The sequence below is a fragment of the Micromys minutus genome, assembly GCF_963924665.1.
Source record: "Micromys minutus genome assembly, chromosome: 7".
Classification (NCBI taxonomy): Eukaryota; Metazoa; Chordata; class Mammalia; order Rodentia; family Muridae; genus Micromys; species Micromys minutus.
The window spans coordinates 28897812-28969900 of NC_137976.1; the positions used below are offsets into that span (position 1 = coordinate 28897812).

Genomic DNA, 72089 nt, shown 5'->3' on the forward strand with positions numbered 1-72089 from the left:
TACATTGTATGAGAATTACTACTATCAAAGTCATTAGCATATCAGTCATTAAAACTGTTTTGTTTTCTGTAAGAAAATCTAGCACAAGACAGATTTTTTTATTTTAAGTGATTTCTTTTGAAAACTTAAAACACCACAAAACCACACATAACTCATTCGAAAACAGGCTAGGGAACTTTCAACAAAAGTGATTGGGTAGTCTAAAGCTATATTTTCCTTTTAGTACGATCCACAAGAAAAGCATAGAGTATCATGCTTAAGAGGGAACAGATTTTGTAGTTTTTGGCAAGATATTAAATCCTCTGTTGCTATATTTGGCTCTCTGTAAATAGCACTTTCACAACTACAAGGCAAGGATCAATGCTGGGGTTCTTCATTCAGCCACAGCCAAACTTGGTATGGAAAGTAAGGCACTTGTGTTTGGACATCGTTTCCAGCAGCCTCAAAGCTCATTTATTGATCAGCAGCACCCCCAATATAGATTCCTACTTTGCACATTAAGTCTATCAAAGCCTGCTTGCTTCTCTGAAACACTTTCTCACTGATAGCCGCTGCAGTGACTCATTCGTGACAGAAGTATGTTTATCCAGTGCTATTTAGTCCAATGAGACACTTGGCGAATTGGCACATCATAGGACAAACATCAGCCCCACCTCCGAGCAACACAATTAAATAGTTGTTTGTTGATTTTCCACAGAGAGAACAATTCAGTGAGAAGGAAATTTTACTCTCTCTGGCACTGTTCTTTCACCCTTTTGAGTTCTGCCTGTGACCAAAGGGGCCCAGATACTTCATGAAGTATTTAAAGAAGCAGCAAAATGTTTTTGATAACGTACAATCTAACAGGAAGACTTTCCACACAAACACTGAAGCAAAGAGTATGTTCTATTATTTTCAATGAAGTAGTAAGTTCACTCTGGTTATAACTTGATTTAAAAAACAAAAACAAAACAACAAAAACAAAACACTAAAAGCCATAAATAATTGTGGTAGAATAATATGTGCTCTCATTCTTTCCCCCTAAATTTGAGAACACATTAGTATCTCATACAGAAATAGGGACCTCGAAGATAAGAGCTGTGAAACACAAACACTATCTAGAAGGGCATAAGGAGAATTGATTTATAGCCACGGAGGGGCATTATCTATGCAAGGAGGAGGCAGAAGAGAATGTAGAAGTGTGAGTAGATGAAGGGAACTGGTTTTGAACAGGGATGAAGGGGCCAGTGCCTGGAGGACTACAGAAGCTGAAAGATGGAGGAACTCAGATGCTCTTTGGAATGTGCAAACAATATGTAGTTCATGCTTTGTAGCCCAAGATAAGTTAGAAGTCCAGAAGGTGCAGAAGAGTAAAATAATTTGTTTGCACTGTTTCAAGTCATTATATTTCTAGTAACTTTTTTGCAGCAGCCATAAACATCTCATATGCTACCTTAGTCTAATGAAGACTGGAAGAAATTATTTCACCTGCATTGCTAGAGATGAAATATTTAAGACTGCTTTCCAAAAGCACATTGCTGTATTAAAGAACCTTTATAAACCTCTCTTCAGGAGCATTTTCTTCATGTCAGCCAATGGCAGAAGGCTTTTGTTGCTGTTGTCCATTTGTCTGTTTATATTGCTTATAAAAGTTCTCTTCTGATGAAGGTGGAAATGAAATCATCAGGGACATGGGTCTCAAAGGGTCAAACAAACGACGTAGCAGCATCTCAAGATTCCTGCCATCATGTCATTAATCAGTTTCACTTGCTCTTCTACTGTAAACATATGGTTCATAATCCACTCCAAACTGTAACAAATAAATGTCATGGCTCTGGAAATTAACCTCATAGTTTATAAATATCTAGCATGAGATTATTGAATGATATCTACAAGTTGTTTAAACACAGAGGAAACAGAGGTTTAGTTACTAGAACGGCAAAGCCAATCATTAAAGTCACATTAAATTATTTATTGAACAAATTAAAGAAAATGACATCTGTTTCTCTCTCAAAGTCTCCTATGATTGTATATCAATGACATGGTAGGAGTCCTGCATTTGAAGAATGACAACAAAAAAAAAGCCATATGATTTTACAATTATAAAGTCAAAAGATTTATGAATTGTCTGTTATCCATTAGTTAACAATGACAGCAAAACTGAGATTACTTGATTTCCTTTTCTGGAAATACGAAAGCAAGATGCATGAGTTTTCTTAGAACTAACAAATCTGGAATCACACTTTATGTCGAATGCTGTAAAATATGATTTCTCTATTATTAATTTTCAGTTTGCCTTCTTAATTGTTAAATATAAAGCTTATCATATTGTCCATCTTTCTCTTTACAGAAACATTCCACCTCACCTAGGCGTACACAATGAAATAAAAAGGAATCCATGTTTTTCTTTAAATATATGTACTTTAAAATGATACAGAGAATTCACATGGAGGTTTGCCGTCCATCTTGAAAAATACCTATATGGAGTAGCATTTGTAAATCAGATAGGATGTTCACAAATATACATCTCCTGAACATTAAACCAAGTGTGTAAAAACCATTACATTCTTTTCTGTTACTCTAGCCACAAAACAGAATGGAAGAGGTAATGTCTACCACTATTAGTATAAAGAGAAAAGTTCCCATCTTAGTAAAAAGAAAGCCTCATCACGAATTTTATATGTGAAAAGAACTAATATTAGCCTAAAATTTAGTAGTCAGAAACCATCAAAAAGAAAATAGTTGATGGTGTGCCCCTTTCTAAAAGGGGCTGTTTATTTACCCAACACAACAGATTTGGAAAATTACATTAAAACCTATTACAATTCTAAAATTTAAAAGAGAATTTTAGAAAATGTGATCAAAATTTTAAGAGCATTTCCTTGACTAATTGCTTGACATCACAAAATGTTTCAAGCCAACAAAAGCTCACAACGAAAATTTAAAAAGGTAAGATATTTAACTATAGTGACTAATTCTATAGTTTAAAATTCCCTAGAAAGCACTTAGAAAAAAAAATACTATGCAAGACTGTAGACTATAGTCTACAAGTCTGATTGGCGACCACGTGACCATGACAATTAACACTGTGAAACTATTAAAGCCCAGGTTCCTGTTCTGGCTCCATTTATTCCCCAAACATTAAAGACATTCTTCCTTTACAGTTTATACGTGTGTGTTCAGCTACATTTCTAAGACACAAACATCAGCCTGAATTTTCTGAAACAATTCTAATCCAAGTTTCCATGATGTAATGGTAGACTCAAAGAATTCCTCAAATTGTACTATTTTTAAAATGCTTGATTTTAACTTGTCGTTCCAGCTTTAATATTACATAAAAAATAGACATTATGCACTCTGAAGGGGGAAAAATACACCAAACAAACTTAGTCCTTGGTGTTTCTTGCAGGTCGAAATCATAGGTTGACTTCCTTTTGGGTTCCACGCAGGTTCTGCTGTCCGCCCACAGGGACCTTGAATGCTATCAACACCCCTTTGTTACCACAGTGACTGACTGAATGAACGCTTTCCATCTTCAGTAACCACGCAGTGTCAACATCTGCTTCCAATAAAGTTGTTTCTTTTTTTTTTTTCTCAAGTAGAGTAAATCTGCTGACTGAGATCATAAAGGGAATGCTTCCCCCTCCCTTTCTGTGAAGGAGACTTTTTTTTTTTTCCACACCATATTGTGCAACTTTTCCTCCAAGTCAAGGAAAAACCAGAGGGGCAGAGAAGAGGAAGATTCTTAGTATGGTGCCACAGAAACACAATATATATCTGACAAATACAAAGGTCGGTGACTTGGTGACACTGCCCTCCTAATTTTGGAGACAACAATATTTTGAGTTGTTGGTGAATATGACTCAGACTCTGGCTACATACAACTAGATGTTTAATTAGTGTTGTTTTTTTTTACAAACACCACATTAAGAACTCATTAAGAGGTTAACTTTTTATCTCACATAAATAAGAGGGAAAAAAAGATTCTCTTTTAATGACCCTTCACAGAAAAGCAGTCATTGGTCTATTTAGGAGCAAAATAATGAATACATAATACTAAGTAAAAAGATAGTTAAAAGCTCAATTTAATAACCAACTTGCTGAATTGATGGTCATTTGAGGAGGCAGTTAGTTGTTTGAACATCTATGTTGTAAGTTGGGTCCATCAGTATGTTTCCCAACTTTCACAGCCATCCTATTAGGTAGTATTGTCCCATTTTTATCATGAGGTAAATGAAGTTCTTACACAAGAAACCACAGCCGAGTGAGAATTTGGTGTACATCTGAGTTCACACTAAACCCGTCTGCTGACCCACTCTCTCTCCGTCAAAACAGTAATGTGCACACTTGTCCATCACTTACTGTGTGCCATTCCCACTGACTTCAGCATATGCTCCTTCACACAGAGATGCTTCTCCTAAGGGACAGCATGCAATTTATAAAAGTACAGTCTCTGTCACTTGAAATTGCCACTTCAACACCCAGTCAGATAGTGATCTTAAGGCTACTTCCTGTCCCAGGTTCTGCAAGCTTGGAAACAGGCAAATACTTTTTGTAGAATAAGTGATGAGCTCCTCTAGAACATTTTATTTTAACGTTACAACTTTGAGAAATGTTTTCTTCAGTATTTTGGCAACCCACTCATTCTCATTTTATAAGTTTTAAAATAATATTTCTGCTTTAGGGAGTGAACAAAATGCAAATCTCCATAAGGAACTCAAGAAAGAAATGTTGGAGGAGTTAAGAGAATGGGTAAAAGATAACACATCAGCTTGGTTTATAAAAGTGTTTAGACTATAAACTTCAGAGGTTCTTTAGAAATCAACAAGATCAAATATCCTGCGAGGACTTCTAATGGACAACATTGTGTGGTTTCCTACTGTAGAGAGTTCATTCATGGAATAGTAGGTTGCATATAAAATAATAAGGTCTCCTGGTATCAAATGTACAGGTTTTTTAATAGACTGAAATGAATTCAGTGGGGCAGGAGGCAGACACCCTTCAGTATAGCAGCAATACTTTATTTTCTGGAGAAATCCAGATCCAGAGTGTAATAGCTCTTTACATGCAAATAAATTCAGATTCCTTATTTGGCTATGGTATAGCTCTCTTTAGTGCTCCTGCTTGTTACAGTAATGTCAAAACACTGAGGGATGCTGGGCAACTAGAAAGAAATGCTTCTTTTCCTTTTATTAGGTTTGGTCTCCTCCTCTGATGACAATGAGCCAGTGTTACCTTTGCCTGCTCTCAAAGGGAGAGCTCATGTTTGTCTTGCATGCAATAGAATTCAGATTGTTCACTTTTATTTGGTCTTGAGTCAAATCATGCTTTGGCCATAGCTATGAGGATATCAGAGCAAAACCACTAAATTATCTACTTTCTTTTTTAATCCAGATTGATGACCAAAGAAGAAAAGAAAACAAGTTAGTGCTCTTATCCTTCCTTATCTGGGAAAATTCAATGGAGTGAGCATAGTGATTTCAAGTGTTGTACTGTTCTAAAAGACATTTCAATGTAAGTTAAGATATCCCAAGGGTGGGTGTGATAATGGCCATTGAGGTGAGCCTCCCTCATGGGAATTGCTGAGTACTCAGTTCTTACAACTCAGAAGGATTCAAGACAACATGAATCTGATAGATTCATTCAACTCTCTGCTCCACATATTTATGCACATAAAAGCTGTTTTATTTGTTATCAAAATCCAGATAAATATGCACAGAATGTAATGAGGCCCATTATCTGGATGCTGATGTTCCTGACCTGGTGAGTGGAAGCGTCCTCGAGTCTAGACTATATTGATAATAATGTGAAGATTGTGTTAAAGAAGAATCAAGATGAAGAAATAATGGAGTCTGTGGATATAAAAGATGAAGTGGGTTTATAATTCAAAACACAGCAGGAAGAGAAACAAATGTCTATGATATAGCCAAGTGAAATGTTTGGAAATGAGTTCTGAGAATCTTGCCTAGCTGCTTGTAGTGTTGTTAATGTGTAAAGTATTCTCACCCATGAAGTTCACAATTAAAAACAGATCATAGCACGTGAATTAATCTTCTGTTTTGTGTGGGCTGAGAGAAATTGGAGAATTGGAGAAACATTATCAAATAAATACTAATGTCCTCTATGGCTGCGAGCAACTGAAAGTAAAAAATAGGCTGTGTCTTTGATTTCCCAGTCATGCCTACCTTCATAATCCCAACCTTTGCCTAATCTTCTAAAGTGAGTTCCAACTTGACTTCTCTATCTTGAGGACCATGGGGAGTTCACTGCTCAAGCTCTCAGTCTTTCCACCAGTTTGTATAATTGAAGCGTAAACTTAAATCCATTACCACTTTTATTTTGCTCTAATTTATAAGAAACAAATTACACTTAAAAGCAGAAGAAACTCTTGCAGAATGATCCCATTAAAACATCACATGAAAAATACATTATGTATCAGTTTACAAAGATGGGGGACAGTCAGTTCTTTGACGCACATCTCCTTTCTTTCCTGACACTGCTCATTTGCGTTCACTCCAGAAAACAAAGTCATCAAAATTACAACTTTTGAAACAGCCATGAATGAATAGTTAGAAATTAGGAAAATTTCTCAGTGGGATGCACAGTTCCTAAATCTGTTGTTTTTTCCTAATTTGAAGCCACATGTAAGCTCTCTTCCTAATTGTTAAAATAGCCTGCACTATACAGAAGTATTGTTTAATAACCTAAATTTTCTTGTTAGTAATCCTTTAAAAACTATTTTTGAGAGTTACCCTTACTCTGTGGCCTTTTAAAAGAAAATGTCCCCTCATGCTGCACATACACATACAGCTGCTAAGAGAGCGATCATCGGAGGAAGTCTTCACTGAGTTCCATCAACACCACATTGAAGGGTCTGTCTATGGTACCGGCACTGTTGTAGAAAGGATGAAATGCTTGAGGTACCCTCAGAAGCATAGACACAGTGCATCACAGACACTTTAAAGATCAGCGCTTAAACATTTGGGTCAATGCTTTTCTGAGAGCAAGTTCTTTTAACAGAACTCAATGACTGTTAAAACATTAAAAAATATATGACATGACATCTTCAAAAAATATCTCCCCCATGCTAAACCAACCACTTTGTATTTTTACAAAAATAGATGAAGATGGAGCTTATGGTTTTCCTGAAGGAATGAGCATTTTCATTTGGTAGATCATCTTCTTACAAGGTGGCTGGTTCAAAAAGAAAAAGGAATAAGGAAAAGCACAAAAAACTAGCCCAGGTACTGGTACAAGGCAAGTAAAGCAAAACTTGTACAGGTGACAAAGGCTCAGATGAGGGAAAACAAACCAAAAGCTTTTCTTCAATGACTAGGAGGACCCACTATGTTTGCTTCAGAAAAGGTTCAAATCTAAAGACAACGGCCTTATATGTCCTCTTCCCAATCCATGTATCTTGTGTCCCATTCTTGAATGGGATATACCAATGGCATCTTTTCCCAATGGGCCCTTGGTTTCATGCTGCCATATGACCTGCTGATACCATGCTTCAGTACCAAGTTGATTCTTTGCTCTTGTCTTGATGCTGAAGACCTAAAATGATGAAAATGAAAAATAATGAATAAGTATACACATAGGACTCATGAATGTTCAAGACTGAGTATAGAAAGTAAACCCCAGGCAATATGCAAGAGGACCTAAAGATGACCTATCTTCTTAAAAGGTCAAGGAACACACTATGTGACAAGAACTCTGTACTAAGATAATGCAGTTTATTCCATAGACTTTCTTTGCTGTTTCTTTCTTATTTTTCTGTATTAGAAGTGAATTAAAGGTTCAATAAAATTTAAAAAATTATGCCTTAACTTTAAGGAGGAGATGATAGTGGAAGAGCAGAGAAATATAACCAATTTGAGAAACATCTGAACACCTCAATTAAAATTTCTAACAACCAGTGCAATTAGACTTGTGACTGGTATGTTCAGTTGTTTTAAAATGTATTTTATTCAGAGAAGCATTATTAAAATCATAAAATGATTAAATATGTATACAACAAGGAGTTTAGTACTATTGGTATGCTGATAGGTCATAGTAAATTGTACTATATTCTAGATATTCATTTATTTCTTTTAATATCTTTTCCCATAATGAATTTAAAGTGACTCAGGAAAGTCTAAGAAACATTGCAAACAAATTGGATTAAAGAAGTTTGAAACTGATACATGAACACATCTGAACTCCAACTGATAGGTAAAATAGAAAGTTTATTAAAGAGGATGTATAGAAAATATGAATCTGACTTGGGTCGACTGTAGCCATTTAAATGACTTCTGATATAGACAATTACCAGGGCAACTGCTATCCAAACCTACCTGGAGACAGGTTTCATTTTATATGTAGTTTTATTTTGTTTTGTTTTTGAGATATAACTGAGAAATACATATGTTTAATGTATATATATTAAAATATTTTGGTGTACCTGTATATTGAAATCATTGTTGAAATCAATTAGTTTTCATGCCCATTGTCTCTTTTATTTACCTTTATTTTTCTATTTGAGACATATAATTTGGAAGAGTGGGCCCTCTGAATAAACTCTCAAGTCATTCAGAATCAAATATCAAAATGTGAAATGAGGCATCTGAAATGTGGGCAGAAAGACAAGACAATTGTTGTGTTGGTGCCAGGATCTCAAACTATTTTTTCAGGCCTCGGTTAAAACTTTTATCAGTCTGGAACGAATACTAGACATAAAAACATAAAACTAGAAAAATGACATAGACTGGTTTAGTATTTTGATTGTTACTATAATAGCATTTTTTGTTTCTCTACCCATCAAATATTTTTTTTTACTAATTAATGGTATCATTAGAAGCACTGTCATTGGATACAGACATTAAGACAACATTAAGATAGCAACATGAAAAGACAGACAATAAAGGAAAATAAAAGGCACATCAAATTGTAGAAGCAAGAGGGGTCAACACACTACAAGAAAACCCACAAAATAAGCTAATCCGGATTCCTAGAAGCTCACAGAAACTGAGCTGATAGTCACGGAGCTTACTTGGGTTATGCTCCGTGGCCTAGGCCCTCTGCATGTGTATTACAGTTATGTAGCTTGGTCTTCTTGTGGGACTCCTAACTCTGACTCTTTTGGCTACTTTTGGAATTCATTTCTTCTTACTGGGTAGCCTTCTCTCATTTTACTTTGAGGGTATGTGCATAGTCTTACTGCAACTTGACATGCCATGTTTGGTTGATATGTCTGGAAGGTCTGCTCTTTTCTGAAGGAAAATGGAAGAGTTGTGGATCTGGAGGAGAGGGGATGGTTAGAGCCTGGGAGGAGAGGTGGGATGTGAAACTAAAAGCTAGAGAGAGAGAGAGAGAGAGAGAGAGAGAGAGAGAGAGAGAGAGAGAGAGAGAGAGAGAGAGAATAAAAATAGATAAACTAAAGCCTGAGAGTATCTAAAGCCTGAGAGTACTGTCGAAAGGCAATAGGTTCTGGGTGTCAAAAGAATGGTCTAGCTATTACTCTCTAAAAATGCTTGAATACTTGGTATAGAACTTGTACTCCAGTTTCAATGAGGAGAGGAATAAAAGATGACACAGGAAAGGAAGAGAAATAAAAGAATCCAGAGATGTGTCAGGACACTCGAGTTTGCTTTACTTATTTTCAAATGATTTTGCGGGTTGAATAATTTGCAACCTGACACAGTCTCTGTGGGGTAACTCATATAATCTAAGCCACCTTTACTGACAATTTTCTGACTACAAAAATATTTTTTATTATTAATATTTCTCATCTTCTAGATGACACAGTATTTCCAGAGCTGAAGATGACATCAATCTATACAATGTCAACACTGCAAGTCATGAATACTTCTGCAATCATCGAGTGGTTTGGACTTTTTTTAATAACAGCAGTCCTTAGTTTGATGTGCAAAGATATATGACTCCCTCAGATCATGTAAATGTTTGTTGTAGCCAAGTATGGAATTACTTAAGATGGACCCCAACTTTTAAAGCAGAAATCATTCTCTCATTACAGATGCATCTCTGTAGTGTTTGGTTGCCTGGCTCTATGACACTCCAGAGTAAATTTAAACAAATCCAAGCCACCTGTCAATTCATCTATAACCTCACAGATTTTAAATAACTATTGGATACTGATTGATTAGCCTCTTTTCAGTGGAAAGACATAAATCATATATTTGGTTTAATTTCCAGTCACTTTTTATAATTTTCAAAATAAATACAACTAATTTTTAAAAAGAGAAATGACAATGGACCCTACTAACATGTTGCATCATGAAAGCAAGGCTGCCATCTTTCTAGTAAAGAAAATTGCTGAGGGTTGTTTGAAATACTTAGGAGCTATCTACTTAGGTTTTTTTGTCCCTTAAAATGGAAGCAGGCAAAATTGATCATCATAATCCTTGCATGGTCTACATACATCACAATTTTTCAAGAACTGCTTGCAAGAAGAGACTATCCTCTGCCATCAACATTGCTCCAATTTGGATTCCTTTGCTCCTCCATTGCCAAGCAAATCTGTATCAAAAGAGGGCCTAACACTGATTTCCACTTGCTAACAGAAATCAAATATGTGTTTCTTTATGTCAGTAATTCCATTCTGGTTTTATTTTTTTTTTTAGTCCACATGATATTTTGGTAGAAAAGAGAAGACTCACTAACATCCTTAGGATTTGTATATGCCAAGCTTTACAATAACAGAAAGTGCTGGGAACTTTACATGGAACATTCCTGTAACCTTATCGACCATGTTCTCAGTAATATGGATTACTCAAGATGAGGGCAGAAATTAGGGGGAGCAATGGCAGAGACAGGTTTATGAACAAGAGTCCAGATGGCAGAGACAGTGGTCTTCTTTTTAAGATATTTTTATTCTTTATATGTGAGTACACTGTGAATGACTTTAGACACAGCAGAAAAAGCATTAGATCCCATTACAGATGGTTGTGAGCCACCAGGTGGTTGCTGGGATCTGGATACAGGACCTCTGCAAAAGCAGTCAGTGCCCTTAACCACTGAGCCATCTCTCCAGCCCAAGACAGTAGTCTTAATGATAGCATATATGTACACTTTTTGTGACCTGTGTCATTTGAAAGATGTGACAGAAGGTCACTAGCCACATTTGACTAATCCCCATGTAAACATGCTCTCACAAAATTAGTTCACAAAAATACAAAAATTTTTATATTCCCTTTTCATCTCTTAAATATATTTTTCTGAGCTTATATCAAGACTAACAAGATGAGTCACGTGATGACTTTTAACAACTACATTAGCTTGAAATTTATTTCTGAAATAAGATAAATTATTTCTAATATATAATAAAGACTGGCAATGCTTTACACCATTGCATTGGTGCAATATAATTTTTTTAGACCTGAGGACCCCGCTATCCCACTCCTGAGCATATACCCCAAAGACTCTCCAGCATATAACAAAGACACATGCTCCACTATGTTCATAGCAGCCTTTTCAAATAGCAAGAATCTGGAAAAAACCCAGATGTCCTTCAACAAAAGAATGGTTACAGAAAATATGGTACATTTACACAATGGAGTAAAACTCTGCTATTAAAATCAATGAGTTCATGAAATTCCTGGGCAATTGGACGGAACTACAAGCTATCATCCTGAGTGAGGTAACCCAGTCACAAAAGAACACTCATTGTATGTACTGCTGATAAGTGGATATGAGCCCAAAAAGCTTGAAATACACAAGAAACAATTCACAGACCTTATTAAGCTCAAAAAGAAGGAAGGCCAGAATGTGGATACCACAGTCCTCCTTAGAAAAGAGAACAAGACACTCACGGGAAGAAATAATATGACAAATAGAAGAGCAGGGATGGGAGAAAAGATCATGGAGAGGCTGCCTCACCTGGGGATCCATCCTATATGCAGCCACTAAACTCAAGCACTTTTTCTGATGCCAAGGAGTGCTTCCTGGCAGGAACCTGATATGGATGCCTCCTCAGAGGCTCTGCCAAAGCCATACTGATACAGAGGGGGATGCTTGCAGCTAACCATCAGACTAAGCATGATGACCCCAATGAAGGAGCTAGAGAAAGGACTGAGGGAGCTGAAAGGGTTTGAAACCCCATGGGAAGAATATTATCAACCAACCAAACACTCCACAGCTTCCAGGGACTAAAACACCAACAGATGAGCACACATAGTGAGACCCATGGCTCCAGTTGCATATGTACAGACTATCTGGCATCAATGGGAGGAGAGGCCTTTAGTCCAGTGAATGAAGGCTTGTTTTCCCAGTATAAAGGAATGCCAATGTGCTGATGTAGGAGAGAGAGTACCTTCATGGCGGCAAAAGGAGGTGAAGGAGGGTGGGAGTGGAGGGCAAAGGGGATAGCATTTGAAATGTAAATACAAACAATATCCAATAAAAAATGGAAAAAAAAATAATTGGTCCAGAGCCATCCACTTCCCTAATGTGAACTTTTTGAAAATGGAGAACATTTGACTCAAAGCTTTGGTTGTGTTTTATTCTTTATCTTTCTTATTTTCTTTTTGTTTATTGTAAATCAGAAGTAAGTCAAGAAACAAAAGTGTTACAGTATTATCTTCAGAGTTTCAATGTGAGGTGTACTTAGAAAAGAGCTTGAAAGAAAGTAAAGGCTCAGAGACCCACTTCAGTTCCAACACCAACAGCACCGGATCACCACAGAAGGGAAGAAACAATATCTGTACCCAAGCAAACAAACTTGAAATAATTAGGAATGTGAGAGAAATCTGGTCATGTAAAAGGATCACAGTTTGCTTTCATTTCAAAAATCTGTGAGTCTGGCAGTCGGTCTGTTCAGGATGTTAAAACAAATTCTGAAAACTGGGCTGATTGACAGCAGAGATTCCTCCAGCACCATAGGAGAGGCTCAGATCTAAGATCAAGACAACAACAGAAGATCTGGTGTTGGATGAAAGCTTGCTTTCTTGTTCACAGAGGTTCCTTTCACTGTTTCCTAAAACAGAAAGGTAGGTGTGTGTGTGTGTGTGTGTGTGTGTGTGTGTTTTCTCAACCTCTTTAGAAGAGAATAAATTCCCATTTCTGAGGAATCAGCGTCGGTCACCTATCCATGCCTGAAGGCATCACTAAAACCAACACATTAAGAGTTAGAATTTCAACCCAAACTTTTAGGAGGACACCAGAACCAGGCCACAGGGCTGACAGAATTTTATAAAGATGTTACTGGGAGCAACTTCCCCACTGCTGGGAAAAATCGTGCTCTAAATTTCAAGAGGCAACAATGTCAAAGTTTGGTGCCATGCTAAGGTTCCAGAAATAAGAATCAGAAGAGCAGCAACACGTATGTAAGCATGAAAATTCTAAAGTCTCCCCCCTTCCCTCACTTCCTTCAACCCCAGAGTATTTTGTGAAAATATCCTAAGCTCCCAAAACTCTCATAAAAGACACAGGGGTTGGCTTAGGAGAGATTCTGTTGAATCTGCTAGGGCTCCTGTACCCTGTAGTGCAAAAGATGGCAGGGCAGCTCAAGATGGGCATCTTGGGGGAAATCACTAAGAAATGGGGAGCTTGCTGCCAAGGTAATGCTGCACAAGCTGTGGGAGGGGGTACTTGAAAGCAGGGGCAGAATTGGAACGAATGACACCAAAACCCTGACCTACTAATTAGATATTTGCAGAACTTTATAGAATGAAGCATTATATGCAATGACTAGGACAAAGGAATAACTTGAGAATAAATTTTGACTGTAAATGGGATTTTTGTTTTAATGTGGGAGCAATGATAGTATCATTAGATTAGCTAAAGATTAGCTAGGCTTTCCAGCATCAAGGGTGGAACTAGGCACAAAATTTTACCCCTAGCAGAGCAGCTCCTGGCAATTGATCACTGCCTGGAGAGAGCTGCCAGGTATATCTGCCGATAGCTCTAAGAGTACAGCAATGCACCTTAGAGTCTAAAGGGTACCATTAATAGAACTTGGTAAGATTTTAAAATGTGAGAAAACAAAGTTGGGTGAGTCCTAATGAGGTGTGCATCTTGAAGAAGGTGCAAGAAAAAAAAAAAACAAATATGATCAAAATACAATATATAAAAGCTTCAGATATTTAAAGGGACAGCAACACTAAGATGTCATTATTCTGTTCGGTAGAAGTCATAAGTGATAAACTGAACTGGCATTTGTGTGCTGTTGCAGAGCTGGATTATGGGAACACCCTGATTACCAATCATAACCCACTACACGAACATGTTCCACTTAGCACGATGCTGTAAACATGATATTGACACCCCTCTTTAAATCAAATATGCTTCCTAGAGATAACAGAAGTAACTGCACAATGAAAGACATACTGGTGAAAGAGAGAAATGACATATAAAACCCAAGAGTGTGGGCAAAACATAGTTTTATTTTAAGATAAAGAAAGTACTTTACAAGTAAAAACTGTTCATTTCACAGATACTAAGAGTTTACATGCAAGTCATTTACCTAGGAACACTTGTTATTACATTAACAAACTGGCAACTTAGTCCAGTATTTAAAGATAAATACTCTGTTCTGCTACAAAGAATACTTGTTCCCATCTTAAATACACACAGCTTTCTGTTGTTGCAGTTCCCCAACCTTCCCCCACCTGACACAATGCCAGATGACAATAGAAAGGTTCATGAAACAATCATACGCATTTCTGTCCCTTCATAAAGTTAACACTGCAAATGAGAACACCAATGAATCTGTTCGCCAGAGGCTTAGAAAATCAGGTTAAATACAAGTTGGGGCTTTCTAAATATCCATGTGAACACAGCACCACACTATGAACTTAGAGGAAGGATGAGGAAGGGAAGCAATAGCGGTCCGTTTGGGCCCTAGTGATATAACGAGAATCCAAACAGATTGTGTGTAACATCACACTTCTTTTATAATTCCTAATCCAAATAGTTTTCATGGCAAAACATCAAAGGATTCTTATTTTAAAATCATTATCAATACTATTTATAGAGTAAAAGCACTAAGTAATATTCTTTTCCACCAGTGTTCTCAATTTATAGTTTAGATCTGTAAGCAATCACCACTGTTCATACTGCAGGAGCAGCAATGTATTTGAAAATTGCATGCATATCTTTATTCTTTTGGGAGATCTTATAGCACTCATTCTACGCTATGACAATAATCAACAGATGTACATAATACGCCTAAATACAGACATACACATACATATGCATAATCATATACATACAAACTTGTTTTGGAAATGTATTTGTATTATTGCTAAAGGCACAGTATATAGTCAGTTACAGTTACATATTTAACTATGATATCAAAATGTTTTGACGATGACTGTGACACTCATTTTTTTAATGTAAAGAATTGATAAATGGGACCTCATGAAATTGAAAAACTTCTGTAAAGGAAAGAATATAGTCAATAGGACAAATTGGCAATGTACAGATTGGGAAAAAAATCTTCTAACCCCACATCCAGTAAAGGCTAATATCCAAAATAAATACAGAACTCAAGAAGTGAACCTCCAAAAAAATATGAGGTATAGAGCTAACCAGAGAATTCACAACAGAGGCATCTTGAATGGCAGAGAAGTGCATAGTGATCGGGGAAATGCAAATAAAAATGATTCTGATATTCTACTTCACACCAGTCAGAATGGCTAAGATCAGAAAATCTGCTAACCGCACATGTTAGGCAGGATGTGGAGAAAGAGAAACACTACTCTATTGCTGGTGGAATTGCAAGCTGGTACAACCACTCTGGTAATCAATGTGGACATTCCTCATAAAACTGGAAATATATCTACCAGCTATACCACTCTTGAATATATACACAAAATACGCCCACTACACTACAGCAACACATGTTCAACTATGCTCATAGCAACTTTATCTGTGATAGCCAGGAACTGGAAACAACAATCCGCATGTCCTACAATGGAAGAATGAATACAAAAAAAATGTGTTACAAGTACACAATTCAGCTATTAAGAATAAGAACTTCAGGCTGGAGAGATGGCTCAGCAGTTAAGAGCACTGAATGCTCTTCCAGAGGTACTGAGTTCAATTCCCAGCAACCACTTTACAACTCACAACCATTGGTAATGGGATCTGACGCCCTCTTCTGCTGTGTCTGAAGACGGCTACAGTGTATTCACACACATTTTAAAGAAATAGATAAATACATCTTTTAAACAAAAAAATGAGAACATCAGCATTTTGCAGGTAAATGGAAGGAACTAGACGATATCATCCTGAATGAGGTAACTCACACGCAAAGACATGCATGACATGTACTGACTAATGAGTGGATGTTGGCCAAAATGTACAGAACACCTAGGATACAATCCACAAAACTTAAGGTTGACAAGCAGAAGAGCCCAGGTGAGGATGCTTCAATCACACTTGGGAGGGAGAATATTACAGTCACAAGAGGCAGAGGGCAAGAGAGACATGGGTGAGAGGGAGTTAAGTGGAGCATGATGAGGTATGGGAAGTGGGGTGACAGGAGAAAGAAGCCTTTAGGGCCAGCAGAATGGAAATACGCATCCTCGGAGGGTGGGAGGTGGGGGGGGGGACCTGCTACAATGTGCCTGAGAGACCTGGTAGGTAAGAACCTTCAGGACTCAAATGGAAGGACCTTAGAAGAAATGCCCTATGGTGGAAACAGGGAACTCATAGCGCCTACCTCCAGTAGAAAGACAAGACATCATCAAGTAGAGGGACTGGGTTGCCATCTACAGTCAAAAACTCTGACCCAGAATTGTTCAGTCTAAAACAACCACAGGGACAAAAATGGAGAATACACTGAGAGAAAAGCAGTGCAGAGACAGGACCAACTTGGGATACATCTCAAGTTGAGGATCGAAGGCCTATCACTATTACTGATGCTGTGGTGTGCTTACAGACTGGAGCCCAACATGGTTGTCCTCTGAGAGGCTCAAAAAGCAGCTGACTGAGACAGACAAGATCCTGATACCCAATCACTGGACTAAAGTGAGGGATTCTGGTGGTTTAATTAGGAAAAGGCTGGAAGAAGCTGAGGAGAAGGGTAACCACATAGAAAGACCAACAGTCTCAACTAACCTGGACACCTGAAATCTCTCAGACACTGAGCCACCAATCAGGCAGCATATGGGAGCTGGTCTGTGGCCCCTGACATATATACAGCAGAAGACTGTCTGGTCTGGCCTCAGTGGAAGACGTACCTAACACTCAAAAGACTTGAGGTCCCAGGAAGTGGAAAGACCTGGTGGCAGCTGGGGGTCATTCTCTTGTAGGCAGTTGGGGGTGGAGGGTAGATTGGGATAAGGAACTGTGAAAAATTGGTGGGGGGAGACTGGACAGTAAAAAAAGTAAAAGTAATAAAAAATTTTAAATAAAATTTAAAATAAAATGGAATGTTTTTTATGGTCATTATAGACTTATCTAATTGTTTGATTTGCATTATTTCTCTGTTAAAGAATCACTGTGTGGTTATGACTTTCTATTTTATCTTTGATCAGATTTTGTGCTTTAGGATTGATCAAATTCAAGGATTAAAGTTTTCCTTGATTTTTCTGTACCTTTTGTGCATTAGATATGAGTATTATTTTTTACATTTTATAAGTCTTTTTGACTATTTGATGATTTGACTTAAAACTTAATACATAAATGATTGACAATGTTTTAAAGGTGTTAAAAATAAAATGTATTCTTCTAGAAACAAATATAGAGTTAAATGTATTCCTTATGATGATTCAGTAACAGTCAACATCTCTGATCACAACTCTTGCACATTAATAGTGGATAGAGCCTGACTAGAAAAGTAAAGGACTTAGTAGCAAAAGAAGACTTTTCTACTTACAGAGACATGGAATCACATTTAGAATATTCTTCAAAAAATCTCCACCGAAACAGTACTGTCAGGGCCAATAAGGTGAAAACTGCTCAAACTTGTCAGGATGTCTTTCGTTCATATTCAAAAGTAGAAACGTAAAACCCACCAAACCTGAATTTGCTTTTAGACAATAATTTACTGTGTTAAGGTAAGAAGGCAACACCTGCATACCTGAGGCAAACACCGTGGGTGACAAGTCCTTTACTGCCAGGTGTCTGCCATTAAGACAACAAACCACAGTAGTCAAACTACCCTCTTAATGCCTTCTTCCTCCAAAACCACAAACAGCTATGCAGACCTTTGCCTTTAGCATCTTCTCCTGTGTCCAGCTGGTCAGATATCCCTCAGGTACTTAAAGCCTAACACATGTGAGATCATCAGTATACAACTGAACTTCTGACAAATTTGAATTATTCATTGCAGTGACTGGTAGTTTTCTTTTTAGCATAATGCCCCAATATTGATTTCTAAGCTTGAACATTAATGGAATTGATTATCTCTTGTGTGATAAGATCTTGGGATCGTGATATGGAATGAAGACACTACTTACCAGTCCAGCAAACTCATTTCAAAAGCAGATATAATGGCATCTTAAACATGGGGATTAAAAATCAACAAAAGAATGAAGAATGAAATGAAATATTCTTCTGTAAATTCTCAACAAACTACAGGCTTTCTCCCAGAACTGAGAAAAGCAAGACCAAAGGGAGCAAAAAAGTTTAGATCACTTATTTTAACTGAAACCACACGTTATAATGCTCTCAAGAGATTCTAACTATCCAGACATCTGTTGGATAGCACATGCAGCCAAATATGCATCTTTAAAGAGATTTCTAGGTTTTACCACGACAGCTTTACGATTCAGAAAATAGATAATCCAAGCACAAACAGAGCTAATCTGGGAGCCTTGCTTGAGGCCTCCACTTCCCCAAGAGAGAAAGCTTGGTATTTGGGAGTGTAAATTATTTTTTAAAAATTCCAAAATTTAAAAATAACTTTAGAAGTGCTGAAATACAAGCATACTTTAATATGAATTTCGGATAAGTCATCGATCTCTCTTTCGAAGCAAAATGTATTAGAACAGACTCTGCACAGTGGGATGAACTACACGTGGGTCGATTCCTGTAGTGACATCAGCAGGCATTTCTACCCTCTTCTGACCTGGATGCCAACTTGCTCTCTGACATGTTGCAGAAGAGCCTGTTCAACTTTAGCAAATCGGAACGGGACTTCAGTGATCCAGATGCAGCAGGGCCACCCGATAATGTTCAAGCAGGAAATTAGCTTTAGAACACACTCTGTAGTTTCAAAGAATGAACTCAAATCTCCCGTATATCAGGTTCTTGCCACAAGAAAAAAAAAATGGCACATTTTGTCTCTCATCAGTCTTTTGCAAGTTTTTTTTTTTTTTTTTTTTTTTTTTGGTGTGTCATCTTTGCACCAAAGAATTCAGAACATATTGGCTGCAGACAAGTGTTTGTGAAACCTTATATTGCTGATAAATAGCTGAAAGGGAATAAAGATGGCTGTAAATTCCTCAAGCCACAGAGAATGCCTTTCCACAATGTCCATAGCCTACTTGAAAGCTGATGCAAAATTGGCTGAGAATGGATTGTGGAACAGATTTCTCCATTTCAGCCATCCCTTTAGATGTTTTCCTGTGTGAGCTGTGATCTCACACAATGAAAAATTATTTGCTGATACCCAAAAACCCCTGACTCATGACACATACACTTCAGTTTGTGCATTGTTCTCTACTGAAACTCAGGCAAGGATTATCTGGTTTTATTGTTTGTTTCTTTGTTTGTTGTGTTTAACCTACATAATTTCTGTCACCCAAAGCACATCTGATTCTTCGGGGAAAATCATAACATGATTGGAAAACTTCCCAAACTCCAAGCTGCAGCCAGTGGAAAACAAGACTTTACAAAGATAAAAATAAAAATAAAATAAAATAAAATTGAAGTTTCTAAATGTACAGAATTGAAACACTAATTTTCTCTTTGACTAGTACATGCCGCTTGCCTGTCTGAATATCACATCATACTTTTAGATATAATTATTTAAACAAGCAGGAATTTTTGTAAAAAAAAAAGGTGAAAAGATGGAGTTGAATAATTTTGTCTGTAGCTTTGAGAAAATGTTTTCAGAAGGAGGTGATGCTAAGAACTTTTGTAGAGTAATCATAAGGATTCTAAAACTCAGTTGAAACAGAACTAATCTTAAGATGGAAAATGGATCAGCAAATGCAAAGTTAATATTTTCAAAGAACAGTGTTAATCAGTACAATGATTTTTGAGCCTAATTTATAGCCTCACTTTCTTGCGACATATAAAATGCTTTGAATTCTATGAATAGGATATCTTCATTGTACGTTAAGTGCATAGTAATGAGACTAGTGTGTTCTTCACATTGGATCTGTAGACTGAGCATCTTAGAAAAAGAAAGCAACAGAAAAGAAAGTGGTAGAGTCCCCTTCCAGTAGAAAGACAGGGCACCAAATGGAGGGATGGGGTTGCCATCCCACAGTCAAAAACTCTGAGCCACAATTGTTCCTGTCGGAAAAAAACTGCAAAGTCAGAAAATGGAGAAAAGCCTGAGGAAAGAAGGTCCAGTGATGGACCCAAAGTGGGATCCAGCTCAAGGAAAGGCCCCAAGGTCTGACACTACTACAGAGATGATGGAACGCTCACAAAAAGAAGCCTATCATGACTGCCCTCCAAATGGCCCAACAAGCAGCTGAAAGAGTCAGATGCAGATATTTGCACCCAACCAATGGACAGAAGCTGCTGATGCCTGAGGTTAAATTAGAAAAAAGTTGGAGGAAGCTGAGGAGGAGGGTGACCCTATAGGAGGACCAGCAGTCTCAATTAACCTGGACCCCTGAGATCTCTCAGACACTAGATCACCAACCAGGCAGCATATACCAACTGATATGAGGTCCGCAACACATAAACAACAGAGGATTTCTGGGTCTGGGTTCTATCAGAGAAGATGCACCTAACCCTCATGAGACAAGAGACTGGTGGCCCTAGGGAGTGGGGAGGTCCGATGGCTTGTGGGGTGGGGACATTTTCAAGAAGACAGAGTGAAGGGGGTGTATGGGATGTGAGGGGGGATAAAATCTGGAATGTAAACAAATAAAATAAAGTAAATAGAAAATGATTGAACAAAATTAAAAAAGAAAAAAGTAAAATAAAGCCATGTCTTAAACATTTTCTATAATGTCTCTGTTCCTAACCTCTCGAATTCTTGTTTTTTATTTCTTTATCCTACTTTTTTTTTGCCTAGCCACTCCCCATATATATATATATATATAAACAGCTAGCATTTTGGAATAAAGATAAATTAAGTTAGGCAGTCACAATGTGATAGAGGTATTCCAAGCTTGCATCAGTTTCTCAAAATGCTTCACACATTTGGTGTGAATTTTTCAGCTTGATATGTTCCATTTTTATTATAGGTCATGGCAGAGTTCATTTCATATCACAATCACCATCTGGAAAAACAGGAATATTCTCTGACTCACTCACTTCCGTAGTTGGGTCAGGTCAGAAAAATGAAGAAGTGAGAGGTTACAGGTAGGACTCACATAGCCCGATGTAATGCAGTGGAAAGAGAAGTCTTGGAACTTATTTTATACTTTGTTTGGTTTAAGCGCTACTCTAGACTCATATCCTACATCTCTTTTGAAGCTTAAATGATTCTCATGTATTGAGTGCACCTTTTATGTCTCCAAGTGATTAGGGAAGAGGCTTGCTAATAAAATTAATCTTTTTTTCTTTCTTCTTCCTTCTTCCTTCCTTTACTTCTCAGTAGAAGTTGTTAGATGATTGGGTTTCAAGTCTTCATACTCAAACTTATACATGTAAGTGTATATGTGTACATTCAAATACATTATATACATAATTTTTGTCCTTTTCTGTTACATTCATATGTGTGTGTGTGTTATTTCTTTTTCTAAACTTATATTTTTCTCACTTGTAGCTTCCAAGTAGAGCATAACTTAGTAAACTGGTCTTTTTTGGGTCTAGTAAATTTATATACTTGTATTCACCACACCAAGACACATATAAGTCATAGTCAACTTTTGTTTTTGAAGGATGTATGCATCATTTTCTGAATTTTATCATTCAGGCATAGCACATCAAACATAATTTACTAGTAGATCCCACTTAATGACAATTATTGAATATTACTTTCACTTATTTTAAAGATTATAAAACTATTTTCTTAAAATTTTGTGTGCTTTTAATTTTATCAATGCATGGTAGAGTAATGAGTGAATATTTTAAATGAAGCATCCGTATTTTCTTTTCTCACAGTGTCTCTGTGTTTCACTTGAGTTATAAGGTTGACTCTTGTGGCTCCTTGACAATTCCTCTCCAAACTTGCAACATCCCTCCTTTACTGCTTGAACTAAAACACTGTAGTATCAACAAATATTTAAGAGTCTTGGATAAAGAGTGCTTGGTTTTCTTTAGACATTTTTTATGAATGAGAATGTTTTTTAAGTTATTCAATATAAACTACAGCTAATTTACAATGAGATTACAGTTTCTATTTTAGTGGTTAGGAGAAATTAGTAGGTCATTTCAAAGACAGCTATCCAATCTTTGTAGCCTAGGTTTCCAGCCAGTAACTACCAATTGCCAATAAGTAAACAGAGGTTTTAGGATGTAATCTACAGATGCAAAATTTACAAAATGGACTGCAACCCGAAAACTGCAACCTGATTCCCCCATTACTTCAATAGACAGAAGTTGCTTCATTTCTTCTTATAAAGTGTTTTCATTCTCGTGTTCTATTCTCTGTCTTTTAGAAAACCAAAGATATGCTTTACCAATTCATGTCATGGCAAAACAACCATGTACTGCTGAGTGCCATACTCTTAATCAGGGACACAGCTTAGCCTATTTAAAAGGAACATTGTAAACTAAATAGCAGTTCAGCAGGAATGGAGCACGCAGATGATGCTAGGTACTGAAAGTAGGCTTTTACACACATTCATCACACAGTCTGTTACTGAACCCTTCCCCTATTCCTGTATATTACAGTTTTGATCATCAGCAATTCTAAACTAAATTACATTAAAAAACATATTTGCTATCTATAGACAAAAGCCACTTTCATAGAATATCCAGATTATGAAATTCAACTTAAATCAGAATTTTTTAAATCAAATTCATAAAAATTAGTGTGGCTATGTTTTGTACTTTATCAGCTTTAGTCCCTCTGAAGAGAAATAACAAAACAAAACAAAACTCTAAACATTTGTTTACTAATTTCCAGTGGTACCCAGTATTCTATACCCATATGAAAATTTAAGCTCTTAAATTATTTCCAGGTTTTTTTTAATTACTTTGTATTGAGATGTGGCTTATTTTGTAATTCTGAGTGGCCTAAAACTCACTTTATAGATGGAGCTAGTTTCAAACTCACCAGCTCCACCTCCTGCAAGCTGGGATTAAAAACATGCACCTGTCAGATTTATTTCTTAATGTGGGTACATGTATGATTGCATGTGGGTTAGTACATGTCCATGGTGAATAAAAGACAACAGCAAGAAAAGATTAGCATGCTTGAAGGCCAAAGGACTACGGGGACTGGGGCCAGTCCTTCTGCTGTGTGTTTCAGGGGGATCAAATTAGATCATTGGACTTGGGCAAGAGGCCTTTACCCAAATACCCCATCACACTGGGCTCAGGAAAGCTTCTTTAGAAATAATTCAGTTTATGCATCAGTGTCTTATTGGAGGTATAGAAATATAGTTTTTTGTGTTTATGAAAACGTCACAGTCTTCATCTCACAAGCAGTCTGTGTGTCCAACAGTTAAAATGATTTTGTTTCTCTACTAGGCAACAAGTTAACATCGTATTATACACAATCTTTATTTGAAATCTGAAGATATCTAGGTTAGTGAGAGATGAAACAAATTTTAGCAATCACTATTGTTTGAAGAAGGCTCATCTAAAGAATGTCTTACTGAATCCAAATGTTTAGTAATAGCTTATATAAAATTATGTCTGTCTTTAGCTGTATTTCTTATGAAGTCACAATAACATCAACATGTTTTCATTACTTGCATGCATATTATATTTTATGAACATATGATGTAGTACAGAATGTTGGTTTTCATTTTCCTTTAAATTTTAATTTTTGTCACCTGTTCATCCCCCCTCCCTGGTCTCTCTCTCCCTCTCCCTTTTTCTCTTCTTCTCCCTCTCCCTGTTCTTCCTCTTCCTCTCTCCCTGTCTCCCTTTCTCCCTCTCTCCCCCTCCCCCACCTCTCTCTCATACAAGGCATTTGACATTCATCATAGTAAAAAACAAAATCATAACAAACTTGTAGCAGAAATAACATGAGGTCTTATAAGAGAAATAAATCTGGGGATCTTCAGAGGAACACATCTGAAGCCAGGAACAGCTTGTGTTTATAGAGAAGCTACATCACAAAGCAAAACTCTTTTTACTTCTGCTATGTTCAAATGTAGTGAACTATGAGAAAGCTAAAAATGAAGTTAGGTTTATATTTCAGTAAAGAAAAAAAAAGGCCTCATTAGCAAAGCTTTACTTGAAGAAAAAATAAGACTGTGTAACATGATACATCTTACACTAGATAAATTATGAATAAAAACTGTAGGTTAAAATGTCAGGATCCCACAGAAATATGAGAATCATTATGACCAGGGAAAGGTGAGCAGATGAGAAATAATTAGTGTGATCCTATCTATGTCTGATAACAAGACGCACACAGCTGCAAAAGCTTCAAGTACTAATACATATGTGCCACAGTACTACAAATGCCCACTGTTACCTCCTCCTTGCACACAGAGACCCAGTTCAATACTCAGTTTGCTTGGCGTTCATCTTTTATCTTCTCATGATTAACACATTGCATTTTACCCCCAGCCTACCCACTCTTCTTACCCTACACCCCTTGAAATTATTCATGCAAACTGAACATTTTTGACATTTCTTATGGGGAAAGAATTAAGGAAAGTAAATTTTTCAAAGCATATTCTGAGAAAAGTATGCTTAAAACTCAGCATGGTCCTAAAAGAGCATATTGTAAAAATCTTCTCTTATATAAAACTTAACATGCGCATATACTGAAGAAAAGATAAAAGATTTCAAAATGTTGAAATTAGTGGTGATCTCTAAGAAAGTTTCAGAATACTTTATGCCACAAAGCTCATTTGACCACAGATTGTGTTTTCAGACAAACCCATATTTTGAGAGTACAGTTCTTACAGGACTTGCAAAACCCATTTCTTCAGCTGCCAAAAAGAAGGGAGAAAGGCCAATGTTAGATTCCTAATAGTGTTTGGGATCTTTTGTAAAGAGGGCAGATTCAGGTGACTTGTGATTTTATCAGCATGTACGTAGGTAAAACCTGTTCAACAGAGAGAAGAGTAGGGCAAGAGTAAGCCAAGTGTGACAGCAGCACAAACTTTAAGGACACATGAATATGTACAACTCTGTCAATGCGAACTTTAAATTATATACACAAAGGACTATCCTGGAGGGAGTTCATCTCTTTAGAGAATATTGGAATCAATTTCATTATCAGAGAAGAAGTATGCCTACCAAGCTCAGAAACATATTATGATATGTGATTGCTAATTTAAGTCCTGAATATATTTTAAAACAAAATTATTACAAATACAGTAAATTAACTTTTAAGCACCACATATACAGAAGCACATACAATTTTTAAGTGTCATTATCTTAACAACACAAAGTACATTGTCAAGAAATTAAAAATAATGTTACACCAACATATGTACATGACAGCTTATGGTAATAGCTATCATATTAAATTTAATTTATTAAACAATATTAATTTATTATTTAATCATATATACCCACCAAGTCATGAATATACAATTAAAAATGTGATGTTTTCATGCAATAAGATAAGATCCACTTCTTTAAAAGAAAGGAATTCTATGCAAATATAACATGGATAACTCTTGATACTACCATGTTAAGTGAAAAAAGGCACATGTAAGACTCTGTTTTGCTTCAGTAAAGAGAACGGATAACTTTGAAGACATATCAATCAAATAAATAGCTACCAGGAATGGAGAGTAGGAGTAACTAGGGAGTGAACTTTAACAAGCAAACAGCTTGTTACAGAGGTGATAGAATGTTCTGGAACTAGACATTAACGATCATTACACAAGCTGGTAAATACCTAAGAATGACTGAATCATATTTATTAAGATGGAACATATGATTTTCTGACTTATAACTAAGCAATAACTTTTAAGGTTAAGAACCAAGTTTGGTTTAAGATAAATAAAAGAGTACCTTTGCACCTTGGTAACTGCTTTACTGAACTGACTTGTTTCATATTTTATAGATGCTGAAGATGAAACACCTTGCTCAATGTCCATATTGTTTGGTTTATAAACCAAGCTGAGTTAGAAAGGTGGGCACTCTGACTGAAAACTTAGGCTAGCCATGAATTTACAGAGGTAATTCACTTGACTCTGTTCTACAAGCATATTAGCTTCAAGAGAAAATTAGAACAGAATGTACTGTGACAGCAATCCTAAGTTTCTTCCCTTATAGGTGAATTATATATTTTCTAACCAAAATATTTGTAAAGTAGTTCAATTCATTTACTTCTCATCTAATGAACGATAAAAATTAACTTTATTTTGTCAGTGCAGATACCTGGATTTGGGAAAATGTTCTGATTGCTTCACTTGACACAAGTCACTCTTTGCTTTGGAATTTCACATGTAAACACCTGGTATTAAAATCAATCTGAACAACAGAAGGGTAGTTACTATCTTCTTGTTGGTTCCATAGAGTGATGGTTGGACTACTGCATCTTTTCCCCTTGGGGATTGAAGCATCCATTTTCCTTCTGTTACCTCAAATCACTCTCAGAAACTGTTCTTTTTGGTAATTAGTTTCAAATGAGCAAAGACACCTTATCCAGTGTCATGTCCCTTTTTCCAGAGACAAGCCAAATCCCAGAACTTGTAAATACTGAAATATGAAAGCCAACCCCTTGGATCAAGGATCTTTCTCACACTAAAAATATGATCTCCTAGAACATTATCCCAAAAATGGTCCAAAATCTGTTTCTGTAAAATTTGATGCTTGTCATACCCTTCCAGTTGGGGATTAAAAGTGGCATTTGATATCATGTCTGAATTTTGGACTGGAAAATGAGCACCAAGACTCAGTGTCTTCTGCTCTCTCATCTCTAGGCCATGCAAGAGGTGCAGGCTCTTCCTTTACAGCCTTTTGCAGGATAAACATACTGTGCTGTGCCTTCAGTCATTCTTGCCAGAGGCACCTATGGCAAGCATCAGTCCCTTTAATAGTCATGGCACTCAGAAATATGAAGGACATGACTATTGGAAGATTCTCTGGAGTCCACATTTCCTCTGATGCTGCATATGAATTCAGTTCAAGATAACAAAAAGTTTATTGTGGAGATTTGTCTAACCAGAGACTTCCAATAATTATGCCAATAATTTACCTTAAACTGTGGGTGCTTTATTTTTCTAGTTGAGTGCAAACAAAGACATATCATGAATCATAATTATTATCTAATTACTAAGCTGACACTGAATAGCCTTTTGTACATGTAAACAGGGAAACTTCCATTCCAAACTACTAATCATTGTAATATTATCATTAACAACCTTGCTTGCTAACACCACTGTTACTCTGACTGCATAGTAACTATAGAGTGTCTAATACTCTCTTGGAAGTTCAAAGATAAGTTTGGAAAATTTGAAATACTACTTAGGGGTTTAAGAAACTTATATTAAATATTAATATAAAATTATGTATAATATACAGATACACCAATATGTTGACATCTGCGTGTATAATGGGAGAACAAACTTACTAATTGCATATAATAAATGCTCAATAAATGTTAAAGTGGATTAATAAGACTAAGGAGATCCTCTCAAGATATTTCAGTGAACAAAAGCCTTTCGTTTGCTTCCAAAGTAAAGAACATGACTTTTCAGCTTCATGAAACTATTTCAATTTGGAGTTCTAAAAAAATATGTGATCTAGACTCATTCCCAATTTTGCGAGTACAAAAAAAAAAAGCAAAAGTTAACAGAAAGAAACAAAGAATCATGCCTATTTTTTTTTCTTATTATTGATAGAACATACGGAAAGAGAATTCGTTTCTTGCCTATTAGGAGCACAGTTACTCAGGCTGCACAAAGGTCACAGACGTAAAAACAGCAATCTTCCAACAGACACATCTCAAGATGGATACTGTACTGAGACCCCAACAATACCTGTGCCCCTGATGCTGAAAAACTTCAGCTTAATTTTTCTGTTAATACATGATAACTGAGAAAGGATAGTTAATAATTCTTAGGCGTATAACACACTCTTCACCAAGAGAGAAAACCCAGTCTCCACCAACACCATGATCCTCAGGACCAGCAAACTACAGAGATGTAATCTATAATATATATTACATTATATATTATCCTATAATATATAGCATATATGTATAATATATATGTATATACTCATTACTACTTCTAAGCATTTTAAATATTAACTTTATAGTACTGATTGATGTCCTCTGTTACTTAAACCAGAGAATGTAAGAAGGAAGGGGAAAGAAAACAAGGACAGGACAAAGAAAAGAGAGAGAATAGAAAAAAAAGTCTACTCTTAAAATATGGTCCCTATTTATTTTTCAAAAGTCTGGACTGTAGACCGCATTCCAAAAACCAATCTGCATTACAATGCATAACTGAAGCATACCACTATGTTTGAAATCTACTGGGCAGAACACATGGTATAGAGTGCAGAGTCATGGGAGATTTACAGAGAGGGTGAGTTATTTGTAAACATAAGGTATGGGAGGATCATGTTCAAAGAAACAGATTCCCCACAAAGGAAAGGAGAGAGCAGTGCTGACACTTTTCTCAGGCTAAGCTTTCACAAACTAGTCAATCTTCTCTCCACTGGAATGCAGGAATTATTGCAAAATCGCTCTGTTCTACAAGCATATTAGCTTCAGGAGAAAACTATTGCAAGCAAATATTTTCCAAAACTAATCTTTTAACATTTTCCTCTTCCTCTAGAAAGGAGAAAATATGTCCGCTCACCTGTATCGAAGCCCACACTTGGCACGATGTCCACTGTCCCATGAAAGGCTCCGGCCCATGCTGAGGTAGCAGTGGTGACTGTAGTCAGATCTGTCTTTGTGATGTCGCACTGGGGAGCAGGAATCCTGGCGGCACGCACTGATGGCATTAGCAGGTGGCCATACGCGGGATCCAGGGCAGAGCCAGCAGTGGGGTGGTGGTGGTGGTGGTGGCGGTGGTGCATGTGAGCGTGCGGGTGGTGATGACGCATGTACATGTCATGCATGTGGCTGTAGGATGGGCTCACCTGAGATGCCAGAGGATAGTGCCAAGACTCAGATGCAGTAGGGGGTGGGGCAGGGCCAGTCTGATGCAGACCATGTCCTGGCCAAGAGTTGGGGTCTGCTGTTGTAAAGGTGCCATGGGGTGCAGTAACTTGGAAGTCAGGATGGACTCCCCCCAAACAAGGCGCGGGTGGGTGCTGGTAAGAGCTGGTCCAAAAGGAAGTTGGAAAATTACTCCGCTGGCTTGAAAGAGCTGAGCTGTCTGAGAAGACAGAAAACACATTATTTACATAAGATACAGTTCTTGACTTGGCTTTGCTTGTCCAGTATGTTTTACAAGTAAGTGGATTACCATACATGTTTTCTCTCTCCAAAGACAAGTCATCTGACAGTGAGCTAACCTTTAAGGTCCCATGTCAGTGGAATGAGACAAGATTCAAAGTCCTGAGAGAGCTCACTTTATTTATCTCTTGGGTTTCTGCTATCCCAGTCTGAGCTGTGGTTTCACATCAAGTAAATAACTGTAAAGCTTCGTTTCCTCTTGGGATCTTTGTGGCTCTTGTTCTAAACAGAGGCCATTGCTATATATTTCTCTGCAACATTTGTGCCACTGTTGAGATGTGTGTAGATTGGAAATATTTTCACTTCTTTTAAATACCAAACCAATTTTTATTTAAACATACTTTTTAGTGCTAGAAGTAAGAAATTGTGGTAAGATCATACGCATCTGTCCTCATCAAATCACTCATCATTAAAAAGAATATATTTTATAATCTTCATTTTGAGAAAACCTATCAGTTGTGTGGTCTTGAAAATAACAATGTTAATATTTCATGACAGTAGGCAAATGTCCAGCCTCTCCTGAAAGCTGTTCATGACCTCATTGGATTCTTACTCCAGTCCCATGAGAAAATGGAGACAGGAGAAATTCTAAGGTTTATAAAGCCTAGGCTTATTCTTTAAAATCAGATAGCCTGCCTCAATGGTCAAAGGAGAGTATACTTCATAATTGCCATAAGAGAGAACTAATATGACTCTGGACCAAACTGCACTGGATAAAGGGCAATAGACTTCACAATGACCACAAGAGGGAACAATCATAATCATCTTGATTTTGAGAGTCTCAAGAGGTGATGACGATCATAGGTTCAGGTTTAATTATACTTTTCAGGACCTGTAAACCTTACAGGCAAGTATAGTGCACACTTTGAGGCAAGAAATAAAGAAGAAGGATCCTCCTCTCCTCCATCAGCCCCCACAAGACAATGTCTCTATCATCTCAAAATTCATGGGTGATCTACCATGGACCAGACATAGAGAAGTCTAACATGCCCACATAGCTGTCACTCCTGATCACCATCAGTAGGATCACAAGGAAGGAAGATGACATGTGAAAATGTTTTCAAGAGCAAGACCACAAAATGAGCTAAAATAACTGATAACCATGTCAAATTAAAATGGTTGAAGAGGGGTTAAGCCTATGAAGAGGTAAGATGATGTTCTGGGCTGATAGAATATAAGACAAAATACGAATATCACACAAACACAATAACATATTTAAAATCGACACAGATGCACCCAACACAGCAATTGTTACCACCAGCATCAGTAGCAGCTAAGAATAAAATTCAATAGGCAAATTTTGGCCAGAGAGAAAGAGAAAGGGTAGAGATCAAAGTGAAGAGAGATATGAGAGAGAGAGAGAGAGAGAGAGAGAGAGAGAGAGAGAGAGAGAGAGAGAGAGAGAGAATAACTGACTGACTGTCTATAAAGATATGAAGGACTCAAGAATGTGGTCTTTCTTGTCAGAGAATTGAAGTGAATTATCATAATGCATATCACAGAGATTACAGAATGTTTTTAATCTAGAGAATGTCCAAGTCAGATCCGTACTAAGGAAGGCCTCTAACCACTCCATAGATGGCTTCTTATAATAATGTGTATTTATATAATCTCTGCCCTATGAAATCTTCACTTTCATTACACACTTGCCTTTTTTCACTTTATAACCAGAAAGGGAATTCTTGATCTCTTTGGCATTTTCATCCATTAAAATAAAAATAACTTACTTTACATACATTTGAAATCATCTTCCTCAATATTTTTCATTCTAGCAAATATTCTACTGATGATTTATGGTAAGGTTGGACTTCAGGTTGCAAGTAGCATTACTTGTGCATGTGCACTGTTAATGTTTTTATGCCAGATTCTGGAGCATAAAAGAATCTATATTTTTTTGAACAAAGACTATCCTACAAGGTGTTCTTTGATAGAAATATTTAATCTAAGATGTTTGTCACTTCATATGCTTCCAGGACATGAATATATTTTTCTTACTTAGACATAAATTACTTGAATCACCTGCCACATGTAGTTAACTCTGTCCATCTCTGTCATAGGCTGAACTCTTGTCTAAGTTCCTTAATGACTTTGGTATTATGAGGGCATGAACTTCCACTCTTTTTTGGTTCGATCTGTATCAGTGTCACCATGATTCACCCTTCTTCCTGTGACCAGGAACCCACAGTTTCAAATTTATCTCCTCAGCATCACTATGGATCTCAGAAGCTTTAAGGAAATTCATAAAACAATGCTCTTCAAGAAAGAAAAGAAGAGAATGGTTGCTGAAGCCTTCAGCCTTTCACAATAAACTCTTAATGAATGAATGAGGTCAATCACCACTGGTTAAAGACAGTACTTAGAAATTAGCCTTAAAGTCATTGTAGGGCAGCTTGCCAGACACCAGCCTTCCACTTTGCTGACACAACTCCCATCTGTGCTGTGAAATGCTTCATTCTGTTCATAAACTGTGTCTCCTCGTACAACCAGAACCTGAACATGAAAAATGACAAGCCATGATACACCAAGATGTGCTGGGGCCACAAGTTCCTCTTACTGACCCTCCCAAGGAAAATGTCCAAAATACAGAGACAATGTTCCACTTATCTGGATATGTTCCTCTTGGTTTGTATTAAGATGGAGCTATTCTTATCCTATAACTGTATAAGCATTGTATATATGGACACACAAATTCACATGTTAAATACTTTCCCCAGCAAAATACTATTATCTTATTTATGAAGTACTCTATGGTGACAAGTAAACATATATTACCATTGAAGGAAAAAAAATCTACTTTTTAAAAGCCACTCACTAAAAACTGAAACACTCTTTAAAAATTCTCCGGGGGGGGGGTGGATTAAAAGGAACTTAATATTTTCCCAGTTGACAAAGGGTCTCCTGAGATTAATATAAAATTTGTAGGGATCTACATAACCCTTTTCAACAAACAATACTGAATTTTACAAGTGAAACAATATTGAATGGAAAATATGTTCATGAAGAAATCTATGACTCAGGATCACTATTTGGTATTTGCTTATTTAAGGGAAAAAAAATGTGACACGAAGAAACAGATGCTTCACTGTGCTCCATGGTGGAGAACCAGCTTATTTCATATGTATGTAAATTTTTTTCATTACGTGACTTTTAGCTTGCGAATACTTAATCATAGCCACATTTGGTGGATAAGAACACAGAGGAATAGCTGCAGGACCTACGTCCGTGCAATGTTACCTTTAAGGTTAGTGGAAATGATTCAGAACTGGGGAAGACTGGGACTGACTCAACTGGGATTTCAGAGTCACCATTATTTGACACTTATGCAGTATTAGCATTTGGATGGCGACAATGCTGATAGCCTTATGCATACAAAATAAACTAAATATAATTTTGTTGAATTCACTTTTAGGAACACATACACATTTATTTATAAAAATGGAAGATAAAATCAAATTAATATTTTGTCCAATACAGTCTTTCCAAAGTATAACAAATAATGTCACCATCTGACTTCCAGGGAATGTTTTGTTTCATAGAGACACAGAGGAGCTGACCATAGATTGCAGAAGCCAAGTGTTCTCTTTTGATTATTTTAAATATAAATTCTTTGTAGAATTGCACAATACTAAGGAACTTTTGATAGCATCCCTACATACAGGGTAAGGGGTGCACAAAAACTGCAAACAATTTAGGAAAGACTTAAGATTTAAAATAACAAAAACAAATACTAAATGGAAGACAACAAAAAGAAATGCTATCATAAGTCTTCTGTAATAATCTCCTGCTGACATGTCCTTAGAGCAAACACAGATGAAATCCATTAGTGTTCAATATAACATTTTCTTTTAAAATTCATGCTAAAGAAAACATTTAAAGCACTGGGGTACATGCCTCTTAATCCAGCACTCAGGAAGAGTAGCCAGGTAGTGGATTCTCCTGGTTCTCGGAAAGCCTGGACTGAGTGTCTACCAGACCCTGACTCACTAAGGAAGAGGATGGGGAGAAAGGAGAAAAGAAGAAATAAAAATCACGAATACTATGTAAACTTAATTTATAATCTAAATGTTCTTTATACTTTTAAGACCCATTTCATGATTCTTCTGCTTCTTACAAGAAGCAACTACCAGATGAGAGGAGTGTAATGTGTCCCATGTCTTCCTGAGAAGGAGGGTAATTTATCCCACTTTTCCTGTCATTCAGGAATTATCCAAAGGTTGTCCTCCAGGGTCTTTGTTGCAGCATTGCTCAAACTCGGCCCCATGACTGCAATTCACACTAAGCCTGGGGGACTATCATGAGCTGAGTCAGGCTTCACCTCCTCTCTCCTGCTGCTCTAACTTCCTGGAAGCAGCAGCCTCCAGGGCCTAAATGAAGAGTCAACTCAGAACCTTTATTCCCAACCAAACACCTCAGGAGCTATCCCTTCTTTCCTTTTCCCCTTTGCTCTGCTTAACATGTAGTATTCATTTTAAGAAGCCTTTCCCACATGGCTGAGTTCTCCAAGTAGACTTCGGTTGTAATGGCTAAATGACAGATAATTCAATTTGAAAGTGGAAGAAAAGTAAATAAAGGGCAAAAATTCTTGTAAAGCATTTTTTTTAAATTGGAATAACTTCTCTGTTATGACTTAATGACCACTCCCCTTCTTAATATACATGCACAGTCACATACAATTTTACACACACAGTTACATACACATAGTCACACACAGTCACACACATATAATGGCACAGTCTTTCACACACATACTTGCATACACACACAGTTACATACACACACAGTAAGACACACAGTCTTTCACACACACTGTTGCACACAAGACACATACTCAAACACACAGAGTTTTACACACACACACACACACACACACACACACAGGCACAGTCTCTCACACACACAGTTGCACACACACACAGTCACACACACAATCACACACAATGTCACACACAAATATAGGCACAGCTTCTCATACCCAGTCTCACACATACAATGTCACACATACACACACACACACACACACACACACACAGAAATAGTTTTTCACACACATAGTCATAGTTTCTCTTTCTCTCTTCTGTCTCTGTCTCTGTCTCTCTCTCTCTCTCTCTCTCTCTCTCTCTCTCTCTCTCTCTCTCTCTCTCTGTCTGTCTCAATCTCTCTGTCTCTCCATAAAATCCAAAGCATGAACGTATCTGAAACTTATGTTTCAGTTTAGATGCTCCGTGGGGATGAGGAGCCAGTCATGTTTATTTCATTTTCATACCTGAAATGCATTGTGAAGTTTGATACAACTCCCAAAATATTTTTCCAAAATAAGGTACACAATGTCTTCCCCTTCACTGCTTTTCTAACAGCTGCATATCTCAAAAGACATTTCCTAGCCATATAGAGAAGAACTGAATTCAACTGGAACTATTCTTCTTAGCAGATAGGTATTCTTTGTCTAAAGATTTACTACTGAAATATATTATTCAAACAGTTCAGTTGTGTTTCCATATGTCACACTCCAGTGTATTAAAATAAATCCATGCTACAAGCCAGAGTGTTCAATGCAGGTGGTGTGGCCAGCAGTTTCTTTCAAAACTATCCCTAAATGGTGCCATTTTCAATTGGCTTGAGTCCTTACTACATCCTAGACATTCCTTTGTGCTGGAAACATGAGCTCCTAGAAAACAAAATTTCCACATAAAAACTCAACATTAGTTTTCCGTCTGCCAAGGAAGTGGGATATCTATGGAAAATAGAAGGCATCTGTTTTAGTGATATGTTGCTTCTAGTTCTGCATGAAATCATCCACGTATGCTTCCACAGGTTACTTATAATAACCCTTGACTACTAGTGAGCATAAATTACTGCTGGAACATTTGGCCTCAAAGAGATTTTGTTTTAATCTTTAGTTGTTGTTTTTTTTTTGTTTGTTTGTTTTAATTTTAAACTTTAGAATTGCATACATGACCACACTGTATTTACCACTCTTTCAAATCTACATCGGTCTGGCCAACTATTCCCATACCTACTTATCTGTCTCTCAAATTCTTTGTCTTCTTTGGATAGCCCACCAAATCCAACTAGTGTTCATATGAAGCCAGTAAAGTACTGAGTGTATGTCTGTTCTTGATATGAGGTTGGCTATGTAAAAGACTGGAGGGCCTTAAATCTGTGGAAATGTCAAAGCCTCTCCTGGGTGGGGCTCAAAGATGGCAGGCTGTTCTTGACTATGTGTGTAGATGCTGAAGTGTTCGTGGAAAATGTGCACTATAGCATTCTTCTTCCTGGATGTTTATAGCCTGAAGACTGACTTTTCACCTACTGAGACTTCTATGAAGATTAGCTAAACCTATCTTCTAGTGCAGCTGGATGCAGTAGCACCACCTACCTCGTCAACTGTGGACAATAAATACCCCAAGGAGGCTGTGGCTTCTACATCTAAGAGCTTAGACCGTCAAAACACCAGTTTTTCTGTACACATATCTGTCTTTTTTTCATTGCTTCTCTGCCCCAGCTAAGTCAAACCAGTGAAATCTTGTAAGAAACACTAAGGGCTGTCTATCCACAAATAAATGTATCTGCTGGAGCATGTTAAACTTACCAAGGATATAGTGGAGCAGAAATTGAGAAGATGTAAAGAAATGGCCCAACTTGAGACCCATCCTCTGGGACATAGAAAACCCTTGATACTTTTTATGATACTCTGCTATTCTGGCAGATACGGGCCTAGCACAACTGTCCTCTGAGAGACTTCATCCACTAGCTGATGGAGACAGATGTAGAGAACCGGAACTAAACATTAGGCAGAGCTCGGGAAGTGTTGGGGAAGAGTTCAAGGAAAGACTAAGGAAGCTGTAGGGGCCAAGGAAACAAGAATATTTACAGAGTCGACTTATGGGACCTCAGAGATTGAAACATCAACCAAAGAACATGCATGGGCAGAACCTAAGCCCTCTACATGCATCTAACAGATGTGCAACATGGTCTCATGTGGGGCCCCTATCAAATGAAGCTAGGGCTGACTCACTCTGTATCCTCCCTTTGGATCCCTTTTTTCTAGGTGGGCTGCTTTGTCAGCTTCAGTGGGAGAGAGTACACTTAGTCTTGCTGTGACTTGATGTGCCAAGGGACTGTGGGACTTCCATTCTCAGAGAAGAAGAAAAAGAGGGAAGGGGGTAAGAAGGTATGAGGGTGTGACTTAAGGAAGATGATGAAGCAAGGGCGATGATTGGGATGTAAAGTGAGTATGTAAATTAAGGGGGGAAATGTAACTGCCTAAAGATGTTGCCATTTTTGCACAAGCTGTTAACAAATTAAAGATTTCTCATTCAAAATATACATGATACTATACTGACCAACTGAGATCATTAGGGTAAAGAAGTAGCCCATCCTGGGAAATAATGTGTGAAAGAACACATAACAGACAAGAGATCACCCCAATTTTAATATGTGACCAGGGTATGTGTATAGGAGACTATAAAAAACATTTCCATCTCTAAAGTTGAAAGACAAATATATGAAATTTAGGAGATATTCCATTACAGTTAGAAAGTTCATTTCTAAGCAAGAAAGACAACGGAGAACATAACTTTAGAGAGTCATTGGGGTGATATAAACTTGATCCAACTAGAGACTGTAGTTCACTGAAGTCAATAAAATGAATATTTGAAATGGCCAAAGAGCTGGGAAAAAAAAACACTTAATGCTCAGCCTTAAGTAGGGTATATTTATCAACCTTCTACCCTGAAAAGGATAAAGAAATATTCTAGAAGAGGGGGATAAAAGACTGTCAGAGGCTGGTGATAAATATTTGTGCTATAAAATACTGCTCTCAGGGCATAGAGAGCTCTATTGTACACATGAACCCACACTGTGGATACCTGTACAAGACCCGGATATGATCAAACCAACCAGCTCAGATAGGGAAAGAATTCTCTAGGCCTCATTCATCAAAGAGATTTTAAGTTGTTGCTCCAACACTGCATTGCAAATATCAAGGAATAAGATGAGGAGCAAATTCCATAATGAATAGAAACTGAAGACTGAATTGTCTAATTATGTGTAGCTTTTTAAATTAATATTGAATTATGGCCCATCACGTCACTGGGTATATAACTCTCAATCATTATACCTCCTCTTTAAGATTTCTATATCTTTAATTACATTTGTGATTTTCCCATAAATTCTAGTCAAGTTTGAATGTTGATTTGAAAGGCATTTTCAACTAGAAGCAACAATGACACCATTCAGTTTATAAATGGAAAATAGACAATACACTTGAACCTGTCCAACTCTTCAGAATTAACTATATCAACAATTACTTGATCGTGTTCATTAATTTTAAATAAAGCTGCAACCAATATGAAAACCTATAAATTCAGCTTTACAGCGCAGTCAGGAAGATGGCTGGGGCCTTTGAGCTGCCAGCTCATTTCCAGATTTAGACAGTGGCCAGTCATAAAGGAATAAGGCAGAACTTAATAAAACGGGTCACTCAAATTTGATATCTGACCTCTATATGTAGAGACACAGGCTCATGCATCAGCAGACACATTTGCCAGAAAAACATATAAAGTTGAAGAACTGGAAGAAAGAAAGGGAGCACCAAAGAGGAGGAGGAGGGAGAATGGAAAGAAAGAAGAAAGGGATGGAAGGCAACTACATCCAACAGCTTCATACAGCCGATTATTTTTTTTTTAGACTACTCCTTTGAAGACATTTTTTTCCTGGACACCATCATTTATTTTGGGTAAATGCCAACCAGCAACAAAGTGACTCCCATAGAACATTCTATGACCCAGGAGCCTCAAGATGGTGACAGTGAAAATCAAGAGCATGAAGTTTTCTGATTCCAGATGCTGAGGTTGTGAAACTTGGCATCTGGCCATGAAGAGTCCAATGAAAACTTTAAAAAATAATATTTGATACTTGGAATGAACTTCATTCACGTATTTCCATACCTTAGTCAATGATTTATATTTATCTTTGGGTATCCACGTAGAAATGTGCTACCTTGAGTACGGAGAAAATCAACTTAAGATAAATAGGTACAGGAGTTATAGATTTTTGCAGGGCAAGAGACAGAAAAAGACATGAGACATTAGACAAACATGCTACTCCGCATATATGAGCAAACTTCTTTCTCATTGAACACTCTAAGTTCCACTCGTCTTTCGGGAGTTTTCACTGGCTATTCCTTCTGTGTGGATCACTTTCCTAGAAATAGTCCCATGTTGAATGTTTTCATTTCCTTCAGGTCTATGTTCAGATGTAACTATCTTTTGAAGGCTTCCATTATCACTGTCAGTAAAGTAAATAAGGTGACCTGCCTGTCACTTATTACAAAGTCAGCTTTGTGACAAAGTCAACTAATGAGTCAGCAAATAAACTAACCGGGAAGGTCAAATTTAAGATGGTTCAGAGACAGTGCTCACAATAGCTATTAAAACATGGCCGCCATTCTCCCTTTCTGTATAAAAATCAGAGAGCTAGTCAGTGCTTTCTTCTGATTTTTCTAATTTCTACATAAAACAGTTGAACCGTTTTACAGTCGTTATGTATATACTAAAAGTCTTCTGGCTTTGGCACCCTAGACATCTGCCTGCTCCGTGTAGTTTCTCACCCTACTTTCTCCTTTCCAGCCTAGGTCATCACAGGATCACATATGTCAATGTGCCAAAGAAGGAACCATTGCACTTAGTACTCTCCTGGAAGTTAGTACAGATGTGATTAATTATTTGGTACATAGAATTGATTACCTAAAACCATCTGATTCATGGAAAATTTCTTGTTTTTTCCAGATTATTCACATTCTTTCTCATGAGTTATCAAATAAGCTATTGGCTCCTTCTGTAAGCCCTGAACCATCAAGCGTTCCCTGCCTCTGTACAAAGTTCACGGGACACGCTCATCAATTAAGCAGAAGTCATGTGGATGACTATTCATAAGCCTTTATTTGAGTTTACATTCTATTACCGCTCCTTCTTACAATACCTCCTTAGCACTGAATACATTTGATAGAAAAGAAAGGAAATCAAGGAAGGAAAGAAAGGAAGAGGAGGAGAGAAATAGAAGAAGGAAGGAGTAGTCGGAAGGAAGGCAGAAGGGAGAGAATGGTGAAATAGAACATGGACAGGAAGAATCTATCTGTAGATAGGGCCCGTGGCGTTAACTGAGGTCCTCTTGTGCAACAACACAGCCATGCCTGTGACAATGACCTGAGTCATTAGTCACAGATCACAAGACCCTTCTGCAGGTGGACAGCTTTTCCCTGTCACAGGTACCACCCAGGACAGTTGTGATCGGTGATTCCCGCCACCTTCCTGAAGGTATTTTGACTCTATAGATGCCTCACGAGCAAAGCCGACAGGTCACTGGTTCTGGAACGTGAGCCTGGTTCTGTTTACCTGGCCAGCCCAAAGTAAGCACAAAGTAACCCACACCAGGTTCTCACCCCATAGGGCTAGGATGAGGGACCAAAACATCGCTTTATAAAAGGCTCTCTCTTGAGACCCGCAGTTGAAACAATTTTACTAGACACTTTTAAGAACTAGAAACAAAGTATTTGCATCTAACACATTTCTCTGAAGTTGTCTTTAGAAAGCTACATTGTATTTACTTTCCATCCTTGTAGATTACCATGTCTAAAGTCACTCACCCACCGATGTTTTAAAACTAGAACACAGATGCGGGCAAGTCCCTATGCTCACTGCAAAGAAGGAAATAAAGAATTCATTCAGTCCGGTGCCTTTTTGTTTACTGAGGTACAAACACTGCCATTAAGTCACAGAGATACTACTTGTGAGAGGTGTGTACCCTGTAAACGTTTCACAGAAATCCAGTGGAGAGAAAGACACTGAGAGAACACAGGCAGCTTTCAAAGTCTGTGTTCCTAGGTGAGAATCAGAACTCAGATATGTCAGCGCACGTGTAACATACCTAGTGCAGTGAGCAAGAATGAGTGTTTAGAATATGTGTTTTAGGGGCTTATTCGGGCACGTCTGTTATTCGGAGAGCCACACTGAGCCACAGGGGCTTTAGGAATGAAGCTTGGAGGTCAGTCTGGCCACTATAAACTGGGGCCACTTGCACTGCTTTTTCCATGAGGAATTTAAGGGGTGTGACTGCATCCTTTCCAACCCTGCATTCCACATGTGACAAAACTGATCCAGCTGTTTGTCTGAAAGAAATTCCTTGCTGTCCTTAAAAATTAAAAAGCAAGTGGATATCCGTTCTCCAGGGGCATGCTTCCAGCTGGAGCCTGGTAGAGGCCAGTTGCGAAATGGCGTGCTCCAAAGGGCATCTGCTTTCTCAAATTCTTACCTCGCCATAGGGGGGTTAGCCCCATCTTGCTTTTTGAAATGGCAGATTCGGGATCCAAGGTGTTGGCTTGGCCCAAAGCTCTTGAGAAGTGTTCATCCACTACTGACCCAATGTCTCCCTGGAAATAAGTGAAAAGGACACAGCGAGAGTTAAGGTACTCCATCTCGGCAGGCTGGTCTTTCTCCTCCTCCTCCTCCTCATCCTCCTCCTCCTCATCCTCCTCTTGTTTGCTGGGAAGCGTGACTTCCAGAGAGTCCTGCATCTTGCTGTATACCGCTAACTTCTTCTGGGATAGAATAAACAAAACATAGTATCAAAGACAGTTTGTGGAAAAACATCAACCAGTTAACTTTTCACTTTAAAAAACACAGTAACTAAATATTAACATATGTTTGCAAACTGATTTTACTTCATCTGTTTTAGTCCATCTTTTCCTTCCCCAAACCAGTTGCCTCCCTCCCACACTAAGAAAAAAAAGTCTGTTATTCCAAATTTGGCGAACAGTGAGGACTGTTATCAAACTGTATAATTTCAGAACACACACTGTTTGTTTGCTTGTGTGTTTGTTTTATAAACCCAGCTATACTAAATGAATAATTTTTTTAAAGCGTGACAGATTTCCTTTGGATTTTTTTTTTCACAGCTCAATTCTTATATACTTTAAAGGAGTGTAAAGCACAGCAACATTCTATTTTAGGACGTTGGAAGAGACACGAAATGTAACCGTCCAGGGAAGGGTGGAGAGGACAAAAGACTTTTCATAAAGGAAATAAACTAAACTAAAAGCAAGAATGCACCATCGTATAAAAGGACTTGGCAGATGTGCCGAACTCGTTTCCCGAACATCAAACTGAGCTGACACAGTAAGTCTGTGTGAAGATCCATTTTGCACGGACCATGTTTTTCTTATGTTCCACTCACTACTATTATCATCGAGGGGGAGGAAGAGTTTATTGTGGCTTACTGAAAATACAACAAAATACTAGCAAGGATTCACTCTTCAAATAAAAATGAGTGGACTTAGATATCTTAAAGTATTTCAACATATGGTCATACCTACAGTAATCATTATTATATAATATCCAAGAAAGCATTCACATATATGACCTGAGTGGATTTTTATATCTATAACTTGGTTATTGCTGTATGTTTCTAAAACACAAAGAAACTAAGGTATAGAGAAGTTATGTAAGCTGCGAATAATCACAAAATATATGACTGGTGAAGACAGAATGCTGAGAAAGTAAACATGTGTGGACATATATTGTACAACCATGTTAGGAGACCAGGTAGCAATATCTAGTATGGAGAGGTCTCCAAATAACCGAGATCAACATTGTTTTTCTGAATGGAAACTTGGCAGCTGACTACTATTTTTAGTACATCATTTTTTTCAATTTTTCCAAACATTTTCACTGAGTATATATGACTTAAAGATTACCAGGAATGTCCCTGTAAATAACACATAAGAATACACTCTGGTTGACCACATCAATATTTCCTACCAATAGTGTAACAACAAAATTAAGTGTTTTAATTCAGTATTGTACTATATCATTTTAATTATTACTGCAGAAATCATGCGTGTTGGAAAAATAAGTCTGAATAGCAATATCAGATAATTGCAAAATCCTCAGAAGTTTTATATGTAACAGCAGCATATAACTCATATTTAATGATACTTAGGTAATTATTAGTTTAGGAACCAATATCCACAAATCATAAGTGTATCTTTAATTAACCCATCATTTATGCGCACATGATACTTTACTGATGAATATATGAAATATGATATTTTAAAATGTTTGCCATTTTTTATTTACAGTTTGTGTCAATGTAGCTACTATTTTTCTCTGAATATATAATGAGTTCCTGTGAAGGAAGGTGTCTCATTGATGAACAGATAGTTATAATGCTGTCTGGGTATACTTCTTGTGATCTGCTTAGGTTCACATTTGACTTCAAAAGCGAAGTATCACAGTAAAGTACATTATGTAAATGCAGGAGTTGAATTAAATAATGTTTACTTTTTAATTTCATTCATAAGAATAAGCAAACACTACAATTTACTGGTCAAATAGCAGTGCTATTTTTCTGGGTGCCTGGATGTTTACTAAATCCTGTATGGTTATAGCTATGCATAACTCTGTCCTGCCTATGATGGCTTATTTGCAAGACCACTTTTCCACTGAAATGAACTTAAAAGTGGTCCACAGAGTACTTTCTTTGTTCAGACTGTACATCATCACCCACAAGACTGATGAGGGTCTCCTTCACTTTCCCATTTATACCTTCACTTTTTAACATGTTTATTAATTATCCAAATAAAGGAAAGGATTTGATTCACCGCTAATTAACAATAATTACATCCTTAGTAAATTAAATTAAACATATGCAAAATGCTTTTTAAAAAAATGTATGAAACCTAACGTAAATACAAAATAGCTTTGTGATAAGAGATAAAGATCATAAGCCATCTAGAGATTAATTGCTGGCAGTTGTGTTTAAACTATAGGTTTTCATTTTATGGTTGCATAGCTTTATAAAATCTGCATAATTCAGGGGGAATCTTTCTACCAATCATGGCATGTGTAGTCATAAACTCATATTTAAAATCATATACTTATCCATTGGGAGTGAGGTAAAGAGTAAATTGTCTATATAAAAATAACTGTCCTTTGTCTAATTTGTAAAAATCTTTTCTTTGTCGACACATTGATGCTCTACACTTTTATATTTCATACATAGGTGACATATCTCTACTTGGGTAACTATACATGACAAGATATCCCCAGCTGAAACTGTGGATACCTGTGGTTTACTCAGAAGTGAGCCTGTGATCTACTAACAACACCACATATTACTGTTTATTAGTCTACTTGTACTTTCCCTAAATTTTCTCTCACATTCATAAAACATAGTGAAACTGTTTGAATGCTTACATTTTGGGCATATATTTCGTCTTGAAATATCATTGGTTGAAGTAAGAATTTTCAAGTATCTAAATGGCCTGATAATTACCAAGACTGCTAAGTTTGAATATGCATAAGTGTTTTAACTTAAGAGACATAGGGATGGGGGCAGGAAGGAAACAGAAACACATCCCTTAAGTGACTTCATGTGGTTTATATGCTGGCATCACACAATCTAACTTCTCAGACTTGAACACCAACCACTCTATGACACCAGTACTTTCTGCCTTTGAACATATTCCTCACGTGCATTTTGGGTACATTCTATATACTCTTAGCCTTTGACTATCCTAGGGTGGCATGTTTGTGTTGGGAAAACATAAATAAATCTAAAAGTTGAGATTAAATCTCAAAGCATTAGAACATAGGTGTGCAGAATCAAGATAAAAATGTCACCTAGTTTGTACATTTTTCAAAATGGAATCACTTTCTATAATATGCCCAAATATCAGATTAGTATCTGTATTCTTCTTAGAAGATTGTGAAAAATTATTCTTTAAATAAAATAACAAAACAAAATAGTCACTGAAAGAGCTCTTAAGTACTGTGAGTTGGGACTCTAGAAATAGCTCAGAGAGGAAAGCACTTGCCAAGCAAGCATAAAGAGCTGAGTTGGGGTTCCCAGTACCCACGTAAACATTGTATAGACTTAGGACCCAGCCTATAATCCAAGCACTCTGAACACAGTAACAGAAGATCCCAGCTGGATACCAAATAAGTAAGCTCTGGGTTCTAGCAATATACCCTACTCCACTATTTAAGGTGGGAAACAGTGGAGCAAAACAGTCAAACTCAACCTCCTGGCCTCAGCACACACCCATATTCAAAACAAAGCATCCCCTTATACATATGTACGTATATCAATGATCTTGTGAACACACAATACTGCCACGCCTATAATACACACACACCAATACATACTAGAAGTTGATTTGGGTAATACACACTGCATAGTAGAAGCCATTTTCTCCACCCAATAAGATGCTAGTTTTGTTAAACAAGCCAGGGGTTGATAGGCAGAGTTAAGGCCAGCTCACAAACATGAAAGGTAGAAGAGTGAAAGAAAGTTGACTTAGGCAGTGCAAACCCTAGTGATCACTTCAGAGCTTGCCATTAGGCCCAGCCGAAACAAACTTCAACAAGAATGTACAAGGGAAAGGGTTTTGTCTGACAGGAGAAAGACTTCCAGGTCAGGAGCCAAATACCATTAACTCCCCAAGGCTTAAGCCACAAAATACCAAATGCTTATTGTGCATGTGTGGAAAGTTTCGTCCTAAGGAAACAAAACTATTTTAATGAATCACTGAAATCACTGGATAATTAGAAAAAGAATCTGAAAAAAAAAAGCAGAAGTTCTACTGACTCTTCTTTAAATGAAGTGACTGTTTTGTGTTAAACAGAAGGAAAGAAAGAAAGAAAGAAAGAAAGAAAGAAAGAAAGAAAGAAAAGAAAAGAAAGAAAGAAAGAAAGAAGGAAGGAAGGAAAGGAGGGAGAGGAGGGAGGGAGGGAGGGAAGGAGGGAGGGCAGATGAAAAGGTATAATGACTAGTTTACTTCAAAAGCATTAAGCCCACAAAACAAACTCATTGATCTTTTATCATGGTTTAAGAATTTACTTATAAAACAGATATATTAAAATATCTCAGAGATCTCTGCGCATATCAAGAAATATGTAGTTCAGTTGGAAAATATGCCACAGAACATATTTTATTTTATTACATTTTCAAACATTTATTCATTTGTGTGTGTCTAAGTATATGTGCATGTATTTGCGCATGTGTGTGTATGTATGTGTATGTGTGTATGTATGTGTGTATGAGTGTGTATGTGTGTGTATGTGTATATGTGTGTGTGAATGTGTGTGTATGTGTGTGTGTATGTGTGTGTATGTATGTATGTGTGTATGTATGTTTGTGTGTGTATGTGTGTGTGTGTGTGTGTGTGTGTGTGTGTGTGTGTGTGTGTATTTTCAGGAAGGTGTGCCATAGCTTATACATGGAGGTCCTCTGACCTGAAGGAGCTGGTGGAAGAACAAGGATGGAATTTAGGTCAGGCTTGAAGATAAGGACCATCTCTTGAGAACTATAGCTTCTGTTTCATATAATTTTCTCTTATAAACAAATATTCCTGGAAAGGTTTCACTCAATTTGCATACACAAAAACTTCTTTCCTTAGCTCCATCAGTTAAGCACTCACAGGTTACGGACCTGTTTCTGTCTACCATGCGTGTGCTAAGAAAAGATGCCAGTGGGCTTGGGGTGCCAGAAGATGAGATTGTTCTGTCTGAAGAAACAAATTGAAGCCAACAACACGGCATCTCATGCTGGAAAGGATAGGCTACAGTTATTGACAACCTGAAGAATTCAGAAGTATGAGTGATCTGCAGATATAACTAGAGCCCTTGCCTAGCATGTGTGCGGATCTGGATTTGATCCCTAGTACCTCAAAGGAAAAATAACTTTAGCTTAAAAATGACAACGTCTTAGATGTTAAGATGTTAGATGTTAGATCTTATCTACTAAGTAATACAATGACCTTAAAATGTATATATTCCTAGATGACAATTAACGTCTATGTCTGAATGGACTCTCGCTGGCTTGATATATACTACACTTAGTTCCAATTGTTCTGGAAATTCTATCTTTGAAATGTGAAGAGAGTCATTTCTAAGAAGAGCCAGTCATTCTTCCGGATGTTGTATTTGTTATATTTGTTTCTTTTCTTTTCAATTGTTTTCTTTATAGACAAGAGCAACCCAAACTATATCATTAACCTGACAGAGCTGGAACACATAGCTTTCAAATAAATCTACTCATTGTTAAAAAGAATCCAACTTATCCCCCCTTCAAGAATGAATATTTTCTAGTTTTTACAATGTTCAAAAAAATGTGCCACGGGCTGAGAAGCAATTTCAAAATTTGCATTCCCAAAATGTTTTTAACTATGATCACATCATTAGGGAATGTGTTATTTCTCAGAGCAACTACTTTGAATGAAACAAGTTTTCCTTGTATAAAATTTGTTGCATATTAGTATAATCTCTTAGCTAGACTTAAAATATAACCTCTATTACAATTATTTATCATTTGTTCATTCATTCATTCATTCATTCACTCATTCATTCAAACACTGTGTCAGTGATTTTGCAAATATTTAGATAATGAAAGATTCTGCCAGGGCCAGAGCTGAATCTGTTCACACACTTGGAAATGACTTGCTATGGAAGCAATAGAGAATGCCCCTGTGGATTATGCCTGTAATAAACTGTATTGTTTTTCAGAGTGTCTAGTATTCCAAAATCTGCAAGGAAGACAAGCAAGGCAATAAGATCAGTCTAACTCAGGATTGTTTTCAACTTTCTAGGGAGGTTCATTTAGAAAAACAAACGCTAGAAACCAAAATGGCAAGGGTGACTTGACCAAAACTAATTCCATGAATCCCAGCAGCAAGGAGCTGAACCCAGTAGCCCTTGGCTCCCACTTGTGAAGCTAGGGAATGCTGACTGGATTATCCTATAGGTCTCATTACCAATACATAGACATATAATTGCAATGTGTAATCTCTATAGCAGCTACATGTTCTACGTTCAGACACATTCACATTTGATTTGGTTTCCTGTATTGGCCCTGTCTTCTGATTTTGTAGGATATTTGCTAAAAAACCAGATCTGCCCAGCACAGAAGGCTGATTTACTTCCAGCTGCGGCTCATCGAGCTCAGCTCGGAGGAATTAGCTATGGTGCTTCTTTTATCTCTCTCCACATAAACAAGAAAGGACGAATCCATCTTTGCAGACCTCCCCCCGCCCTCAAGGAATGATATGGATGGAAGACGAAAAGACACCTGTTCAGTTCAGGTCATTTTCTCTTTCTGTTCATCTTTGGGCACCAGGTTAAAAAAAAAAAAAAACCAGTGAAGTTTCCCCAGTTCAGACTACACTTGTAAATTACTGGCATAAATCTGGAATCCACTGAACTATCTACAAATATGGCATTTATGAGTTGTTGAAACAACAGCTGTGTAGGTCTAGTGGTTCAAGGCACTTTCTGGGTCAGCCTAAATGAGTCGTCAAAGCATAAAACCAGCTGCTTAAAGAGGTGCATTTTGAAAAGCTCAGAGCAGGCCGAGCTTTGCCCTGAATGATTTGCCTTCACAGTCTGTCAGAGCTGAATCTCATCTACTACAGAGTGCTAGGTTTTCAAATGAAAATATTTGGAACCTTCTTCTGGAGAAAATACTTTTTTTTTCTATAAATCTATGGCTGGTTATATACATTCCTAGATTTTTAAAATGAAGAAGTTCACTGCAAACAGGACCTGTGGGGGAGGAAATCCAATTCAAACAATGTTTTCAATGGCAGTCCTCTACATGACAGGGTTATTTTGGGACCTGCCTTAGCATCATGCACATAACTGCCTTTGTCTCTTGGAAATTCTCTTTCCACAGATGGTCCAATGAAGTTAGTTTAGTGTCTCACCTTTGGTAGTGGAAAGAGTTGTTAGAGCAAAAGAGCAGGGCTACTGCTCCAACATCATTTCCCTTAGTGGGCATCCTCTCTGCGTCTTCTCAAGCTGTGGGGAGGGTCTATCAGATACTAGGGATAATGGATGCTTTTTGTATATCAGTCAAATCCATTTTCTTAAATTTCTGGTGGTACTATTTCCTGCTGGCCTGATTTCTTAGTGAATACATGCTCACTCTGTGAAACTCTGAAGATTTCAATCCCACCCTCTCTAGCAACATTGTGATCTCCATGGTAAATCGCTGCTCTGTCAACACTTTGCTTACTTTAAAGCTTAACTATTTCTGTCCTGGGCCTCTTTTTGCTGAGAAGTCCCTAGGAACATGAGACTGTGGACAACACAAGCTTTCCTGTCTTTGTCATCAAGTTAATTTGTGTAACATGGATTATTACTTAATTCCTTGTTTACAGTGGCAAGACAATTAAATCCTCTGCCTTAAATAATTTGACTGTGCAATGAAACTATTTAGGTTAAAGCTGAGATCTTACCTCTGAAGAAATCTAATCTCATGTTTCAATACTAATGAAATCTAAGACGCATAAATGTGACTGTTAAGGCCATGGGGTTCCATTCTATTTTAAACAAACAAGTGCGCATTGGCTAACTAGATAGACAACTTCTTTAAGAATACATGGAGAGCAAAAGTTGTTAGCATAATACAACTACTTGCAAAGAGACATTGGAAATTTTTAAACTTAAGGGGGAAAAGTACACTGCCCGAGACTTGGAAAGAATATCAAGCTCCAAGGCCAAAGAATCTACTGCATATTAATCTTTCTTATCAAATAAGCCAATTGGGGTGCAAAGACAAAAAAATAGATAAATAAATAACCTATTATGGAATGAGGAGAGGAAAAAGGTCTGGGAAACTGCATCCCATGCTGCAACAATTCTGCCCCAGGAATGGAGATCTGCTGGTCCTTATGCTGTTACCAATCACCACAGACATTTTAGCCAGGAATTCCAACCCCTTAGATCTGGGTTTTCCCACTTAGAATATGTTTCTTGTCCCCTAAGATTTTCCCATGTCCGAAACAGCATCTCAGAGTCATTTTAAAACCTAACCAAGGTAACAGAGAACAATGAGTTTGAAAGCTCTTTACAAGCATCACTGGGATTTTGCCTATCAAAGAAAAACTTTCCTTTTTCACCCAGCTGCTACCCTTAAAGAAGTCAGAGTAAACATGTTCTAACTTCCAGGAAGCTGAGAGTGACCATTAAAATCTATAGACTTGGACATTCAGCTACTGTTCTCTCTTTGTTGTCTCTTCTCAAACCATGCAGGTCTGAAAGCTTGACTTTAATTGACCTCCTGATTTTAACATTCTTAATATGGGAGAGGATTTAGACAACAGACTGTCTGCATTTCAGATGAGAAGTCCACTGGGTATGAAGAGAATCTTATGATTTCATATCGTTGCCCTCAATTTTTCCTGACACGTCATATTTCGAAACTCCGTGCTGTTTCCTACTGTCACTAGCAGAATACAAGCACATTCCTTTCTGTTCACGTTCTGCAGTGTCATCAGCCTCAGAGCATGTACTGAGACTGAGTCAAGACTTCTCCCAGGGAGATATGGAGGAGGGCTGGCTGAGGACTAAGCTGTTCAGAACCTCTCACTAAGTTGTGCCTCAGAAAAGTTCCCTGTAAGATTTAAGCCCAGCACACAATTTCTAGGAATTAATTCCAAGGATTACGAATGTACTCTTCAGATTAGTTTGGTTGGTTTACCTGGTGTAGTACACTATAGTGTGGCATTTAAATGGAGCTCACTGGTGGTTCTCTTAAACACTCATCTGCTACCTGCCTACACATACAATATGTTCAATAAAAAAAATAACCCATGTTTCAAACTTTCATATTGAGCAGAAAAGCTGATAGAAAATATGGCTGGAAAATTAATTCTTTTTGTTTCTAAAAAAAGAAAAAAAGAGAAAAAAGAACAAATTTCAGAGAGGAAAAAAATGCACCCCAATGATTAAGATGTATCATAATGAGCTATTTGATAAACAAACAGGGAAGAACTTCTGAGCTAGGAGTGTGTGTTGTTTACTGGTAGACTGAGTGCCTAGAACACAGCACATGTGACAGCCTGCATTCTTTGCCCTTGCCTTCCAGAAAAAGTAAAATCAAACACATAAGAACTTAAGATCTCCACCTTTGAGGAGAAACGACATCTAAGGGATACATTGTTACAACTGAATGCAGAAGTCCCAGCCCAAAATGTCAATCAGTGTCCTGGCATTGTTATCTAATGAATGACCATAATATTTTTTGGATTACTGCCATTTTTATGTTTCTTTTTTTTCTTCCTCAACAAATCAAGTTGTTTTTATTGTTGTTGTGATTGTAGTTGTTGTTTAACGCAAACTGCTATCAGGGCTTACAGCCCATATACAGAGAAAACAACCTTCATGAATAATAATGATAAAACTTTATGGAATGCAGAAACAACAAAAATATGTATTCTCGGATGACTGCACTGGGGCCAAGTCAGTATTAGGTCCACTTCACCCACGCACTGCATAGTCTAAAAATGTTGTCAGGCTGATAAGAATTTCCTGACTTACTCTTTTCCAATAGAAAATATAGGTCATCAAAATAAGCTCTGACAGGAAAAGAACAGTAAAGACTAAGTCTCCTTAGTCCAACGGCAGTCAAATAGTGTGTGTACTTCAGACAAATTTAAATACAAACAAACCAATTTAGTGAGAAGTGTGCAGGTTTCTGTGGACCCCTCTCCACTAAAGCCTTACAGTAGACTCAGGTACTACTTAAAGAACGCCTACTGAAGCTCAGAATATAGCAGAAACTGAGTGTCTGTGTAACTTCACAACATAGTTTAGGCTCCTCCTTGCTTTATTTTTATTTCCTTTGTCAGCTTGTTGATAGTTTTAGCAAAACAATGGAATCTGGGATTCGAACTCAGGTCTACTGCAAAATTTGATAAAGCACAAAGAGACAGTTCACACTGAAAACCAGCTTTCATGATTAATGATTTTTAATTTGTCCAATACAGTCTTTGATTTTTCTTGCCAAAGGAGAATTATAATGCTGACCTCTATTACAGACTCACATTTCAGTGGAATTAATTTTATAGTGCCATAAGAGACAACCATATTCACAATGTCTACTATTCCTTGCTTTTTCAGGAGAGAAAGTTATCTCTCTAAATATTGAGGAGCATCTAAGTCTCTTGCTCATCCATGTTCCAACTGATGATTCAAGGCCTCTACAGCCTGAGAGATGGAGCAATACCCAAGGTCTCTTGGCCTGGATTGAAACTATGATGCTACTATTTTATATGTGTCAAAGAAAACATTCGTAGTCAAAATGTTCTACTTTGCCACTCCTGACCACAAAATAATAATAATAATAATTAATAATAATAATAATAATAATAAGCTTCCCTACCTCTCCCATCAAAAGTAAATTTACTTCAAAATGGTAAAGCTGTCTAATTTTAAAGGTAATGGTAGATATTAGCATGGAAGTAGACTCTTCAGTCTTGTTTCCCATCGGTCTTCATTAAGATGGGCTGTCTAATGGTGAATCCTGAACTTGTGTCCCTTCACAGTTAGCAGAATCTGACAGCCACTAAATCTTCAACAGAGTAATGGTCTCTTTCCCAAAGATTAGCCCTATACTTCTAGAAAAGGGACGGGGGCAAAGGAAAAATAGAAATTCAAGGGTCAGATTGCTCCAAGGGCCAAACCCCGAAGGCCAGAATAAAACATACAGTTCCTAAGAAATGAAAAACAAGCCCAAAAAATCCTGTAAATCATTATTTTCTAACGATATCTAACCGTATTTCAAGTTTCGATGAAATTAGCCTAATCTAGTCCCTGATTCAGTCACTGATAGGCACGTTTGACTGCTTTTCACACAGTTCTAACTAAATTTTGGGGCACTTGCTATGTAGCCACAGAGTAATCTCAGAATTCCTAGCGGCAAGTCTCTCCAGTGTCTGCTCATCAGCTTGCTGCCCGTCCTTTTAACCAACATTTTCGACCTCTTGGCTGGGTGGGGCCCAGGCCTCCAGATACTCCTGGCTACCTTTGGGCTAAGAAACACAAGTCCACTGATGAACACCGGCAGGCTCTGTGCTTTGTTAGGAATAAAAAGTGAACGAAGAGTCTTTTGAGAATCCCTATCTAAATCGCAGCCGCAGGGAAAAAGGCAATGAAAATTCTAGACACACCGAATGTGTCTTACACCCGACCGGTGTTCCACCCTAAAAGCCCAGAACGGACGGTCACTCCATGAGTTCCCTGTTCAGGTAACCTTCTGCTCCCTCGGTTGCACACTTCCGCCACATACTCTAGAAAACGCTGGAATACTCTGCTTGCCCAAGGAAACCAAGTATTTGAGTTAAAAGTTTACTCACACGGTCCTAAGACAGATGCCTTTAGTGAGCTTCAGGGAACTGAGTCCTAAAGACCAGTGAAGCTGGGAGCAACCGCCTCTGAGTCCAGGTGACACAGCTCAAATAAGCCCCGGGCCAGGTAAAGCCTCTCCACAGATCCCAGCCCAGCCATGCTCAGCTCTGCCCTTCCGGGAGTGTCTTTTTCTTCCTATAGTCCCCAGCAAGTCTTAGAGCATCCTCCACACCTCTGGACCCGGCGGGGCACCGCACGAGCCTGACACCGATACCCGGTGCCCCTCGTCCCCGCCCCCGGAAGGCTGCCCGGCCAGTGACTCACCTGCTGGCCAGGTTGGGGCGCCGGATGATAGCAGGCTGTAGGGCAGGTTGCAGCTGCCACTGGGTTGGGCAGATACTGGGGCGCTCCATACGGCTGGGGGTGATACATCACCTCCGCACAACTCATGGCAGCGGGGCCAGCGGCGGCCCCGGAGTCGCCGCCGCTGCTCTACGCGCTGGCGCGAGGGGCGCCACCGCCACCGCCGCCGCAGCTGCCGTCCGCGTCGCTGAACCAGCTGCTAATGCGGCTGAGGCGGGTCCTCGACCGCCTCGGGCTCCGCGCCGGGAGCGAGCTCGGGAGGGGTTGGCAATCAGCGGCGGCCCATGCGCGGGCACCTTCATTTTCAGCCCCTCCGGGTGCCCCCTCTGCTCGCGCTTATATAGCGACAGGACGACGCTGTAGCCCGCCCCGCGGCAGGAGCATGACAGCACTGGGCTCAGGCTCAGGCGGCAGCATCCGAGACAGGAGTCGACTCTGCAGCGCCAGCTGCCGCTGCAGCCCGGTCCCCGCTAGAGTCGCCCCAGGAGCGGAGCGGTGCTTTGCATACACACAATGCGCGCCCGGGACTTGTCCTATCACCGGCGCGGGCGGCTGGGCGAGGACCGGGAGGCCGGGGCAGGGTAGCCGGAATGTGGGGAGGCGGGGAGCTTGCCTCCCCAACTCTCAGGAGCAGTTTATCAAAAAAAGTTCCACCAACTCAGGTCCACATGGGGCGGGTCGTCCAAGAGGGGGACCTTGGGTAGGGAGGTTGCGGATTGGAGCAAAGTTTGCAGCCCTCTCCGCCTCCGGGCTAGAGATGCTGGTGGGAGGAGATTGGTATGCAAGCAGCTCCGCGCCCTCAAAAGTCTGCTGGTCCCCACCCAGTCTCGTTCACCTGGCGGCCTAGCCACAGTTGCCCAAGTTCTGGGAGCTTTTTTTCTGGGAGTATCAACTCCGATCATGGTAGAACCAGATCAAAGAAGGCCAAGTGTAAAGAACAGAACAGGGGGAAAATATGGGATTAGTTCCTTCAATGAAAATAAACCAAAGTGAAAGTTAACAGTGCCTTGAGTGGGCTACAGGCTAACAATACTTGTTCCCTTGCAACATCATTACTTAAAAGCACATCTTGGTGGCTTTTCATCCTGGCGGGATGTAAGTATACCCTTTCTGCCCTTTTTCAGCTAGCTTGAATGTCAGACAAAGCATCGAAGCTCTATTGTGCTTGCTGTGGCTAAGTCATTATTGAAATCCATGTCCGGAAGAACGGATCAGAAGATGTTTGACTATGGGGCTGGGAATGCAGTAATAAGTCTCATCCAAGAGTCTGAATGAGTCAGCTGGACAAACTACGGTTTACAGAAATAGACGTAAGCAGAAACATTAGAAGAAGTGTAAATTTTAGGTTATAATAATGAATGTTAAGACCAGATGCAGGTACTGTGAGAAGGTGGGGGGGGGGGGGGAGACTGGGAGCTTCCCAGGTATTCCCAGTTCATATACATCAAGTACATATTAGTGAAAGAAAGAGCCATGAAATTGAAAAAGGACTGGCTGGGAAGGGTATATGGGAGGTGTTTGAGGGAAGAGGAAACTGTGATTATATCATAACCTCAAAAAATAGTAAAAAGGAAATGAAACAAGAGCTTGGTATCTCCTACTACATTTCCCATCAGAAATCAATAGAACCAAGCACCAACAATCATGTCCATCTTCCTCACTTGCTAACTCTTCCAAGTTTGTAAAGGATTTGTATCTTAAAATATTCGATGCTGACGACTTTAAGTCTCCCCATCACAACCATGGCTGTTTCAATGCAGGATCATGTGAGTTTTATCTCTGAGTTCCAAAATGTTATGGTTGGTTTGGTAAGCATCTATTGTGTAAGGCACAACAAACAGAAAGAGTCTCAGAATAATTTGTAGACTAGTGAAAGATTAGAGGGCACGTGTGATCAGCGAAGACTGTATTATGGAGCTTGGCGTCAAACTGCTCGAGTTTTCTATTGCATGCAAAATGAGAAATTTTTATATTGTGAGGGATCTTAAGACCAAGGGGACCACATGACTGAAATAGAGCAAAAAGTAAGCATTCAAGGACATCTTCCCTTTAAGGTCACACATCCTGTCCAACAATCTTAACAACTCCGGCTTTTACTTCATTACTATCCTGTATCTTAACTTTTTTTTCAAAATAATGTGCTTAATATCTGTCTCTTCCACAGAATGATTGCAGAAATCGATCAACTCCTTTACCCTAAAATTAAGATTTAAAAGTGTTTACTGTGTGTTTTTACTATGAATATGATATTAGGTTTTATTCCAAACTGCTGTATCTTCCAAGTCCTTTAGGGTGCATGGTGGTTTGAATACGAATGGTCCTTATATGGTCATATGTTTACATGTCTAGTCACCAGGAAGTAGAACTCTTTGAAAGGATTAGAAGAATTAAGACTTGTGGCCTTGCTGTGGGAAAAAATGTCACAGGGATTGAACAATGAGATTCCAAAAGCCCAAAACAAGCCTAGACTGTCCCTTGGTTTGTAGCGAAGGATGTGGATCCCAGCTCCTTGCCTGCCAGCATGCTGTCATCGTTCCTGCCATGAAAATAATAAAATAAACCTCTGAAACTATAAGTAAGTTTTCAATTAAATGCTTTCTTTTATAAGTGTTGCCTTGGTCATGGTGTCTCTTCACAGCAATAAAGCACTGACTAAGACAGTACTATAAATATTCATAACAGGAAAGAATACTTTTTGATACTAAAAGGTCATACATGAGCTAGATGTGTTTCCCAAATATTCTTACAAAGAAACAAGTTTTTGGTGATATTTCATTTCTATTCTACAGTGATAGCAAAAAAAAAAAAAAAAAAAGATGAATATCAAACTAAGTTCTGCCAAGGACCAGCCTCCGTTTATTTCTCCCTCTCTCTCTCTCTCTCCCCCACTCCCTGTATGTATATGTGTGTGTGTGTGTGTGTGTGTGCACTTGCGAATGTGTTTTCTGCTCAAGACAGCTTTTCAGACTGCTCTCTGGGTTCTGCTCTGCTCAAGATAGGTTTCTCTTGCAATTCTAAAAACTCTGGATAGTTTATCTCTTGCAGATCAAAAGCCCAGTTTTTTATTCACCTATCTTTAGTTTTTACCCCAGGCTCTCCTTTGATTATACCCTGAGTCAGCATCCCATGACCCCAACAACTTGATTTTTACAGAGACAGCAAACATCAGCACAGATGATAAGATAGCTGGGTGGGACCCCATCCTGTGATTACTATTCCTACCACAACTAGGCCTGGACCTAAACTTTCTCTGCTCCATGCTGACCTTGAACTCAGAAATCTACATGGCTTTGTAAGCATAAACAAATAAACAAACAACATCACAACAACAAAAACATAGGTGGGTGGGACCTTGCCTTGTGATCAGCACTCCCTAAATCTCTTTAATTTCCTCCTTAGTTTCTTCCTGACAAATACAACTTCCTCATAGTGCAGCTGACTGTCCCTTTAGATGTGTGAAGCAAATATAATAATTTCATGGGGCAGGAGATACTTGAAGTGATGTGTAGAGGAATTTTAATCAAGCAACATGGCTGCTCTGGCAAGAGATCAGATTCAAAGACTGTATAAATCTATGTGATCTAGCTAGAATATAGATATTCTGGTAGTACATGCCTTTAATCCCTATCAATAAAGGTAAGGTTAGTGTGTAGAAGGAAGCAGCCATGTTTAAAAGTGATGTTGAGGGACAGACAAAATGATGAATCGAAAAAGATTTGACATAATGAGTCAGGACAGAATATGCCTAGCTCTCGCAAGAGCAATGTGCATGCATGCACGAGCCACACACACACACACACACACACACACACACACACACACACACACACATACACACGGGAGAGGGGTGGGTGGTTACAGGGACAGTTTTACAAGGAAAGATTGCAGGGGAAGCCAGAATAAGCCAGAAAGTTAGAACAGATTTTCAGGGTTATTTTGAGGTCAACCAGAGCAAATCAGCCCAAAGCCTAGGGAACTCAGTTTAAATCAGTCAGCTTGGAAAGGATTTTGAGTCAGAAGAACTGAGTTGATCCACCTGGCCAGAGTTCAGAAAGAACTGGAATAGAGTGAGCTTATTTGGCCTCTAAGATGACAATTCTATCTCATGAATTAAAATTACATTTAAAACTGACAAGGATAGAAGCTTCAAGACCTAGGTCTAGGAATAGTTAGGACAAAGGAAATACTCTGGGCTCAGCCCAAACAATATATTCAGATAACTTGGGTATTGCTCTCATCTTATCCCTTTTTCAGAGGAACTGAATGTTACATTTACATCTGGTGCCCCAAGTGATTGGAGAAAAAAGCCTACCAGCGTTGCAGAAAACAAAGGACATCTCACAGAAACATCACAGAGGACAGAATATATATAACAGAAAGCTTTAGAGAAGAAATTCTCTTGGGTTCATCTCCAGAGCAAGCATCGATTATCTGAGTTCCGTTGAGTGCCCAGAGGGACTCAGGAGACTCAGAAGTGTCAGAAGCATAGAGCCCAGAGCAAGGAAAGCTCCCTTGGGACAGCAAATCACAGTAACCCAACCCAACAGACAATTTTAATTATATAGACAGGCTTTTCCTACATTAAAAGTGAGAAACTGCATTTCCAACCCCTTAACACACTGGGTAAGACATGAGGGGATAGAAACATTTCTTGAAAAAGTCATCACAGTACTTATTATAGCTGTTACCACTGGAGTAACCCCCCCCCCACTCTCAATGGCAGCCTTTATATACTTCTTCTCTAAGAGGGCTGAAAAAATAGTTGTACAATAAGAAAATTTGGTTATGATAGTAATGGAGCTTTGAGAGACAAAGGACAAAGAAGGTAAGGAAAACAGGAATCATTTAATTGTGAACCAGTTGTACCTAATGAAGTTAAGGATCAGAGAGGCATTGAAGCTAAAGTGCCACCTCTTAATGAAGTTGAGGAAAGGCAACAATTCCCCACTGTCTCTCCTAGTTACCCAGGAACAAATGCCAGAAAATGATAAGAAATAACAAAATGAACAATTAGTTTAGAATCCTGTCAAAATTCAAGATCTTAAACATTTCAATTAATAATAGTAACTTATGGAATGCATTTATTTTATGTGATACAGGTGTTAAATATCTGGGTTACACAAAACAGGATTATCCCCCAACCCCCCCCCCCCACGCACTACCACCACCGTACTGAAAAGGTAGCAGTAGCTGTACCTGGAGGCTGGCACTTAATCCCAGTGACTACATGATGGGCAGATGCAACTATGGAAAGTATTAACAGGTCTAAAGGTGTTCATATCACAAGAATAGTTAAGAGAAGGTCAATTTGCTGATTTAAGATACAATTTGATGACTCTATTATTATATAATGTACTTTACAAGCTTTTAGAGCCAGGAATAGGGTAGAAGAACAAGGAAAAGGATCTAGGTCCTTCATAAAAATTATGCAGAGCCTTTTTATTTTTTGACTTCTGATATGATCAACATCTGCTATAAGTAGCACAAGATCAGATTCAGATGCTGAACAGGTATAAATTGAAACTTTAGTTTTTGAAAATAGAAATGCAGACTGTAAAATGGTTCTTAGACAGTGAAAACAAAATCAGCACCCATGGAGGAGGAGATTAGAACTACTGCCGATATTCACCCTAATGATCACTATGTAATTAGACTAGCAATGCTAATAATATTAGATATCAAAATGTTCCTGGTTTTGACTGTGGGTGATGAGGTCATTTGCAAAGGGACTGTAGATAAGGCATTACTAGAGACTTCTCTAAAGGAACTCAGCCTTCCTGGATTTGTTGACGATATGCTAAGGGTAGGCCTTAGACTAATGAGTGAAGATCACCCAAAGATATGGAAAGTAATCCTGACCCACAGGAACCTTCCTAAGAGTGTTCATTCATACCCCAGAATCAAATAACACAAACCAGACACTTCCTGTCAGTAATCCATAGAACAACTACAGAAAACTAAATTAGTTATCAGAGACACTGTATATTGACATCTTATGTAATGCAGCTTGATTGTTTCTGTGTTTAAGAGGATGAGAAGCCCGGACATGAAACACAAGTGCTTAAGTGCATAGTATATGTGTGAATTCATAAACATCTAACTGTACCTAAATAAACAGAGAGAGTGAATAAAATTAGCCCAAAGACACTAGATTGTAGGAAAAACAAAAACAAAACAATACAAACAAAAAACACCAGAATTAGATCAACCTGTATATGTTAAAGATGTTTTAACATCAGAATGGAGGGCAGGGAATGTGTTACTTTAGGGAAGAGGTTTGGTCTATATTTCCATAAATCATGAAACAGTATGGCTTCCATCAAAATTGATAAGGGTCTGATCTGAATAAGGGAAGTTTCTACTTGAAAGACATGACTCAAGGTAGGAAGACACAAAGGACAGCAATGTAGACAGCAAGGATAGCTAATCCCCCTTCATGAAACAGCTCCAAAAGCTGGCTGAAAACAGTCAGATAGTTCATCAGACTGGCAAACGGAAGAAAATGGATGCAGAATTGGATATTTGCTGAAGGACAGATAATCAGAAGTGCAACTATAGAGGATCATTACACAAATAGCTGATAGATCTTCATAAGGACATTTGGACTGTTAAGTTTGTAAGATTGATCACTGTTTCTGTTGTAATGGTCAAACTGTGTGCAATTTGTGGCTTAATTGAAAAGGGGGGGATATAAAAGACTTTTAATCCATCACCATGGATGCTTTGGCAGGGGATCACATCCTGTTGAGAACTGTGTGATCTGGAAGGAATATAGACATGTCCTCAGTGCACAGCTTTATTCCTTCCAGCTGGAATATAGACACACTTTTAAGTCTTTTTACCTAGAATGCAGATAAACCCTTAGTACAGTATTTTAACACAGACAATGTGGGTAAGGTTAGTTTGTAAAAGCAAGCAGTCATGTTTGAAAGTGATGTCTCATTGAGGGGCAGACAAAGTGACAAATCAGAGAAAGATTTGACAAAATGAAGCATCATACACTACACCCATGTCTCATGAGAACAGCACAGGAAAATAAAAGGCTCCTCATGAGATTCAACCAGAAGACATGAAGGTGAATGGAAAGACCAGAGAGGAACAGAAAGGTAGACCTAACCACATGATGGACATAGTGCCAGGATTAGTCAGGTTAGAATACTCAAGAAACTGCCTGGCAAAAGGCCTAAGCTTTAAAATATTAATAAGGGTCTGTGTCATTCATATCCCTAGAGGGTCAGTGAAAGTCCCAACTTAGTGATAGCCATGGGTAGGCACAATAAGGAGAACTCTATAGCTTAGAGTTACTGCCATTGTCTAACCAAGAGTGCTGAAATTATAACAATAACAGAGACAAAAATTCACATGTAAAACAGTTAAGCTATTCCATTATCCTTCATACCATGTGTCTCAAGTGACATTTTTAATGTCTAGCAACTAATACACTTCACTGATTTCTTTTTGTCTTTGTGTAAAGATTGCCTGTGTCTTCTTCACCTTTTTATTATCCTTCAATTTTAGTTTTGCTCACTTTCACCCTTTCCATTTATTTTTCTATACCATCTCATTAGCACATGTGTGATTTTTACTGTAATGGACATATAAACAAACACAAAATTCACGACTTGAACCCTGTCTGAATAAGTGCTTCACAAATATTCATATCAAGAACTAATCTCTCTTTAAGGTGAAATACTTCCATGATATTTTCTTGCCTTATTCTGTTTTCTGACATGCTTTCTACTCTTCCTCGGTTTCCCATAAATTTTTTATATATTTAAACTCCAAACATAGAATTTTTAGTGTTTTGTTTTTCTTATCTTACTCTATATTCTTAAGAGATTTCTGTAATCTTTAAACCACTTTTCCACTCAAATAACTTAGATAATGCCTCAAGTCCAGTATATTTCTTATAGTTGATGACTTGTAAAAATGTATCTTACATGGTCTCAGAAATTAGTAATTAAAATAAATGAAGTATAAAGTTATACATACTTTAAATTACAATTTAATTTTTTTGGCAAATCACTATTTTATTTTGGGGGCTTACTATGTATTTATTTTAAATTAACATAGAAATCTTCCTCACTTTCTAAAACTGAACTGAAAATATATTTACTGTATTCCTACAAGTACAGCACATGATGTATTATCTAATATTGAAAAGAATGTTTTACTGGGTTGATGAAGTATCTGTTTACATTTACGAACTATGTGTTAATTAAATATTCAAATTATGAAGTTACATCATATTTACAAGATCAAGGCCTATCTAAGGAGGTCAAAGAGGAATCCAAACTAAGAAATGAAAGATTCAGATTCTTCATTGCAGTCTCTTTGATAGTTACCAATGAGTAGATTTTAATTTTATTAAAAACAGTATTTTTCTTTTGTCATCACGGTAATACTACTAGAGCCTCAGTGTGGACTAATTCATAATGTTAACAAAACTCATGGAGTGGGTTACAACTGAGATTGAACATCAAAATATTAGGATATTTCCCCATCATAAGTCTACCGCAGAAAGTTATTGAATATTCAAAATCTAGACTAAATCTATTTTTAAAGGTAATTTTTAAATTCTCTTAGAGAGTTCTGAGTTGAAAATGCAGACCAGCGATTTGAAGAACATCCCAGGGTGTAGAATGAAGAAATAAGAATGGTCCATATCTGCTCTGCTACCATGCTCTGTGTTATTCTGGTCTCTCCTTCCTAATAAGGTTTAATATTTCAACCTGTAGTATTTTTCATCCTTTATGATAGTGATTTCGAGATAAAAGATTGTATTTGTATCCTTTATCAAGCTGTTATATTTTGTCTGATGATTTTAATACATGGAAATTTCTTCTTTATATTGACTGTGCTTGAAATGCTTTTAACACTGCAGTACAGGTAAGAGTTCCTACGTGAAGTCACATGGTAAAATTGAATTTCATCTTCATTAAACAATAAAGATGCATTTAATCTTTATTGTTGCATTTGATCATTGAAACTTTAGACTTTAAATATTTCTGGCTGTCCCAGAAGAATCTCGTAGCAATTAGTGACATTTCACCCTGTCACTGACTTGTTGCGTACTCATCCAAGCCTTACTCCCATCCTTCTTTATACCTCTATATTATGAAATATTTTCTTAAAACACAAATTATCATTTCTGTTAAGTGTAAATATATTTATTTATATTTTCTATTATTGAACCTTTTGGTATTAGATCTCCTATTTAATAGCAGAAGATTCTATTATCTGAGGTAAAAGAATATCAAGATACTACTAAGCCTGTGTCTGAAAAGGCAAGCAAATCGTATAAGAATGGCTATGTGGATTAAACTGGTTGAATAATTCCACAATTATAATACATTTATGGGGCTAGAGGGATGGCTCAGCAGTTAAGAGCACTGATTACTCTTCCAAAGGTTCTGAGTTCAAATCCCAGCAACCACATGGTGGCTCACAGCCATCTGTAATGAGATCTCATGTCCTTTTCTAGTGTGTCTGAAGACAACTACAATGTGTTTACATATAACAAAAAAATTTAAAAAAAATAAATCTTTAAAATACATTTATGTTATGGTGTATTAGTCAGGGTTCTCTAGAGTCAAAGAAGTTATGGATAATCTCTATATAGTACAGAAATTTGTTGTGATGACTCACAGTCTTTATTCCATCTCCCCAACAATGCTCAGCTGTGAGTGGAAGGTCGGAGGATCTAGTAGGTGCTCAGTCTCACAAGGCTAGCACATACAGCAAATGTGCTGGCAAGTAATTGCAAGCAGGTGAAAGAAAGCAAATCGTTCTTCTTTCAATGCCTTTATATGGATCTCCTGCAGAATGAGTGACCCAGATTAATGGTGTGTATACCACAGCACCTGGATCTGAGACTTGTTTAGTCCTAGCCTGACCTTGAACTCAGAGATCGCCTTGCCTTCGTCTCCTGGGATTCATAGTCACTATGCCTCAAGATCTCCATGTCAAGATCTACGTGAGAAACATGTATCTCCCAGCCTCAATATCTGGATGGCAGGTGAGCCTTCCATTTCTGGATTGTAGTTAATTCCAGATATAGTCAAGTTGGCAACCAAGAATAGCCATTACATGGTAAATATTAATTGAGAGTTTCTTTCCTACTTTTGATCATTTATTTGCCAAATGTTATATTTATAATAAGCCTTAAAGCATGAAAGCTGGGCAGATACCAATACTCTATGCTATTTTGTCTACTCTCCTATCAGTAATGCGCTGATAGAACTTGCCATATTCTGCCTGGACCACTCTTACTCCAACTGGCCAGCCCTTGGGACCACGTTCTCAGTATTTATCTACCCCAAAGCATCTTCTCCTCTTTTTTCCCTCTGCTCTCCACCCTTGGCAAATGAAGCTCCACCCACCTCTCTTCTGCCCACCTAGAGGCTTTTGTTTATTATTTATGTAACCAATAGTTTTAAATTAAGGAGCAAAGCTACATAGCATCACTTGCTGTCAGCGAGGATTGCATCATACTTGAGGCAACCAGATCTTGGGGTGCCAGGATTTAACATTTCAATACAGAGCTACCAGCCAAACCTCAGCACATTCAAAATTTCAACTCCATCTAAGGAATGTTTGGATATCTTCATTTTCCCACGTGCAGTCAAACACTTACCTGTGAATCAAACTTTCCTGTGACTAAAAAACAAGTACTTTTTAGTTATGTAAGAAATCTTTAGTTACATGTCTACCTTTAGTTTGTTGCTTGCTCCTTTGGTAGTAAAGACAAATCTCTGCTAATTCACTGACAATCTTGATGTCTGCCTCTGACAAGTGGAATGTGTACAGATGAAGTCTGGGCTAGGTATGAACCTGGTTCTGCCTGTGGAATGGAACAAGGCTAAGTAAGCCAAGTAGGATTAAACCCTTGAGATTGGCATCATTAGCACTGTGTTCTAACCCACTGGGCTAACTAGCCACAGACAAAGACCCATTGAGCTAATAAATCACAGCAGCCAGCGGGATCTGGTTTGAATTTCTTTCTCATTTTTAATACATTAGTCTTATAATTTGATTTAAATATTTTAGAATAAATGAAGCCAAAGGTCTGTGCTGCTGTCACTAGGAATAAAAAAAGCAGAGAGAAATGCTTCCCCCAAAGATTGTCATCATTCCAATGGGCGAGGTGACACTGGGACCTAGGCTCTAACTGTACACAAAAGGTGTCAGCTGAGAACAGAGAAAAATCATAATCTCATAAAAATTTAAACAACATATAATCCCCCAAAATTTCAGACCAACTAGGGAAGTTGAGGGAAAGTATATTTGTGGGAGAGAAGGTGGAGTAGGGCTGAGGAATGAAAGGAATGGGAGAAGGAAAACTGCAGTTTATATGTACTGAAAACAAACGTACACACAAATGAAATATTAGGTATATTAAATGCTCTACAAAAACAACCAAAATACAAAAGACTTTATATTTAGAGAAAATTTCTTAAAACTATTTTGAAATTCAGTAACTTTCTTGAAAAAAACCTTTTCTAGCTTTTTTCAGATTTTGTTTGATTTATAAAATTAAATGGGCATGCATCTTTAAATCCTAAAACTTAATTACATCTCAGTTACCCACTTCATTCTCAGTATAAAAATAGGACACAGGAAAGGAATGTTTAACACTACTGTCCCCTTTAGGTACATGGTAGATGTTCAACAACCCACCTACTTCCAATGGCCCATTTAAAGTTTTACCTTCTGTAGCATTGAATCTCATATTGGAAAATAGGCTTCCTCTATATAATCATATGCTCTATTGCCTGCACCTTATATTTAGACACCTAATTGTATGCAATTAGTGTTACTGCTCTTTATGTTGTTCTGATCATTTCAATTATGATAATTACCTCCCTTCTGAAAAGATAAATTCCAAGAGGAAAAAGGCAGAGTTAGATACTTTGTTAGTGATTCACAGGGCACCTAAGTAAAGAGTGTAAACCTGCCAAGTTTAATTTGAATTTAACTATGATGTCTAATCTGTGAAGGCTGTGGAATTTTTAGATGGTAAATGGTTGTATAATGCTCTCGGTTTGGTCTCTTTCAGCCAATAAGAAAATGGATGCTAAGCATTTTTATGTCAACTTTATGTGGTATTATATTATGGCTAATCTTAGTCTTTGGTGAGAAAATTTTATAGGACATTAGAAACATATTTTTCTTAGCATAATATCAACATTAAGGTATTTGCCATAATGGTTCTTAATTTTTAATCCCCTATGACAGTTATGGCATTATATCATCTTCAATATATTGCAGTTCACAGCACAGTTGAAGAAATAACATTTGCACGACTTAGAGAGAATATACATGAATGATAGCAGTTTATCATTCAAAGGTTTGCATCTTGTTCATTACAAACTCAGATTTGTGCTGGTGATGCAATAAAGAGCAAACTCACTGAGATTATCCAACCATCATATTCCCTTAGCAAGACAAGCTCAAGCACAGGAGCATTTAATGATGCTTCTTTAAAAGACTCATAATTAACCTTCAAAGTGCCTACAGTATTCTAGGTAAGCCTTACGTGCTCTGCACAGTTGAACTCTTCATAGCATCTCATTAGATGAAAGCAATAATTATCACCATTATACAGATTAGAAGATAGAGGTGCTATGTAATTTTTCACGATTATCCACTCAGGAAACAATTTGTTCACCACTCTCCACTTGGGAAATCTGTTTCCACAGCACAGCTCGTGCCCAGTATGCATATTTCTTTTAAGGAAGACATAAATAAAACTGCCATATAACTTGGGCTGATCCAGGTTATTTTGCCTACTGTACAATAAGAACCCTCATGTTCTTGTCTATCACTTTCTTTTTCCTTCGCAGACAAAGCCATCTCTAAAGTGATGTTCCACAGTCTAGATGAGAACAAATTTTACCAGAGCAACATGACAGACCCTCAAATATCACATCTTGAAATCCCAAAAGAGACACAAAGTAACTGAAAATCTTATGACAGGATAAAAAACGATCTTTCTATCGCTCCAGTGTTTGCCAGTCCACGTACTTATAGTATCCAAATACAAATTTTATTCGTTCTTAAAAATAAATAACCGAAATAATGGCATCCCAGCTGCCAACTCTCTGAAATTAAAGTTTTATAAATTCTAAAAGACTGAACTGTGTGTTTATATTTTCCCTGGAAACACACCATGTACTATATGGATAATATCCAATATATTTTTCAAAACCTAAAAGTAATTCAGATATTTGATAATCAGGTCATAATATCATCAACTGTAGATAGACTAAGAATATGATGTAAACAGATGGGAGAGAAGAAATGCAGAAGCTGTTCTAGGGGAATGTGGAATGTGATATTAAATAATAATTGCTAATTAAAGCATTGTTGCTTGAAGTGCGGTCTGTGGTCCTAGAGGACTGTTATCCTAGAGGTTAGAAACAGGTAATCTCAGCGCTGGAGAGATGGCTCATCCATTAAGATCACTGAATAGTCTTTGTAAGGAGCCTGCTTTAATTTCCAGCACCCACATGGCAGCTCACAACTGTTTATACCTCCAGCTCCAAAGAATTCAATACCCTCACACAGACACACAGACAGGAAACACACCAATTAATACAACTACATAAATCATTGTTCGAATAAGTAGATAATCTCGGACCAAACTGAACAAATATGCATTTCCAATTGAGACATTACTTAGATGATTCTTACACACATTAAAATTTGAGAATCATTGGATTGCAGTGTCTCTTATTTACACCAAGCATCACAGTGCAATATCAAGTCTTCTGCATTCTCCTTTATGTTAATGCTTTGGGTCATGCCACTTGAAAATGAGGTCGAAAGTGTGGAGCAGAGACTGAAGCAAAGGCCATCCAGAGACTGACCCACTTGGGGACCCATCCCTATACAGTCACCAAACCCAGACATTATTCCAGATGTTAAGAAGTACGTGCTGACAGGAGCCTGATATAGATGTCTCCTGATAGGCTTTGCCAGAGCCTAACAAATAGAGAGGCAGACACTCTAAGGCAACCATTAGACTGAGAACAGGCACCCCAGTGGAGTAGTTTGAGAAAGGGCTGAAGGGGTTTGCAACTCCAGAGGAAGAACAGCAATATCAACCAACCAGGATCCTCCACTCCCACCCCCACCCAAGCTCCCAGAGACTAAACCACCAACCAAAGAGTACACATGTAGCGACTCATGATTGCTACCCCATATGTAGCAGAGGATGGCCTTATCGGGCATCTATGGGAGAACAGGCCCTTAGTCTCGTGAAGGCTCGATACCCCAGTGTAGGGGAATATCAGGTCAGGAAGGCAGGAGGGAGTGGGTAGGTGGGTAGGTAGCACCCTCATAGAGGCAGGGGGAAGGGGGATAGAATAAGGGAGTTACAGACGGGAAACCAGGAAAGCAGATAACATTTGAAATGTAAATAAGGAAATATTCAAAGAAAAAAGAAAGAAAATGAGGTCGAATAAAATGGTCATTAAGTCTACATATTTAAATGAATATCTTTATATTCATCAATAATACTCACCAGTTAGTGTCAGAATGTTGTTAATCTTTATCCTCAAAACAAGAAGAAATCGGCATAATCTTTCAGTATTCTCTAGTATAAAATCTAGACTTCCATGAAAGCATAAAATATGAACTAACTCAGTTAGCTCCAAGTTGACTCAATTTCCTTGGATAAACTTAAAGTTTTAGAATTAACATAGACATTATAGGTTTTCCTTGTTCCTGGATCTTCTTAGGCTACTATTACTCAGCAGCCAAGGCAAAGAGAAGCAACCATTTTGTCCTATCAAATCTCTTCTAGAAAGAGCTTCTAGTGCTCTGTTCAGTGGTGAGGAACTGACTCCTCTCAGGAGAATCCTAGGAGGAGACTATTTCCTAAGTCCTCTTTAGCACCAGGAGTTGACTTCTCTTCCAACTCTCTCCCATATCTTCAGGCCCTAGAGAATTCTTATCTCTTTAAGGCTAAGAAAACCTGATTTTCAAGTAGCCTTCTACATTTTTTTAAAGCTTGAAAGCCAGGAATTCGGTGCTTTTATTATCCAGCCTCCAGCTGCCACTGTGCCCTGGGGTAAGGTTGAAATGAAGCCTAGGAGACCTAAGTGGGGGAAAGGTAAGACAGGATGAACAAAGGTTATCATGGGGCAATACAGCAAGTTCCCTGCTGGTGACTTGGAATTCTCACTAGATAATATGAAGGCCGGGAGGAATTGGTCTCTCTTCCATTTAAATCATGAGAAAATAGGCTTCTTCAGCTGACATAACTTGAGGTGCCAAGATCCCATGCCTTTAAAAACTGACAAGAGTCTAAGAAGATGGAGTGACTAATGTGATGCTCTAATGAGGACATCATATCTTAAATAAGGGACATAAATATATGAGTATTAGGAGGGGGAGAGTCAATTTTCTTCAAGGGCATGGTTACTGGCTCATTAACCTTGCTCCAATTGAAATTCATTCATCCAAGAACATATGAGTAGTACAGACTAAACTTAATGAGTTTACAGATCAAAACAAAGCAAAAGAGCAATATGGGTGCGTAGGAAATTATGGGTGGTTAGATGGTGCTGGGGAAGAGTGGTGATTATTAACCAGATATATTGTATGAAGTTCTCAAAGAACTAAGTAATATTTTACGATTAAAATAATATTTATAAACAGTTATTAATCCATGTAGAAACATGAATGTTATGGGAATGAAAAGGTTAATATTAAGGAACCAAACTTTAATTCATTAAGTAAGGTGGAGATAACATTACCATTTTCATTCTCTAAAGTGAAACGTAATAAAAGTATCCAGATTTCTAAGCCATCTCTGGAAGGGAAGGAAGACATAAAAGAGGAGTATCCTAAGATATCAGATACTCATTCACTAACTGTGATGATTTGCATATGCTTGGCCCAGGGAGTGGCACTATTAAAAGGTGTGGCCTTTGTTGGAGGAAGTGTGTCACTCTGCGGGTGGGCTTGGAGACTTTCCTCCTAGCTGCCTGAGGATGTTTAGGCTGTTCCTGGCGACCTTTGGATGAAGATGTGAACTCTCAGCTCCTCCTGTACCATGCCTGCCTGGATGCTGCCATGCTCTTGTCTTGATGAAAATGGACTGCATCTCTGAACATGTAAGCCAGCCCCAATTAAATGTTGTTATTTGTAAGACTTGCCTTGGTCATGGTGTCTGTTCACAGCAATAAAACCCTAAGACACTAACATTTTATGGTTTTTATATTTTAGAGCTTTTTAAAAAAAATTTCATATTAAGTGAGACTTTCCTAAAACAATTTCTCAGTCAGTGATTGGGTTTTTCATGTAGAAGTACCTAATGTTCTTTCAGAAATGTCAAGCAATAGAACACATTTGTTATATGTATTCAAAAGCTTCTTTTTATATTTGTTCAAGCCTATGGAGACATGGGTATATGTTCATGGTGTAGCCACTGTATCCTAGTTCCTCTACTATGCACAGAAGCAAAGCTCGCTCGTAGGAAAAGTTACTATGACCTCCTACCAAAGCTTCACAACATGTAAATAGGTGATTGTCATTTGATTTTGATTTTAACAAGTTAGAATCAATGCAATAATGTGCAATAATATTCTTTTCTCTATATCTTTCTGTACAATGAGTCATCTAAAGAATATTAGTTTTCCTATAAACATCAGTAGGTACACACACACACACACACACACACACACACACACACGTGTACAAACATTCTATACATTTCTTTTATCCTGTTAGCACACCACCTATCAGCTTCCTCAAATATTACAGGCACTAGCAAAAGCAAAGCAAGCTATATTCAATACAAACAGAAATCACTATGTACCTACAGCTCATATCAGCATCCAAATTAATAGCATTTGTACTAGCTGATCTCTACAGAGTGATGATGGGGAACATCTGCTCAGGCAACAGGATGCATTATAAGAAAAGAATCCCCAAATTTAGGAAACTACGTTAAATGGGCCCCAAGCCAGCCTACACACATACATAATCTACCTGAACAAGATACTACTATCACACACACACACACACAGACAAACACAACCCCCCCCACACATATGCAGGTAACCCACACAAAACTGGCTTGAATTAATACTACCCACTGTATTTCAAGGTATGATAAACTAAGTCCTACCTTTTTTATCACTACACATTCAATTCCTGGTCTATGGCCCAGTTAGTTAAGGAAGTTTATTGAGGTTGAATCTTATGCCAAGACTTTAAAACACTCCACGTGTTAATTTACCTAATTCTAGCAGCTATTACAAGACTGTTGGAGACATTACTTGCATTTTAGATCACTTTACATATGAGGACACTGAAGTAAAAAACAATTTAGAAAATCATCCAAGATTGTAGAATTAATAAGTGATGGGATTCAAATATGTATTTCTTGAGCACATAATTGAGTGAATTGGTTCTTGGATGGTTATAAACAGAGAGATACATTTGAGATTATAAATATATGAATCTGAGAGTTTGAGTAGGGGATGGAGAATTAATTCAGTGGTTAATGACATTTGTTTATTCTTGCAGATGGCCCAGTTTTGATTCCCAGCACCTATAAGACATATTAGAACTGTGTGGAACTCCAGTCCAAGTGGATGGGATACTCTTCCTCTGACCCTTATGATTACCAGGAACACACATTACACACATACATACATTCAGGTAAAGCAGTCATGCACATATAAATATAAATGAACCTAAAAATAAAACTTTAAAGGGTTTCACCTCAGTGCACTCTATCTATAGACCACTAAAAGCAGAAGGAGATCTGAAGTCAGCTTATACATCATAGTATCTAATGATGCTGTGTTTGTGTGCATGTGTGTGTGCGAGTGTTTGTGTGTGTGTACATGTATGAAGGTGTGCGTGCACACACATATTGTTTTCATATGTGTTGCTGCACGTGTATTCACTTGTATGTTGAGGTCTGAGGTAGATGTCAGATGTCTTCTTCAATAGCCCTCTCGACCCTTTTTTTAAGATAGGATCTTTGAGTCAAACTCAGAGTTCATCAATTTGGCTATCTAACTCTCTAGATGACTAGTTATCCCCTATATCTGTCTTCTTTTCTCTAGGATCACTCTCAGGCCACTGAACCCACTGAGCATTTACATGGGTACTGGGGATCCGAACTCAGGTCCTCATGCTTCTATAGCAGGCACTGTATCCACTGAACCATCTTCTCTGACCTATGTATTGATTTCTGAAGTAACAAGAAGTCTTCTCAGAGACATCTATGTTACTGCATAGCAAACTGAAGCTTTCCAGTGTAAGCTTAATTGCCCTTACTTGGATAAACTTCATGGCAAAAACTAATTCTCTGTGAAAAAGAATTATTTCATACTTGTTTTTAGCAGTATGTTCATTGGCAGGACATTAAAAAAAAGTGGATCTGCTCTGTTTTATTAGTTGTGGAATAAATGTACAATGGAAAAACTAGCTCACGACTAAAACAGAAAGAAGTCATTCCTGGGCTATGTTGCTGTCCCTGGACAGAGATAGGGCTATAGCTGCAGAAAATGCACGCTGCCTTATGTCTTAAATTTTGGTTTCACTAAATGAGGTCTGGTTTATTGTATGTATAATCTCAATTTTCATCAAATGATCTATTTTGCCAGGTTTTCAAAAATAAGCTGTCATGCACTTAGGTAAAAAATAAATGCTGATACATATTAATATAAAAATCTGTAAAGAGAGGTGAGATAGGTAGGAAAATTTAAAAACTAAAAACAAATGCATGAACTCATAATTGCATTACTTAATCCTACAAATAGTAGTTGGGCATAGAACAACACTCATCAGTTTTATATTTCAGTTTATGTTTGTTTTGTGTGACTAATCAATATATCATACATATATTTTGAGGGCTTGCTTTACAAGTTTGTAAAGGACTGTATAGGGCAGTGAACAGGATGAGATAAGTACCTGTGTACAATACCTTAGATAAACTTTTTTTTTGCACATTAACGATCACATTC

General features: G+C 37.9%; 1 protein-coding gene across 2 annotated transcripts; it reads right to left on the bottom strand.

Annotated features, from left to right (window-relative positions):
• Positions 1–6378: 6378 nt before the first annotated feature.
• On the bottom strand, positions 6379–53609 carry VGLL3 (vestigial like family member 3). Of its 2 annotated transcripts, none has more exons than XM_080919370.1 (4): positions 53059–53609; positions 40862–41147; positions 28947–29471; positions 6379–7533 (listed from the first exon to the last, which is right to left on the bottom strand). In XM_080919370.1, exons 1-4 carry the CDS (start codon positions 53182–53184, stop codon positions 7490–7492), a joined length of 981 nt encoding a protein of 326 aa, XP_080775496.1. In that variant the 5' UTR covers positions 53185–53609; the 3' UTR covers positions 6379–7489. The 2 variants fall into 2 exon arrangements, with proteins under 2 accessions (XP_080775496.1, XP_080775495.1); XM_080919369.1 differs by having other exon boundaries at positions 40862–40979; positions 53059–53606.
• Between the last annotated feature and the right edge of the window lie 18480 nt (positions 53610–72089).

What these genes read in the sequence shown, in the direction of transcription:
- VGLL3 (XM_080919370.1), bottom strand. Translation starts at nt 53,184, where the DNA reads ATGAGTTGTGCGGAGGTGATGTATCACCCCCAGCCGTATGGAGCGCCC. An exon ending in CGCCCCAACCTGGCCAGCAG is followed by an intron (nt 41,148 to 53,058) that starts GTGAGTCACTGG and finishes ATTCTATCCCAG; the next exon opens with AAGAAGTTAGCGGTATACAG. An exon ending in AAGTGTGGGCTTCGATACAG is followed by an intron (nt 7,534 to 28,946) that starts GTGAGCGGACAT and finishes TCATCATTTTAG; the next exon opens with GTCTTCAGCATCAAGACAAG.